Genomic DNA, 70,204 nt, shown 5'->3' on the forward strand with positions numbered 1-70,204 from the left:
GCCCACACTGTCCCCCAGAGCCCACGCTGGCCCAGTGGCTCAAGCCCATGAGGGGAGGTGGGGGAGGAGGTGAACTGGAGAAAGGAGGAGGATCAGGGCCTCCTGAGAAGGGGCAAGGTCGTTGCCTGGTGGGGGCAAGGAAGGGAGGGGGCCCGCACCCTTAAAAAACCAACCCACCCCCTCCAACCTGTGTAGTTTAAAGAGTGTTTCCCACAGAATAAGTGCCCCTTAAAGGCCCCACCTGCCCCTGCCGGTGTGCTCAGTGGGGTTGGGTGTGGGTCCTTGCACCAGAAGGTCTTTGGGTTCCCGGCAGGGCGCGCCCTCAGGCTGCTTGCTCCAACCCCTGTAGGGGGCGTGCGGGAGGCACCCGGTGGATGTTCTGCGCCAGGATAGCTGGGCCAGCCGCTAGAGGGTACACTTGAAGACCTTTGGACAACGTCTCCTTACCAGCTTGTATGGGGCAATCTTGGTATTTTAACAACTAGTGAGCACAGGTTGTTAAACTACACTCTTTAAACTACACAGGTTGGGGGGGGGGGCGGGGTTGGCCCACGGTGTGTCTGCTCTGGGGCGTGGCTGGCGCCTGTGGACCGGCACCACATTTCCCGGGAATGGCAACTCTTCCTTCAGGCAGGGTCTGGAACCTCTTCGCCAACACCCACAGCCCCTGCAGCATGACAGGCCCCTCAGTCAGTAGGGTGGCAACGTCGGCAGAGGGCCTCCCCTCTCACTAGCCCCTCTGACACTGGCCTTCAGCTGCTCTTCTCAGAAGCGCCTTATGGCCTGCAGGTGTCAGAACCAATAGTCCAAGTCCTCCACCTGTTTAGCGCCCTCCAGTGGCCCAGCATCCACGGGGTAGAGGCCATGTGCCTTAGCAGGGCCTTCAAGGTCTTTTTATTTATTTATTTATTTTTTAAAAAATGTATTTTATTGATTTTTTTACAGAGGAAGGGTTAGGGATAGAGAGTTAGAAACATTGATGAGAAAACAACATCGATCAGCTGCCCTCTGCACTCCCCACTGGGTACGCGCCCGCAATCAAGGCACATGCCCCTGACTGGAATCGAACCTGGGACCCTTGAGTCTGCTTTCAAGGTCTTTTTAGACTCCCACCCTCAGCCTCAGTTCCTGAACGCACTGGACATCACACAGCCAGGCTGGTGTCTATACTGAGCCCCTTCCTGAAATGTCCCTCTGCTTTCTTCACTTGCCCCAGTTCAGGGCTGTCCTTCTAGACTGCCTGTGGACATCCCCTCCCAGGAAGTCTCCATTGCGGTCCCCTCCCTCCTCTCCTCTCCTGCGGGCTCTGCAGCCTCTCCTCCTAGGTCCCCCCGGCCTCTGTGCTTCCCAAGGTCACGTATTTACCCCAATGGCAATTAAATTCCCTCCTAAGTGTCCGTCTCCCAGCTGGACAGGGGCTCCTGGAGGGGGGTCAGCCGGTTCGTCTCTGAAGCCTGGCTCGCAGTAAGTGTCTCCTCGCTGTCCGCCTACCGCCCCAGTGGGTGCAGATCTTGCTCGTGTAACAGGGACTGTGGACTCCTAAGTGAGAAGACCCTCCTGCCACCTGGCTTCCCTTCTCTACAGCTGCTGAGCAGCCCGCAGCCTCTCAGATCCTTCCTGGGCTGCGCAGGGAAGCCCGCTGCCGACGCGGCCCCTGCCAGCCTGCTGCACTGTGGTGGGTGCAGGTTGGAGATGGGGAGGCGGGGGGGGGGGGGGGGGGGGTGGGGGGGTGGGGGGGGTGCAGGTTGGAGATGGGGAGGCGGGGGGTGGAGCAGTGAGAGCCATCTCTCTATCTCTGTTCTCCATCTTTCCGTTTGGAAAAGCTTGAGTAACCCCTCAGCTCTTATGTTAACCCCGGAGGGGCCAGGCCAGGGCCTTTAAAATTTGTCTTTACTGATATTTTGATAGAGAGTAAAGGGAGAGGGAGAGAAACATCCATGTGAGAGCAGAACATCCACCGGCTGCCTCCTGCACGCCCCCTACAGGGGTTGGAGCAAGCAGCCTGAGGGCGCGCCCTGCCGGGAACCCAAAGACCTTCTGGTGCAAGGAACCACACCCAACCCACTGAGCACACCGGCAGGGGCAGGTGGGGCCTTTAAGGGGCACTTATTCTGTGGGAAACACTCTTTAAACTACACAGGTTGGAGGGGGGATTGGTTTTTTAAGGGTGCGGGCCCCCTCCCTTCCTTTCCCCCACCGGGTCCGCCGCTGTGCCCCAGCTGGCACAGTACATACCGAGCAGAACAGCGCCAGGATCAGCTGGGCAGACACAGGATCTGGGGTCCCAATGCCCCCATTCCTCCCAGTCCTTGCCCCACCTCCGGCCTCCGGCCCAGGACCCCGCCGCCCTCCCCCATCCCCTACCCCACCCCTACCCACACCCCACCCCGGGAGCAGCGGAGGGCCGGGTCTCCTCGTGGGCGGGGGCGAGGCCTGCAGGGGGAGGGCGCTGCAGGTGGGCTGGGTCTGGCTGGGTGAAACCTGCCGGGCACGCCCGGGAGTGCCTGTCGGCGCCCAGAGCCGGAGCCGCAGCCGCAGCCTCTGCCCCATGGCCCCGACCCCGCGCCGCGCCGCCCGCCGGCGGCTGCAGCTGCCCCTGCTCTGCCTCCTCCTCCAGGGCGCCACCGCCATCCTCTTCGCGGTGTTTGTCCGCTACAACCACGAAACCGACGCTGCCCTCTGGCACGGGGGCAACCACAGTAACGCGGACAATGAATTTTACTTTCGCTACCCAAGTGAGTGTGGGCGAGGGCTCGCGGGGAGCAAGGACCCCAAGGAGGGGGCATTCGGGTGCCCAGATCTACCCCTGGGGGTAGGTGGGCCACCCTCTCGCTCTGAGATGAAGGTGCCCCAGATGTATAATAATGCCTTTCCCAGCGTCTGCCGTGCCCCAGGCAGTATGCTGCGGGCGGCACATGCATTATCTCCTTTAGTCTATAAACTAGTTACTAGTCAGAGGAGGGGGACTGAGGCCGGGAGAGGTTACCTGGCTGTTCAAGGTCATGCTGTCAGAAGGGAGGGAGCTGGGGTTCAAGTGCAGAGCTTTGACTGCGCCCGTGTCCCTCTCCCCGTCGGCCTAGGTAGGTTTATGGGGCTGTGGCAGGGAATTCGCCTTTCCTCAGGCCTCCACCCTGACTGCCCACAGGAAGGAGAAGCCCTCTGGGCAGGGGAGACAGGGAGTGGCGTGCAGCTGTGGTCATGGCAGGTGGCTACAAGGCAGTCCGGACTAGTGGGGCTCCGGCACGTCCTCCCTCGTTGCCTAGAGCTGCCCCCCCCCCCCAAAGTCAGAGAGAAAATGATTGCAACTACCTACCAGCCCACCACAGAGGAGCAGTCCCTCGCCCTGGGAGAGGCATGGCAGGGTCCTCCGCCCATTTGACAGGGGAGAACCCAGAGGCTCAGAGAGGTGGTGACTTGCTCATGATCACCCATCGTGTGAGTGGCAGAGTGGGAACGGGGACTCGGGCATGCCGAGCCCCTCGCACCCCAGCTCACCTGCCTGTTGACAAGGCCTAGGAAGGGGAGGGTTATCCCCTGGCCCCTGCTGGGACAGAGCCTCTCGAGGTTGGGGGCCCAGCCTTGAGATTCAGGCCCTGGGTAGCTGAGACCAAGGACACCAGAGTCTCAAACTTCACCACAACTGCTTGGGCAGGTCTTCTCTAAGCCTGTTTTCCCATCTGGGCAATGGGGAGAAGGATATACATGCAAAGAAGGCTCAGAGTGTGAGTCTCCTATAAAAAATCACAGGCTGCTATTACCCTGCTTTCTGTATGTGGAGCTGGCAGCAGGCTGTCCGCCCCTGACCCTCTCCCAGCCGCGCCCCCCCCCCTCCCAGCCCCCTTGACAAAATGAAGCTCACAGTGCTGAGGATCTGGAGGGTGAGGTGGAGGTTTGGACCTGGGCATAAAGCGCCAGACCCCCCAGACATCCTAGGCATTGGGGGGTGACAGCCCCTCCCTCACCCCAGCCCTGGCTGGACAAGGTGAGCCATGGAAGCTGGGATCAAAGCCAGAGCCAATAGGGCAGGAATGGCGGACTCTTGGGGTCACGCATTGTCCGGAGAGATAGGGAGATGGGAGGGAACAGTTCGCAGGCTGAGAGCAGTAAGCTCTTGTCCAAGGGTCTGACCTGGCTGCCTACCATGAACCCCCTATTGCTTCTCCCCTGGGCCTCACTGAAGGCCTCCAAGTCCGGCTTGTTTCCAAGCCCTTCCTGAAACCTGCCAGCTTCTCACCCCTCTGCGGTGGTGGGCTCGCCCTGGACACAGCTGTCCGCCCTGCATTGCAGTAAGAGGAATGGCTGTTGGGAGTCCTCCCTCTCTTTCTGCCCCAGGTTTCCACCCCTGTGGACTTGGGACCCTGGTGTGTGTGTGGGGGGGAGGTTGGGGAGGAGGGAGGTGTGAGGTCTCTGGAGCCTGTGGCTTTGATGAGCCGGGTCTTCACCTGTCCTTGTGTACAGGGGAAGGGATCAGGGCCAGAGTGGGTGTAGCCACCACTCTTTGATTTGGGAGATGAAAGGGAGCTCTGCAACTGTTGCTGTGCCCGGGGGATGAGCCAATGCCAAGGGCATGGCTACTCTGAGGGTCTGTCTGTTATGTCTGTAGAAAGGGCCCTCAAAGCCCATCTGGTCAACTCTACCGAGATGTGGAGAGAGAGAGCCAGAGAGAACATGTGGATGCCCAAGATCGCACAGCAAGTTAGCCAGGCTGGGGCCGGGTCTCTTGGCTCCCCGTCTGCAGCCTTTCCCCAAGCTTCTTCTTCTTTTTTTTTTTTTTAAATATATTTTATTGATTTTTTACAGAGAGGAATGGAGAGAGATAGAGAGCTAGAAACATCGATGAGAGAGAATCATCGATCAGCTGCCTCCTGCACATCCCCCACTGGGAATATGCCCACAACCCAGGCACATGCCCTTGACCGGAATCGAACCCGGGACCTCCCAGTCCGCAGGCCGACGCTCTATCCACTGAGCCAAACCGGCTTCGGCACCCCAAGCTTCTTATCCTATTAGGCAGGTATTGGAAAAAGGAAAGAAGAAGAAAACCTAGGGTTACAGGGACACAGAAGCAAAGATGAGAAAGGGTTCCAAGGCAAAAGTACAGGCAGGTCCTTTTTATACGCCTCCGAGACCTTACTCACCGGGAGAAGGACTCAGGATAGATGGAATTGGGGTCTTCTTGGAAGAGGTGGGGAAGGGGGGTGTGACCAGGATCAGAGCGGTTTGTGTGACCTCTTCTAGGAGAATACAGACTCATCTGTCCCCTTAAAGACAGGAGCAGGGAGCAGGGGGGATGGCCTCCCCATTTTGACACTCATGTTTCCTGCTCCTCATATTTTACATCCCCACTTTACAGACGGGGAAACTGAGGGTCAGAGAGGTTAAGTGGCTTGTCCAAGGTCACAAAGTTAAAAGGGGGGAGCTGGAATTTCAATGCAGCTCTTTCAGATGCGAAAGCCCCAGCTTTAACTTCCCTTGTCCCATAATCTCAATCTTGTTCAGGAGTCTAGTGGGGTTAGGGCGGGGCAGTTAGGGAAAGAGAGAGGACACTAGATGGCTCTACAAGGCTTTCATCTTCTCTCCAACCAGGCTCTCCTGCCCCCACAGGGACCCCTGAAGGGACTGGGGAGGGGTCATCTTATCTATCCCCCTGCCTGCAGCTGGCGCGGCCCTGGGAGAGGGTCTGTGTGCAGCCTTCTCCACTGAAGGAGATTTCTTGATGTTTAGACTTCCGTTGAAAGGCCAAGGGATTGAGTTTTGATTCCAAACAAGCCTGAGGTGGGAGACGTAAATATTGTTGCCATTTAAAACAAGTTCTGGAGTGGTTTCGGCAGGTAATGGGCACAGGGCCCTGTGACCCAGCTCCCTTCGTTATCTTTCTGTCCTTGGGCAAAAGAACGACATGAATCTCCTAATGTATTGTCTACACAAGGAGGGAAGGCAGGCAGTGAGGCCTACAAGCATGGCGCTGTGGACTGAGTTCCAAGTGAGGTCTCTCCTTTTCTACTGGGTTTTCGGACCTGGGCGGGAAGAGGAGTCTGGGTGGTTTGGGGAAGGGACCCCGTGTTGGGACCGTTTAGGAAGGCCGGTGGGGCTCCAGGTCCTCACTCCCCTTGGCTGCCGGGGCTGGCAGCACACACCCAACCCTCTGCAGGGGCTTGCAAACTCATTTCCTATCAGCCCACACACAGCACAAAAAAGGCATAAAAGTTCGCTTCTCTCCAAATCATTGATTACATTCTGAAATTCAACAATACACTTTCGGCTTGTTGGTGCTTCTCCAGATTGAACAAAAAAAGATGGCCGTGATTTTGTTTTCTTTATGATTTGTCTCTTTCTACAAGGGGCTTGAGGTCATTCACAACAAAAACATGTGTGTCAGAAAAGGGAAGCAGAACATAATGACGAACACCTTCAGGGCCTACCTAGAGTGGCTGCGGTTGAGATTCCAGTGTAGCTCTGAGCTTCCCGGCGGCCAAGGAAAAAAGGAAATATCATCAGTTATCACATACGTGATGCTTTGATGTTTTGGTGTCTGTCTTTCACGCCTGTAAGCACAGGGACCGTGGCTGCTGCATTCCGAGGGCCTGATGCACCCGTGCTCGGTAAACATCTGTCACCTGAATGCGGGACAGCAGGCTGGTTCCTCGGGGAAAGTGACATTTCCTCGCACTATGTTCTAAGAAAAAGCTCTCACGCGGAGCTATAAAAGGGGAGCTTAGGGTCATGGTTGACCCTGTTTCTCAATAACTTATTTACAACCAATGCCACAGCAGCACTCACGAACCGCTGTCTGTGGTGTTTAAATGAAAGCCAGAGATACAGAGCGCGGCGCTGTATACAGAGAGCCTGGCGGAGGAGAGGCCCAGATGCATGCCCAAGGTCACACGGGCTTGTGTTTCCAACCCTATTTACAGTAGACGGGAGAGGGATACAGGACTAACACTAAAGCAAATTATTTGTATGTATCGTGTTGGCAGTGTTACTGTGCATTACTTTATGAGCGTAGTTTTTCTTTTCTTTTTTTTTTACACTGTACTAGGGTAGAATGAACCACTTCAGTAGCTTCTGAGGCTAATACATTTCTATCACCACAATTACTTTAGCAAACCTGGTTCCCTTCACTTCTGCATGAGCGTAGTTTCTTATGCCCAGTAGTGCAGAATAGAAAGCAAACAGAAGAGGCCCCAAATCTCCCTGCCCAGAAACGCCATTGACAAGTAAAAATAGTTCAAATAATTCTGCTATTTAAAAAAATCGTACTATAGCCAGAACCGGTTTGGCTTAGTGGATAGAGCGTCGGCTTGCGGACTGAAAGGTCCCAGGTTCGATTCCGGTCAGGGGCATGTACCTGGGTTGCGGGCACATCCCCCAGTGGGAGATGTGCAGGAGGCAGCTGATCGATGTTTCTCTCTCATCGATGTTTCTAACTCTCTATCTCTCTCCCTTCCTCTCTGTGAAAAATCAATAAAATATATTAAAAAAAAATCGTACTATAGAAAGAAACACACGAAAAGGTGAACCCTCCTCCCCACAGTCGCCATAACTCCAGGAGCACGTCTGCATGGGAGTCGAGCCCCAGCAGTCCCGCCCTCCCTTCATGTCCTTTCCCTTGAGGTAACCCGTTAACAACTTAAAGCTATTTTGTAAATTATTATTTTTTTTACATTTAAATTTCTCAAAATGGAGAAGGATAGGTTCTGAAGTATGAGGGATGGAGGTTAGACATCGAGAGGGACTTCCCAGCAGAGAGGGACCGCTGAAGAGAAGCCTGGAGGGAGAGAGGATGGTGAGCATGGTGGGACAGGGCTTGCAGCCGGAGAGACACAGGTGGACCTGCTTTGGTACGTGGCTGTAAGAGCCCAGAGACAGGGCAAAGGAGGGGGGCAGAGAAGAGAGCAGGAAGAGGCTCTCTGTGCCCTGGCTCTGCCCCGGGGACATCAGCGGTGGTCTGGGTCCCACTGCTCCAGGCTGGCCAGCTAGGCACAGGGGGCTCAGTCTGGGAGTCCCAAACTCCAGCCTCAAGAGCGGGGCCCGGGCTGGGTGGCTGCTGGGTCTGCGGGTGGGCGCCAGAGCATCCCCCTGCCCCCCAGGCTTCCAGGACGTGCACACCATGGTGTTCGTGGGCTTCGGCTTCCTCATGGCCTTCCTGCAGCGCTACGGCTTCAGCAGCGTCGGCTTCACCTTCCTCCTGGCGGCCTTCGCCCTGCAGTGGTCCACGCTCGTCCAGGGCTTCCTGCACTCCTTCCACGGCCGCCACATCCACGTTGGCGTGGAGAGGTGGGCAGCCGCAGCTCCCCTGCTCCCCCAGGTCTGCCTGGGGGGCCCCTGATCACAGGACCCCACTGAAGCCCTGTCCATCAGGCCTGCCTTGTGATGCAGGTTTCCGACCCATCAGTTGATTTCTCTTAGGGGCCCTGCCTGTTCTGGTTGCCTGATTTCTTCTCCCAGCCTCGGTCCACACACTCAGCCACACCCTCTCCCCATTCCTTTAAGCCCCTTATTACCCAAGAGCTGTTGGGAGGGGAGAGAGCATCATGGAAAGGGGCAGGTTCGGAGGAGCCTCTAGTTCAAGATCCGGTTCTTCCACCTGTTGGCTTTGTTTGCTGGGTCCCAAAACCTGCCTCCCTGAGACTGTTTTCCTCGTCTGCACAGAGGCACGGAGATCTCTCCCCTCCTCCCAGGGAATCACTCAGACGTGCCGTAGGCTCATGGCCTCCTCCCCTGAGCCCTTCCCCAGGGCTCCCCAGGTCCCCCCCTCCTCCCGCCCCCGCTCACCCTCCCTGTCCCACCCTCTAGCATGATCAATGCTGACTTCTGCGCTGGGGCTGTGCTCATCTCCTTCGGGGCCGTGCTGGGCAAGACCGGGCCAGCCCAGCTGCTGCTCATGGCCCTGCTGGAGGTGGCACTGTTTGGCATCAACGAGTTTGTGCTCCTTAGTCTCCTGGGGGTGAGTCTGGATGGGGATGGAGCGAGGGTGGGGGTGGCCAAGGCCAGGCCCTGACCAGGGCCTGGGGGAGGGGTGGGGCAGTGGGGCAGGGCTCCCCTCCAGCTCAGCTCTGCCCCCCCAGGTGAAGGATGCCGGAGGCTCCATGACCATTCACACCTTTGGTGCCTACTTTGGGCTGGTCCTCTCCCGGGTGCTCTACAGGCCCCAGCTGGAGAAGAGCAAGCATCGCCAGGGCTCCGTCTACCACTCGGACCTCTTTGCCATGATTGGTGAGGCCTGGCGAGGTGGGGCGGGGTGGGAGCCAGTTCCGGGGACCCCTGATTGGGGGCCAGAGAGGATGAGCTACAGGGTGCTGCCTGTAGTCTTTGGGGTTCTGGCTGAGAACTCCCTTCCTACTTGGATTCTTCCATGAGAGTCCGGGACCTGTGCTCCTTCTCAGCAGTTTTATGACAGGTTCTTAGAACTCAGCCTTGAGGCCCATTCCCAGGGGTCTTTCAAAAATGTTGGCACCAACCCTGCTTAAACCCTCCAGGGCTCACCACCCACAAGTCAGAAACCAGACTCATCCGCCTGGCACCCAGCCCCTCGCCCTCCTCCTCCCTCCCAACTCAGCTCCCTCACACTTGGCTTCTCCCACCTCTTACCCCCAGGCCTTTGTCCCCAGGGCTGCCTCCCAGGCCTAAGGACACTTCCTCCCAGAAGCCCCCGCCCTGGGGTTGGGGGTTGGAGTTTGTGCATCATGCCTGGGAGCAGTAGGGCCTGACCTGCGAGCACCAGTCACCACCCCGTGTCTTTTAAGCAGGTACCTCCACCCTGGCCTCTGCTCCTCTCTCTATCTTCATAAACGAGCCAGGAAAGGAATTGATTTTTTTTCTTTTTTTTTAAAGATATGTTTTTACCCCACTGCTAAACTTGACTGGTTTAATATATATATATATATATATATATATATATATATATATATATATATATATATATATTTTTTTTTTTTTTTACTGGTTTTAGAGAGAGAGGAAGGCAGGATAGAGTGATAGAAACATCCATGAGAAAGAGACATCAATGGGCTGCCTCCTGCACGCCCCCTACTGGAGATCAAGCCCGCAACCTGGGCTCGTGCCCTGATTGGGACTGGAACCGGGGAACTCTTGGTTCATGGGTTGATGCTCAACCACTGAGCCACACGGGCCAGGCCAATTTTTTGTGTGGGTGGGGGTAGTATTGAAAAATAACTGGAGAGAGGCTGGTGTATTTCGTGCTCCGGGTTTGCTGTGAAATAGAGTACGTGTAACCCTAGGGCAGCAGAGGCCTCCTTGCCCTTGGAGACCCAGATACATTGGGCTTTAAGTCCAAAGCGTCCCCAAGATTTCCGTGCTGTCCCAGAGGCCTGCATTCTCAGCTCTCCTCTGCTTCCAGCTCCTTCCACAGACACGTGACCTTTCCTTGATTCCTCCCCACGCTCTCCCGCCGAGCACCAGTGGGTGAGTGGGTGGATGTTATTGCAGGCTGTGGGGTTGCAGGGAAGTTACATGGCACACCCAAGGCCCACTCAGCACCCAGGGGCAGTCCCCCCAGCCCCTTGCCAAGCTCACCCAACCCCAAACCCCCAAACGGTCCCAGCCTTCCCTCACTGTGCCCCTCGACCCCTCCTCTGTCTCCCTCCAGGGCTGACCTGGGAACCTCACACGGACACCCAGGGCATAGGAGCTCCAGTTCTTCCCCTGACACGCCAGGCCCAGCCCACCCACGGCTCGGCAGACAGCGGCCTCCCCACGCACTGCAGGGTCCATCCTCCCTAGGAAGTCACTAAGGTTATAAACCAAATTATTTCCCTGGCACGCACACCAAGTGCCCAGCTCAGTGCCTGACATGCAGTGCACTGTGTCTTTTTTTTTCTTTCCTTTCCTGATACTTAAAAAAAGCCTCTCAAACCTCTGATTTTCAATTAAGTAGCTCCCTTTTGGGCCAGAACCCCTCCGGAGCTACTGTTTGTTGAGCATTTAGTACCTACCAGGCCGTGGGCTGAGCATGAGCACCGCACGTGTGTCATCTCCTTTAGTCCTCACTTTACGAGGCAGGTGTTGTCCCCACTTGTCAGAGGGGGAAACTGAGGCTCAGTCACACAGCTTGCACCTCGTGGGGAGCCTCCTCCTTCCGCTCACTCTGCCTGCCTCCCCACCATGTAGGGACCATCTTCCTGTGGATCTTCTGGCCTAGTTTCAACTCTGCACCCACTACGCTGGGCGACGGGCAGCACCGGACAGCCCTCAACACGTACTACTCCCTGACCGCAAGCACCCTCAGCACCTTTGCCTTGTCAGCCCTTGTCGGGAAGGACGGGCGGCTGGACATGGTATGGGAAGGAGGCCTTGGGAGAAGCAGAGGGAGGGACTGGCCGGGGGGGCGGGGGGGAGGTTTGAGACCCTGCAAGGCCTATTCTCCAGGGGCACAGGGAAGGGCACAGCCCATGGAGTTCCACCTGCACGGGAGGCGGTGGGGTCGGAGTGAGAGACTGGCACAACAGCAGGAGAGGCAGAGGTTAGATGGCGGAGGGACTTCCAGAGGCAGTGGGCGCCACCGTGGCGGAGGGGCTTGGGTTGGATGTGGGTGTGACAGTTGGGAAGGGCCTCCGACGGCTTGCTCTTCCCTGCTCCCTTAGGTCCACATCCAGAATGCAGCATTGGCCGGAGGGGTTGTGGTGGGGACGGCAAGTGAAATGATGCTGACACCCTTTGGGGCGCTAGCAGCTGGCTTCCTGGCCGGAACCGTCTCCACGCTGGGGTACAAGTTCTTCACGGTACAAACGCCCCTCCAGCCCTGGGCGGAGCGGGTCTTCAGGGCCCCTCCTCCCACCTCTCTAACAGGCCTGGGGTGGGAGGGCACAGGAGACTCATTATTGGTGTCCTGTCCGCCAGCCCGTCCTTGAGTCAAAATTCAAAGTTCAAGACACGTGTGGTGTCCATAACCTTCATGGGATGCCTGGGGTCCTGGGAGCCCTACTGGGGGTCCTCGTGGCTGGGCTGGCCACTCATGACGCTTACGGAGATGGGTAAGTCCCCCCCCCCGCCGCCATTGATCCACACTGAAGTCATTACCCCTTGGAATGACCTCCCTCACTCTCTCCCCCACCCCATGTGCACCAACAAAAAAGCATTTTCACTTATTCATCCCTATTCTGGGAGCTGAGGAAACCAGAGTGAGCAAGACCAACCAGGGGGCTGCCTTCCTGGTCCCCGGTCAAGTTTAACAGGTCACTGAACAAGTGATCTCAACAGTGTCACTATAGGGTCAAGAAGAGATAATGAGCCTTATGATCGACGTTTGCACATCAAGGCTCAGGGGAGAGGGCAGGCCAAAGTAACCCTCAAACTGAGTCTCGAAAGGCATGGGGGTGTCTGCTGGCACACGAGGGAGGGTGGGTGGGGGTTCCAGGCTGCGGGCCTGACTGGGGCAGAGACAAGACTCAGCCTGATGGGTTCCCGGAGGCCCTTAAGCGGCTGCGTGATGCAATGCTCTCAGGCACCGACCCGCCCGCCCGCCTCCCCACAACCTCTCCGCAGCCTCCAGAGCGTGTTCCCACTCATCGCCGAGGGCCGGCGCAGCGCCACAGCCCAGGCCATGTACCAGCTCTTTGGGCTGTTTGTCACGCTGACAGTTGCCTCTGTGGGTGGGAGTGTTGGAGGTGAGTGATCTTGGCTGGGGGTGGGGGGCTAGCAGGAGCTCCAGGGAGGGCAGAAGACCGGGGAAGGGGGTTCTCTGGATGGAAGGCCATTGGGACATTTACTTACTGGGATATTTATTGAGAACCTACTTTGTGCCAGGCGTGGGGTGGGGTGGTAGAGTTCAGGGGTGACCTCCTCGGGGTCAGGTGGAGCACTCAGCAAGGGGCTGAGTTGGGTTCCTCTACTCTGGTTCTGTGGTTTCCTTGTGCTGCTCCCTCTACCCACTAGAGGGCAGTCCAAGCTCAGGCTGAGGCCCTGAAGGAGATGGCGAGCTGTGCATATTGTCGTGGTCCCCACCCCCCCCCACCCTACCGCCCCCCACGTCCCCCCTACCCCGCAGGGGCAGGGAGCCAAGGGGTTGGCTTGGCTTACCACTAGATTGCAGCACAGAAAACGTCCACAGAGGCTGACTGCCCACTAATGCTGGCTCAGGCAGTCCTTCCTGATGTCTGGCCTTAGTCCTTCGGTCTTCAAAATAAAAGCTATGATGCGGTATCTTCACCCTCCCGCTCTCCACTCGAGACTGCCATCCTCAGACAAGGTTCAATTCATTCACTCATCTAGTTATTATTCAATACACACTTCCTGCACCCCTCCTGGACAGGAGGCCACAGAAAGCAGCCGTGGCTCACGAGAGAATCACTATTTGGTTCATTACCAACTGTGCCAAACCTGAATTAATTACTTAACTTCTCTGAACCTTAGTTCCTTCTCTGTAACACAGGGATCACATTCACCTTCAGGGAAGGAAATGCTTGTCAAGCCCTTTGCGTGGCATCTGGCACACAGTAGGTGCTCAATAAATATGGCTGTGACTTGCCTGGGCTGGGTGGCTAGGCATCACGCTGACCCGAGGCCTCCCGGCTCCTCTGTGCCTTGTGGCCCTGGGTGGCAGCCTCTCCCACGGGGATAGCAAAAAGCCTCACACATCTTCCCCTACCACCACCAGGGTGCCTACTAAAGCTGCCCTTTCTGGATGCCCCTCCAGACTCTCAGTGCTACGAGGACCGGATTTACTGGGAGGTAAGACCGAGCTGTAGCCCCTCCGGCCCACAGGGCCCTGTCACCCTGCCTGCCTCACTCCCTATGACCCCACCTGCCTCCTTCCTTCCTCGCCTGCTCCTTCTCCTCGGGGGTGCGCCCCTGAGCTGTGGCATTCAGCCACCCGGAGCCACCCCTTGACCTGCTCCCCCACCCCACCCCTGCCCTCCAGGTGCCTGGGGAGCATGAAGATGAAGCCCAGGGACCTCTGAGGGCGGAGGAACTAGACACTCAGGCCTAACTCACACCAGCCCTTGAAAGGATGCTCTCCTTTTGGAAGATAATGCCTGGCTACGCTTAGGAAGTTCTCTTGCCGCTCCCATCCTTCCTTCCCGCTGCAAGAAGGAAGTCACGAGTCAGAAGGAGCCTCCTTTCCACAGGCAGCGCTGGGGAAGGGCTGCAGAAGGCGCGCCAGATGGTGGAGGAGCAGGGCTATAACTGGCCGTATTGGGGGAAGAACCTCCCAGCAGCCTCACCACCAGCAGCAGCAGCCACAGCCTGCTGTGAGGCACCCCAGTGACGGCTGACCCACTGGTCCAGCATCACAGTCACAGTGTGAGCAGGGCCCGGCTCTCCGCGGGCGATAAACACACGGTCACCAGGGACTCTGACTCCTTCCTTGTGCACTGGGGATTTGGGGGGGTCCCTCTCACCCTGTAACTCACAGTGTTAGAAACTGGGGGTGGGAGACGTCTCACCTCCCTGGGTCTCTGGGACTCCCTCAGGGATGCTGTGTTCCTCCAGGCGGGTACCCAGCATGGGCTTTCGTGCCTGAAGAGACAGGGAGCTCCGTCTCCCAGGAACTGGGGGCTGCTGGACAGTTCTAGTCCAGAACTGCTGTCACTCGGACCCTCAGCTTGGGCAGCGTCTGAGCAGAGTAGGAAGAGGGCACCCACGGGGCCTAAGAGGGGCATAAGGAGTTCTTTGCCGTTAACTCCCCAGAAGCTGGAAGCAGCCAGGCCCCGCCTGATGTCCCTGTCCCAAGTCCCAGGAACAGAGGAACCCATGAGAGTTGCCTCTGAGAAGGGCCTCCCGCTGCTTCAAGTCATCTGACCACCAGAGGGCACTCCAGACCCAGCAGAGGAGGAGGAGGATTTCTTGCCCCTGTCCCTCTTTCAAGAATGGAAGTTCTTCCTATAGCCTAACCGCCTTCCAGTCTGCTTTGGCTCTGGTCCTCACCATTCATGCCACAGCCTCCTTTGAGCTCCCAGCCCCCCCTACGTGTCAGGCGGGTGCTAGGGCTTTCAGATCTCATCCAACAGAGGCATCATCCCTCCAATAGACCCAAACTCCTTTCCCAGCCCCGGAGACCTGGGACCTCCCTCTGTCCTCTCCTGCCTGTCCCCAGTGCTTCCAGCAGGAACTGAGCATGACTGCGGATCTTTCTCCCCCAAGACCAAGGCCCATTCAGACCTAGGATCCCAAGGAGGCAGAGGAGGGATTTCTGGGACCCATCAGGCTCCATCCTCGCCGTGGTTGGATGGACTGAGCTTGGCTGGGGAAAGAGGTCAGGCACAGAGTTGAGAGGGGGAGGGCAGCTAAGGGACAATGTACGGGAACCATCCCCGCCCCCAGCCCAACTAGCTCCCCTTCTTCACTCCCCTCCTTCCTCTGCAGCCTCCCCTGCCCAGTGCTGGCCGGGTCGGTGTGTGGGGGAGATTCCGGTATTGAGGCGTAGGATGGCTGCTGACACTGCAAAGGGGTTCCCAGTCCTGTCAGCCCCTGCTGGGCGGGAGGGAGTGTGAGGGAACTGACGCCCAGCCCGCACTCCACCCTCTGGGGCCTGAGCTCCCAGTCCTGCTGACCTGCTCTGCCCCAAAGCTCCCCAAGCGGTCCCCAGATCTGAAGACTTCGGGCAAGGAAGATGCAAGGATAGGATGAGACCCCTCCCTGCCCCTGCTCATTCTGGGTGGGGAAAGCTCTGAATATTCATTTATTCATGACACCTACATTTGCTTGACCTACACTGCTGGTTCCTCCTTGGCCACAACCAAATCTTCTCCAGGTCTGAAACAGAGGCTGGTCACTGCTCTCATCTCCATCCAGGAGGCTTCCTGGAGAAGGGACAACCGAGCCCTCTCTGGTGGAGAGCAGTTATCCGCCAGCTTCCAGAGGAAAAGGCCACAGGTCCCCGACGGCCTTCCAAGAGGCCCCCGGGGAAGGACAGCGCCTGCTGTCCCACAGACCAGGGCCCTGCATCTCCTGCAGCCGGCAGTGCCAAGCTCTCACTCCCACGAGTCCTCCTGTGGCTGGAAGATGTGACCAGGGCCCTCTGTCTGGAGGTGAACTCCCCTGAAACAGGCCCTTGATTTTCCTCTCTGCGTTTCCCTCCCTCCCTCCCCCAGTTCTGCTTCTCACGACTAGCACCTTGGTGGGCCACCCATAGGTTGCTCTGTTTAGTTGGCCTGAGCCGTCACTGGTGGGCTGGGTGGGGGGCCATCTTCCCCATCGTGCAGGGAGCTCAGCGGGCAGGAAAGACAGGACCCACCTCCTCCGTCTCCCCTGTAGTCTGACTTAGCACTGCGGCTCCCCCACAGGGTGGCCCATCCATTCAGGCTGGGTCAACAGGGTGACAATGAGCAGGTCAAGAAGATGGCAGGGCCGGGGGCCAGGGGCTCCTTCCTCGCCCCCTCAGGACAATGCGGCCTCTGCCGGTCAGGGACAGCCCCTCTGATCACCACCATTATTCCGCTCAATGCAGGGCCACCAGACACTTGCCCACTCATGAACTCTGTCCGGCACCAATGCCTGAGCTCTGGGACAGTGATGGGCCAGGACACTGGCCCCTGAGCATCTCCCAGGGCCCTACCGCTGGAGGCAGGCTGCCCGGAGGTCCTCAGTGCCGAGCCAGCAGAGCCAGAGGATCGAGAGCAGGGTTTCCGGAAGTGGCCACTGTTCCCTCTTGGCACAAGTGTGTGTGGGTGACAGTACCTGCCCAGAGCTCTGGGTGGGAGACCCAAGGGCCCCCAGGGCCTCAGGGTGCTTCTGTGCCTGTGCGGCCAGGTCCCCCTTGGCCAGGAGCTGGGAGCAGCCCGGTGACCTCTGGAGGACCCGGCTCTGAGCCCAGGCGCGGCCTGGGAAAGGAGGCCTGGGACCTGACCCCCTCCCCCTCATTGGGATTCACATCACGGCACGCAGCTGCCCCAGCGGGGGTAGGAATTAGACGCGGCCTGGGTGTCCAAACTGGGGGGGTGGTAGCCGTCCAGGGGCAGACAAACCGGGCAGCCGCGACCCCCCACCTCAACTCGATATTTCTCTCCCACCGTCAGGATCGCCCGGCCCGCCGCCTCCCGGCTCTGCGCCCCTCTCCTTTGTCTGCCGTCCGCCGCCCAGAGCCCTGGCCCATGCGCCCGCCACCGGGAACCGCGGGGAACAATGCGAGCCAATGTCTCGGGCGGGCGGCGAGCCGGCTATGCAAATGCCAAGAGCCTGTGAGAATTCCCTCGGCCCCTGAAAGGGGCGGGATGGGGGAGTCGGTCACTGCATAGGGATGAGCTGCCGGCCAGGCGCCCGCCCCGGACAGAGCGCCATTGTCTGTGGCCGTCTGATCGCCGGTCCCCCACGCCAGCCCCGGGATGAAGGCAGAAGGGGACTCAAACCAGGCCGTGGGGCCAAGGAGGGCTGGTCACCTGTCCGTGCTGTGCCTAGCCTCGCCCCAAGGAGGGGTCAGACCCGGGGACCCACAGCTTAACCCTCCCACACACACTCAGTAACCTGCCCAAGCCAGTGGTCGGCAAACTGCGGCTCGCGAGCCACATGCGGCTCTTTGGCCCCTTGAGTGTGGCTCTTCCTAAGCCTTAGGAGTACCCTAATTAAGTTAATAACAATGTACCTACCTATATAGTTTAAGTTTAAAAAATTTGGCTCTCAAAAGAAATTCCAATCGTTGTCCTGTTGATATTGGCTCTGCTGACTAACGAGTTTGCCCACCACTGGCCCAAGCGGTCCTTCTGCTGAGGCTCTGTCTCTTGGACGTTCAGCCTGGTCCGTACTTGGAGCTCTTCCCACCCTCCCTACCTGTTGACCATGCCCCTCCTCAATCTCTGGAATCTCACAGGTCCCTGGAGCCAGGTCCCTTCCAGAACCCTAAGGGAAACACCCAGGGTGGGCTGTTACTGTTCAGATGCCCAGGGATCCTCTCTTACTCGGAGCCCAAGACTAGTCCAGGCCTTCCCGCCTGCCCCCCTCTGCTGTCCACCACCAGTTAAGGAACCGCACGTTTCACTGGGAGAAAAGCAGGCATGGCAGGACTGAAATGAGCTGAACGTATCCAATGATGTGGGGGTGGGGGGCGGTGTTGCCACAGAAAGCCCCCTCCCATGAGTGAAAGCGGCGAGCCCCTCTACCCACCCCAGCCCAGGAGCCTGTGCGCACCCAGCAGGTGCAATTGGAGACGACCCGGCCAGCGGGAGGGGCACCCTGTGCTGAGAGCAGGGTCCCTTTTAGCTGGAAGCCGCCCTGCTTTTGGACGGAACAGGGTACAGGCTGAGCCCCAGTAACTGGGCTTGAGACCCAGCAAGTGCAGGACCCGGGTCCCTCTTTTCTAAATGCCCGTGAAGGCTTAGATCAAGGGCGGAGGCCACTCGGGGGGAAAGCTGTTCGGAGACGGTGCAGTGATGCTTCTCGAACTCATCATGGTTTAGGGGACAAAACCAACCAGGGCACCACCAACCTGAGAACTGTCTCAGGGAGCTCAGGTCTTCAGCCCCAGGTGGCAGGAGGGGCTGAGTGAGGAGGAGGGAGAAGACGCTGGCAGGGCCGGCAGTCTTCCTAGAGGCAGGGTCCTAGCTACCCATGACCTATTCATGTTGGGGCTGGCCCAGCCTTCCACGGAGTAGAGCCCTTCCTCCTTTTCTCCTCCCTGATGAGGATCCAGGTGCAATCATCCATGGGGGGGGGGTGAAATGGGGTGGAAGGGGGGGGCAGTAGAGCCTGGTTGCTTGGGAGAGCATGTGGGAGACTATTAAATAAAGGCAGGCCAGGGGACTTGGGGGGGCGGGGGTGCCAGGGAAGCAGTGGTGCTCTGCCCACTCCCCACCTTCAGAAGGGGTCCTCCTGCAGCTTCTCACCCTGCTGCTCTCTTGGCTGGGTCTCTGCGTCAAAGCATTCTGACCCCACCCCCACCCCCACCCCCCTCCCCCCCCCCCCCCCCCCCCCCCCGGTTTCATGGAAAGGCATCCCTGACAGCCACCTCAGAGAGAAGACAAACCCACATCCACACAGGGCTGGAGCCTCCCCTGCCTGAACCCCAGAGCACACCCTCCCACCGCCCCCCTCCCTCTCTGCAGCCCTCTCTCTCTCTCTGGCCTGTACTGCAGGGCCCTCTGGGTCTGCTCAGCGGCTGAGAGAGGAAGTGGCTTTGTTGTGCCCGGGGATTGTCTGGATTCTGAAACTTGGGCTTCCTTCCCTGCCCTTCTTGGCAGGAGGATCCTCAGCTGAAGAAACTGCCGCCCCCCCACCCCACCCCCAATACACACACTCCAGTGTCCCCTCCTTCCAGCTCAGCACCATCCATCTCCGTCTCCTCAGAGCAAGGAATGCGGCTCCGGACACTGTGGGGCTTGTTCCCAATCCCCTTCTAGCTCATTGCACTTGGGCTTTTACAGACTCGCCTTCCTCCCACGGGCTGCTGTCTGAGTTCTGGCTCTGAGGCCCAGACAGAGGTCTCCCCTCCCTGCCAGCCTCACATTTCATTTTGTCCCAACACCATCTGAGGTGGCCTGCGGGGGTCAAGGCACCCTTGGTGGGAACCGGTGGGGGGGTAGGGTCCCCCTTCTTCCCATTTCCAGCCATTCAGGCTGGCCTCTGGTGTGGCCGGGCCCTGCACTATACACTGTCTACAAGCCCTCCATCCTGCACCCACCCTTCCTGGCCACGCCCCGCAAGCCCCGATTATTGCTGGAATTAGCACAGGGCTTCTTGCTGGCAGTTGCTAATTAGGACCATTAATACATTCGATTATCAATGCAGTAGCTGGCTGCAGCCCCAGCACCTATCACCGGCACCACTGGCCAGGAGCGGGCGCCAGGGTGAGGGTGAGGGTGAGGGTGAGGGTGAGGGTGAGGGTGACGTCCGCCTGCCTCCACCTGGGGAAGGCTGCTCCTGCCAGGCCTGCCCCCCCCCCCCCCCCGTGCCTCAGGCCCTTCCAGGCAGAGGTGGGTGGGTACAGAGGCTCAAGGGGACTCAGCTGAATCTTCTGGAGAAGTAGAGGGACAGCCTTCACTCCTGGGGACCCCCAACTGAAACCAGGGATGCCAGTGTGTGTGGCAGGGAGGCGGGGGGGGGGGGGGGTGAGCCAGCGATGAGGGCATCTTTCTTCCCCAGGACCTCGGGGGGCAGGTTGGCTGGAGCGTAGGAAGACTCAGGGGGAGAACTGGGGTGACACCCTAACGCACATCTCTGCTTCCCAGCACCCAGAGCTCTTGGCACCTCCAGTTCCCCCTGGCCTTCAGCCAGGTGATGGCGTATTTTAATTTTCCCAGTGGGTAGGGGACCATCCTATGGGACCGGGAAACTCTCTCTGTAAAAAGGGGAACATGCACCTCACAGTGACTGAGGACCTACTAGGCGCCAGGCCTTCGGAGTACTTTAATCAATAAAATGGAGTTACATCTTCCAGGGGACTGTCCCTCATCCCTCCAGACGGATGAGGCTGCCTCCTCTGCAGGTGCCCTCACCCTTTCACTCCCAGCCCCTCACAGGGTGTTGTAAGGAGCTGTTCTAACGGAAGCCAGTGGCTGTGCGTTGTTCCAGCAAGGAGAGCCCCACCAGGCTTTGTTGCCCACCGTGCCCTGCCCTCCCTGGCCTCCACCCTCAGGCTCCAGAGCGGGATGAACGGCAAGTCGTCCTTTGTCCGAGTTTGCGTCAGTTGGACCTAATCGGAGCAAGAGAGGCCGCTGAGCCACAGCTAGGACTTGAAGGAGCTGGGAGGTGGCCTGGCAAGCAGGGCTGGGCCCTCCAAAGGAGCCGGTTGGCTCTCAGCAGGCCCGTCTGGGCTTCCTCGGGCCCAGCCTGGCCTCTGCACACACACCCCCCTTCCACTCATGCCCCAGAAGTGGTCCAAGGTGGCCCGGGAGAGCTTGGGAAGGCCCCCCCGCCCCCCCCAAAAGCCTGCTTTCAGTTTTCTCCACCCAAACTTCAATGTCCTGACTTTTATCTGCAGCTTTTGAAGGAAGGATCCACCAAGACTTTAGTCTCCCTAACCCAGGGAAAAAGAAGAGAAAAAAACGTCCTGAAAACAAAACCCCTACAACACCCTTAAAGTAGGAGATTTGGGTTGGAAGGCTTTAATCCCTTAATCCCTCTCAGATGGGCCTTGAGACGCTAATGGTTTTCCTAATTATTCCTTCCCATTTTCCCATTGCCCTGTAAGGACTTCAAGAGGAGAGACATTCAGTGAAGGACTGTGGGATGAATGGCGGCCGACCTCCCCCCAAATCAAGCCCTGAGTCCAGACGGCGGGAGCGGTGGGGGAAGGGCCAGGAGTGCTCCAGCTGGGGGCGAGCCTCCCTGCCAGGGACACCCCTGTCGGGCAGGCCTGGGACAATGGGGCTGCGGGGCTGCCTGAGAGTCCAGGTGTGGGCTGGGGTCCCACAGTGTGAATGGCCCATTATCCTGCCTAGAGGATGGGAATTGAGGGTTTCTTTGTGTCCCCCAGGAAAGGCCCCTCTGGGTGATAATCACCCTGGGAGGGAGGTGGAGGTGGTGATAAGGGTCTTTATTGGGGGCCAAGCCTCCTCAGAGAACAGTTGGCCATTCAGCCTTCAGCCCTTCACTTGTCTCTGGCCGCCTGGGATCCCATGGCCCATCCACGGGGAGGGGGGTGGGGGGGAGTGAGGGGGGGCCAGCAAACACAGCCACACCCTCCCCATCACTATGGCTACTAGACTGAGTTCAAGGACAGCTTTCTACAGGAAATCACGCCCGGGCCCCCTTCCTAACCTCCATCTAGCCTTGGAGACCAGACCATAGGGGGCTTGTCTCATCTCCACCAACTCACCGAGTGTCTCTGAGGCCAGACCTGCCTGCGAGTGGACGTGGACTCTGCGCGTCCCTCCACTTCTATGACACACTCACCGGGGGTCTCACTCCACCCTACACATGCCCTTTAGAATAAGGCATCGGCCCCGATTCACAGATGGCAAAACTGCGGGTCAGGGCGGTGAAGAGGCGCCTGTGAGGCTGCACAGCCAGCAGGGGAGAGCCCAGAGGGGAGCCTGGTCTCTCAAACACCAGGCACGAAGCTTTGGCACTTGCCGTCCCTCTACCGGGAATGCTCACCTCCCCAGTCGCCGAAGGGCTGGCCTCCTCAGCTGGCTTCCTTTTCTTCGGTCTTTGCTTGCATCAGGCCTTCCCTGGAAGGAGATGTCTGAGATGTGCTTCTAAACAGCACAGGTGTGTCAGACAGACATGAGCAGAGCCAGGACACTCCCCAGGGCAGAAAGCCCTGGTGCCCAGCAAGGGACAAACCTGGGAAATCAAGAAGCTTGCCCACAGGGTAACCTGTCCTCACCTAGCGTATCACTGGTCGTGCTGTTTGGATCCCTGATCTTTTCCCCTAAAGATAACATCTAGGCTTCAGCTCCAGGCCCAGAAAAGCTGCAAAACCAGAGAGGTGATGCCCTGTGGGCCTCAGCACCAGCTGTACTGACTGACCCCCTGCCCTGGCACCGACCAATCAGGAGACCAGAAAGCTGAAGGAGCACACCTGGGAAGCTGATGAATATTCTATGAAGACCCTCCCCTAAGATTTCCATCTGCAAGAGAGATACCTGTGCTGGGGACAAAGGACCCAGTGCCATTCCCTCACAGGCATGGATCCCCCAACCTCTAAGGGACCCCAGGAGACTTGCAACCCGGGGAGCAATGAGCAGCGGCAGCTCCTCCCGGGCTCACCCCTGGACCTGTCTCCACAGCCCCCTTCTCTGATTTCTCAGTGAGCCAGCGCAGCCCGCCTAGACTTCCCTGTTGCTTCTTCTATGGCTATGCCCTTCCTTGTTTCACTGTCCTAGGTCTATTTTTGCTGCCATCATGGGCCCCATAACCTTTGGCTCAGTGCAGTGTAGCCCTTCCCTTGGATATCCCCATCCCCCATCCCCCTTTCCTTAAATAAATCCAATTTTTCTTTATTCAACATCTGAGATGGCTATTTAGTCTGCCTGTGCACCAAGTTTAACCTTTCCAGGTGGAAGTGCAGGTTGAGCAAGATTGACAGTTGAGTTGTTGACACCAGATGACTGAGAGGTGCGGCTTCATAAACTAGTCTGTTTATTTTTGTTTGTTGTTTGGTTAATCCAAACCAGAGAATATTTTTTCCATTGATTTTTTTTTAAAATATATTTTATTGATTTCTTTACAGAGAGAAAGGGAGAGGGATAGAAAGTTAGAAACATTGATGAGAGAGAAACATCGATCAGCTGCCTCCTGCACACCCCCTATTAGGGATGTGCCCGCAACCAACGTACATGCCCTTGGCCGGAATCGAACCTGGGACCATTCAGTCCGCAGGCCGACGCTCTACCCACTGAGCCAAACCGGTTAGGGCTCCATTGATTTTTAGAGAAAGTGGAAGGGAGGGAGGCAGGGAGGGAGAAAGAGAGAGACTTTAATATGCCAGAGACACATCGATTGGTTGCTTCCTGCACATGCCCCACCAGGGCTGGGGATAGAACCTGCAACCCAGGTATGTGCCCTTGACCAGGAATTGAACCCAGGACCCTCCGGTGTGTGGACTGACGGTCTAACCACTGTATACACCGAGCATTTTTGCGTCTATTTAAAAACGTTTACTAGAAAGAGTTGGAAAAAAGAACCTGGCTTTTCCTAAGCTCTCACTTTAAACTGCAGTTCCTCGCTCACCCCGCCTCCACGTCCCTGTTCGTGATTTCTTTTTCTCCAGATCAGTTTCTCACCATCCGACACTCGATGTATTTTGTTTGTTTGTTTGGATTCTGGTTCGTCTCCCCACTGGCCTCAGGAGGTCCGAGGTCCTGGGGTCTGTTGTACAGGCTGGTGCCCCAGCACACAGAGCAGCACCTGGCACTTGGAGGCGCTCAGTACATGTCAGCAACGGTGACCTGGGTTTGTGTTTGAAGGCTCTTGGCTGAACCACCTGGAAGCAGGAAAAAGGTGGCCTCTCAGCTTGGGTTCCTAGCCTGGGGGGCCCCTCAGCACCTGGAGCCACAGCTGGAGGGTCCTTCCCAGGCCCCAACCCGCAACCCGGGGCTAAGCCACGAAGTCACAATATGCACCATTCCCTTCTCACTTGGTTGGGCCCATCCACAGCCACCAAGTCCTTTTGTCAGAGGGGCAGCGAGTGTGAGCAGCCATCACCACTGCCTCATTATTCCCGCGGCCGGAGCAGTAATGAGGAGCCTGCCCTGGGCCAGCACGTTCTGCAGAGTCCCTCCATTGAACAACTGCAACAACAGCAGCCACCACCTATGAGCCAGCACCAGGCCTGTGTGTGCCAAGCACTTCACATCCATAATCTTATTTAATTTCTCCAACAGCCTGGCATATAGCTACTGTTTCTGTCCCCATTTTGCAGACGAGAATGCTAAGACCAGGCCATCAGAGGTCCTCAGCCTCATCTTGGCCACACAGAGACAGGAAGGGCAGGGGTGCACCTGCGTCCCAGGTGAGGCACTGATGTGCAGAGAGGGACGGGGCCTGCAAGAGAACACTCAGCAGATCCGCAGGGCCCTCAGTGGGGCTGGGCCGAGAAGGGCAGGCAGCAGTCCCCAAGGTCTCCAGGTGAAGGAGGGAGGGAGGCAGGGAGGCAGGGAGGCAGATGTAGAAAGGCAGCAGCCAGGCCAGCGCTGTCCCCCTTACAGGGCCAGATGCTGGCTCAGGGAGCATCGGTTACTCGCCCGTGTGCACAAGGGCTAGTGAGAATCCAGGTGCTCTGCCCACACACCTGGATAGGGAGGGGGCGGGGCGCTTCTGCTCTCCAGCCAATCTTGTGAAGCTCTTGGAGGACCTGGGCAGAGGGTGGGGCACAGCAACCAGGTCCAGCTGGCCTAGGAGGCAGGAGTGGGGTGAAGAAAGAGGAGGTAGAGAGAAGGGACTGAAATGCCACTGTTCCCTCTCAAATGGGGAGTCTCAGAGGTTCTCTCGTGCTCTGGTCTTTTTTTATATATATATATATACTTTTATTGATTTCAGAGAGGAAGGGAAAGGGAGAGAGAGATAGAAACATCAGTGATGAGAGAGAATCATTGATTGGCCGTCTCCTGCACACCCCCTACCAGGGATAGAGCCCGCCACCCCAGCATGTGCCCTGACCAGGAATCAAACTGTGACCTCCTGGTTCATAGATCGGCGTTCAACCACATGGGCCAGGCTCAGACTCTGGTCTTTGAGGTTAAACACTGTCCTTCCCCAGCCTTTTAAAAGGTGCAATAATTAATATTTAAATTAAATTTATTTCTGAATAATTTCTTCACTTCAAAGGCACGAAATTTTACCGGCACAAAAAAGTGCACTCCCAGTAGAAGCTTCCTCCTGCCTCGGCCTCCCCGACGCAGTTCTCACGGCACGGAGGCAACCAGCGCCCCCAGGTCACCCTCAGCACTCGCTCCGGGAGCCAGGGGAGAGGGAGAGCAGGGTCTCTCAGAAGAGCAGATGAGTGGAGGGGCGGCTCTCCCAGGGGAGAAGACAGCATGAGCCAAGGCGGAGGGTGTGGAGGCGGAGAGAGGCTGCACCCGCCAGGTGCGGCTGGACTCCCCCCACCCCCCCCACCCCCACCCCCGGCCGAGGCCTTTGGGCCACACCCTGCATGTCTTCGGAGTCTAGAGAGGGTGTGTCCACCATTCCCTTCCTCAAAAGGAGCTGCTCTGAGTCAGCGGGACCTGTGGCATCTGCTTAGTGAGGGGCTGAGCCCTGCTCTGGAGATAGGTGTCTCCCCTCAGTCCAGTCCCAAGGGAGACCTGCTTACAGTGTGGTTGTGAGGGTTAAGTAAGTGCACAAACTGTCTCATACAATGCTCGACACAGAGTCCAGTTTCAACGAATGTTGGCTGTTACAATGATTCTGAGGACACCCTAACCATCCCCTGTCTCAATGTCCCCTCTACGGAGACCTATGTGTTCTCTTTCCTCATTCCTGGCCCCCAAAAGTCTTCTCCAGGCCTCCCATTACTCCAGTGTGCCCCAGCCCTGCCTTGGCTTCCCAGGGCCCTGGAGGCTCCTGGGCTCGAGAAAATGGGGACCACACACATCAGCTGCCGAGACGGTCCTGACTCCCAATCCAGCTCCGCTCCACCCCAGCCGAGGGAAGCGCCCAGGCCTGGTTCTGGCCTGTGGATGGGAATGATGTGCTGGGCTGGCTCCCTGTGGGCACGGGCTGGGTGGCAGGGTGACTTTACTTCCTGCAGTAACAGGAACTGGCCGGCAGAGGGCGACAGCCTCTGCCATCTCCCAAGGCAGACAGCTGGGCTGGGTGGAAACCACACCTGGTTCACCTTGAGCAGGGGCAAGGGGGAGGCTGAAAGATGGCTTTGGGGCCAGGTGGGCACCCAGCTGCCCTGGGAGGCCTGTTCTGCCTACCACCCTGCAGACGGGTCCCCTCTGGTGGCCGCACTGCGCAGGCTGAGCCCTCCAGGTGCAGGACGTCAGCACAGACTGGGTGTTCTCGGCATTTCCTCCAGGAAGAGGGGAGGCCGGGTGTGGGGGCGCAATGCCCAGTGGTATCTGCACCCCTCTGCCTAAGGGGTCAACTCTCAGGGCCCTACCACACCGGTTTGAGGACCTGGGGCTGCAGGCAGGACCTGGGGAACTGGTGACCTCCGGGCCGGGCTCAGCGGGTCCCTGGGGCTGCAGGGGAGCGCTGAGGGTGCCTGTGCTGGGGGCCCAGGGGATGAGCGATGCTGCCACGGAGCTGGGGGGCATCGGGCACTTGGACCAGGAGGCCCCAGGCAGAGCCCCGTCTCAGAGCGAATGCAGGAAGTCTGCTGGTTTGCAGACCCCGAATCAATTTCATTTCGAGGTAAAACAAAATCTGCCAGGAGAGGCAGGCGGCGGAAGCCAGATGGGGAAAGTCATGGCACTTTGTAATCTAAGCCACAGACGGCGAGGGGAGGCGGGGTGTTCCCCACGCAGGGCCCTCGCCCCAATGCAGCGGGACTCCGCCAAGGTTACCAGCTGGGAGGGACCTTGGGACAGAGAGAGCAGCCGCCCGGAGGCACTGGTGCCGTGACCCCCCCCGTGACCGGACCCCTGTCTGCTGGGGGTGGGTGGGGGGTTGAGGGGAAGGGTGAAGCCCATCAGAGCAAACGGCCGCTTACCCAGAGGTCACAGGTCAAGGAGACAGAGGCTCTGGGCGGCCCAGGGTCCATTTCCAGCTCCGTCCTTTTACTGCTGTGCACCCTCCAAGGAGGAAGCCACTCGCCCTATCTGTGCCGCAGCACCTTCACCTGTACGATGGGCACGTGAGCGGGGGCGGGGCCACGTGATCTGCCGGAAGTGACACATGTGGGGTTATGTTAGGGAGGAGGAGTCACGTGAGGGTGGAGGGGCGGCCACGTGAAGAGAGGGGCGATTGAAGGGATGGGGCCAGGAGCCAAGGAGCCCCAGGAGCCCCCAGAAGCTCTGCGGGAGCACAGCCCTGGACGCCCTGATTTCAGATTCTGGCACCCAGATGGGGACAGCACTTGTTCCTATTGGTTTACTCTATACAAACAAAAATGAAAATATGTCCTTGGGAAAAATCATAATGACTTTGACCTTTAATGTTCTGTTTCTTTTCTTCTTTTTTTTTTTTTTTTATCTTGAATGGATACTTTAGGGGAAGTATCTCTTGTCTAGAGGAAATATTTATATGAATCCAGCAATTCCATCAACTTCTTTTTCTTTTGTGAAATTCAAGTAAAATGCAATTTAAAATTGTATCTGAAATAAAAAATAAAAATAAAACAGACTTTGGCTCCTGGGCCCTCAACTCCGCCTCTCTCAGCCATCCTCCTTTGAAAAAGCCACCCCCACTTATTACCAAGCCCAGCAGCCAGGCCCTGGCGAAAGCGCTGGCTAAATAAAGGCAGCAATTAGATCGTTAGCACCAGCCCCAACCCACCTGCTCAGAGTCCCTCAAACATGTTTTAATTACAATCCCTTAATCTCCTTCAGATGGTGAGGCTGGCTCTAGGGCTTTTGCCCCAACAGCCCCTGCCCCTCCCCCTCTTCCCCCAATTAAGGGGTCCCCTCGGCCGAGAGCCCCTTTCCCAGCTAAAGGCCTCCCAGCCCTGGGAGGAACAAGTCCGTGCACAGATGGCAGCCGGTCCACCTGAAGTTCCCATAGTCAAGCTGAGCCCTGCCAGCTGTGTGGCCCCTGCCTGGGCACGAGCTGAGACGCGGGACCTTTTCTCTCCTCCCACCCCCTCCTCCTCCTGCCCCGGTTTCTCTGTGGTCTCTGGGAAGCAAGCGTCTTCCCCGGCTCTTTCATAGTGGCTTCTCTTTCTCTGTCAGTCCGCGCAGGCCACCCTGTCAGGCCAGGCCAGCGGTCTGCCTGAGCATTTCTGTGGAGGAGCCACCAGGTTCTGTTGCAGGTGGAACTGAGGTCAGCCCCCCCATGACCGCCAGCTGACCTCAGCAGAGTGCTGCCTTGCTCCTGGCCCTTCCTGCCCAGGCAGCCCACGGACACGCTCGGCCACATAGGGCTGGCAGAACATTGGGTGGGCCTCTATCCCTGAGCTCGGAGCAGGGCAGAGGTAGGGGGAGGGACAAGATGACCCAGTATGTGGCCCTGTCTGAAGCCAGCCGGGATGAGGCTCTTTCCTGGGAAAGTTCTTTCACTAATTGACTTGCAAATGTCTCGTTTGTCCCTGGATTCATAATTAGTGCTAAGGATTTCTAGGGCCCCATCCTGGAGGGGCCTTTTTGGAGCAGCCTGTTCCTCTCCCCTCTCTGAGGTCGGCCTGAATGGGGGTGGGCAGAGCTGGGCACCGGTGCCCAGCTGCTGTCCAGCATTCCCACGACTCTGGTGCCAGCATGTAAAAGGCGAGGTGCAGGGGGGTGGGGGAGTGGGGACCAGGGCTCCCGCCATCCTCAGTGGGACCAGGGCCAACTCCCTGAGGCTCCAGGAAATGACAGAGCTGGGGAATGAGCAGTGGCCGTGGTGGGGGCTGGCTGGCTAGCACCCCCAGGAAGGAGAGCCCAGCCGGTACTGGGGGCCTGGCATGGTTGAGCCTCCGGCACAATGAATGGGCCAACAAGAGGCCTCTCTTCGCCATGGTTTCCCCACAAAGGCCTTGGCTGCACCATTGGACGTGGGGGGGGGGGGCGGGCTGGGGCCACTGAGGAAGAGGAGAGGCCATTCTCAAAGACACCCCGACTCCCAGGCTCTGCACTCCCAGGAAGGGGGCCTGGGCCAGAGGCCCAGGGCCTTGGGTTCAGGCCCAGTTTGCACTTGGATCTGCTGAGCGAGGAGGTCGCCCTCCCAATCTCTCTGGGCCTGTTTTCCCCACGGTAATATCCCTGGCATCCTTCCCAGCCCCGATGTGCCCCTCAGAATTTCTACCCACTCGGCTATCACCAACAGCTCCGTCCCACCTCCCACTGCCAATTCTCAGCCCTCAGCAGGCCCTGTGTGGGTGCGATGCAGCCAGATCTCCCCTCGGGGTGTATCAACACCCCTCACCCAGGCATTGCCCCCCAGTCCCTAACACCCCCACGCACCTCCCTTCAGGTCAGGAGGAGCTGCTCCAGTCTCCGCGTGCCAGGAAGTAGGAAAGTTCTGAGCTGTGGCTGCCTGCCAGGGAGTCCGACAGGGCCCGCCATTTGCAAACCATGTGACCTAGATGTGTCTGGTAGCCTGTCTGGGCCTCACCTGTGAAAGCCCTCACAGGTCCTCTCCAGGATCCAGTGTGACTGCAGGTGGAAGGCTCTGAGTGGGGAATTGGCATGAAGTGGGTTCTCAATCCAAGTTCCTTATATTCCTGTCTCCCTCCCAAAGCTTTTGGTCAGTCTTCCTGTTTCCCTATGAGTGACATGTTCTTTCATGGTCTACCCCCATCTTTTTATAAAAAAATATATTTTATTGATTTTTTACAGAGAGGAAGGAACAGGGATAGAGAGTTAGAAACATCGATGAGAGAGAAACATCGATCAGCTGCCTCCTGCACATCTCCTACTGGGGATGTGCCCGCAACCCAGGTACATGGCCTTGACCGGAATCGAACCCGGGACCCTTCAGTCCGCAGGCCGACGCTCTATCCACTGAGCCAAACCGGTTAGGGCTCCCCATCTTTTTTTGCCTGACTCTCCCAGCAGTTTCCATTTCATCTCCAGATATGGCCATTTTCTTCTGTAAAGTCCTTCCTGAAGTCTAACATATTGCCAGTTGCCCCTCCCCAGGCCTGGCCTCTTCCCACTAGCCCTGCAGCTGGGGCCCCCAAGGGAAGGGGGTGGAGGTGGGCTCTATGGTAACTCTGAAAGAGAATGCCCTCTCCTCATCTGCATACAGACAGTCTCATTTGCATAGAGACAGGTCTCATCTACATAGGCTCAGTAGGGCTCTGAGAGCACATTCCCACACATTCCCCAGCGTCCCTGTCTAGGGAGGGTCCCTCCCCACCCCTACTGCCCCTGCCTGGGTCCCAGTTTTTTTCTTTCCAAAAGGCAGTCCACCCTCTGTTGCTCCTCCTGCACCTGCTGTCGCTGGTGCCCTGCTCTCTTTTCCTGTGCTCAGTGGGTTATCCCACCTCCTGCGCCTGCTCCAACTCCTTCACCAGGAGCCTCCCTTTCCAGCCAGGAAGGCCACTAGGGGGGGCAGAGGGCTGGCCCGTCACTACTGCCAGATGGATGCTCGGGCTCTGGAGTCCAAACTGGGCGTGGGGGGAGGCCGTCCTGGGCAACTTCCCTCATGCTGACCCCAGGCCAGACCCGGTCTCCATTCACCTCTAGTCCCCAGGGACCGAGATGGGTGGTGGTGAGGAGGGTTGGAAGTGGGTCCTCGCCAGGCTGGGCAGCAGGAAGGTCCTAAAAGGAGGCCTGGGAACCTCAGAGACACTCCCCTGGGCCTGGAGGGCCTGGGGCCCAGCCCCTTCTGTATGCCACATGGATGCCATGGCATCCTCTTCCTGCCTGCTTCCTAGGCCTCAATCAGCCCTCCCAGACACTGTCCTTGTGGGGGACCCTGGGGCTCTTTGGCTTATAGGTTGGGGGGCCTGAGAGTCTTCTCCTGACAGGCGTCCACCAGGCTGAGGACCCTGGACACAGTCCTTCCCCTCCCTGGCCTCGTTGCCTCTGTAGAATAGGAGCTGGGGCAGACCAGGTGACCACCCTCCTTCCTGGAAACCGGGCCCAGGTGCCCAGCCAGCATTCTGCATGCAATTTCAGCAGATGTGAGATCCCCTGAGGCACTTCTGACCTTAGGCTAGGAGTCCTGGTCTAGAAGAGCTAAAAAGTTGTGATCAATGTTGAAGTGGGATTGTAGACACATTCTTTTTTTTTAAATTTTTTTTTTTTTTAAATATATTTTATTGATTTTTTTACAGAGAGAAGGGAGAGAGACAGAGAGTTAGAAACATCAATGAGAGAGAAACATCGATCAGCTGCCTCCTGCACATCTCCTACTGGGGATGTGCCCGCAGCCAAGGTACATGCCCTTCACCGGAATCGAACCCGGGACCCTTCAGTCCGCAGGCCGACGCTCTATCCACTGAGCCAAACCGGTTTCGGCTTTTTTAAATTTTTTTAATAGGGAGAGGGATAGAGAGATATAAACATTGATTAGAGAGAAACATCGATCGGCTGCCTCCTGCATGCCCCCTAACGGGGATCAAGCCCAACCTGGGCCTGTGCCGTGATTGGGGGACCTCTTGGTTCATGGGTTGATGCTCAACCACTGGGCAACACTAGCTGGTGGTAGACACATTCTTGAATGTCTGTGGAGTATCTCAGGGAAGACACAGGAACCAGTGGTTGCCTCTTGGGACAGAAGGTGAGTGGCTGGAGACAGGGATGGGAAGGAGACATATGTTCCCTTTCATGCTGTTAGAATTGAATCATGTATATTATCATAAGCTTGTTTATTTAGAAAAATTCCAGGATTCAGACTATTTTTCCATGGAGGCATTGTTCCATTAGATGAGAGGAAGGACTTTTTATTATTTTTTAAAGAGTTTTTATTGATTTTTTTTTTTCTTTTTAGAGAGAAAGGGAGAGAAACATTGATGTGAGAGCAAAACATGGGGTGGCTGCCTCCTGAAGACAACCTACCAGGGATCAAGCCAAAACCTGGGCATGTGCCCTGACCAGGAATCGAACCGGCAACCTTACAGTGCACAGGATGATGCCCAACCAACCGAGCCACACTGGCCAGCCAGGGCGAGAGGAAGGACTTTTTAGAGGATGATGGAGAGCTTAAAAGGTGCTGGCAGTGGACTCTGCTAACGCTTCCCAGCAGGAGCTGAGAGTGAGAGGAGGACTGTCTCTTGGAGAAGCCTGTGGGGGAAATGATGGGATCAAGAGCACAGTCCCAGCCTCTTGACATGGTTCCCCGGCCCCCGGAGCTGCCCTCCCAAGATCTTACTGAAAAGTCCTGCCTGCTCTCTAACCTGAATTCCTCTTGACAGACATATTCATTCCCTTTCATCACTGCTGAAGGAGGAAGCAGGAGTTGGGGAGGGGGGGTAGGGTGGGAGGTGGCACAGGGGTGCTCTCTCTTTGTGGTCTGTTCCAAGCCAGGAGGACATACCTGAGGAAGGGACACTTCATGGAGGAGACAGAGGCCCACCCAGGGACCTCCCACACAGGCACTCTGGGGGAGCAACCCACCTCCCGTTCTCTTGGTTCTTGGGATGATATTGAGGGGCCTTCTTGGCTGGGAGCTTCAGCCCATTGCTGAGTTGGGCCTGACCAGACCCTGGGTGTTCCCAGGACCCCTGGGCGGCTGCTCCCCCCACCCCCTGCCCCACCATGGGGTTCTGTCTTAGTGAGGCCTCCTCCTCCTGTTGCAGTGGTGGCTTCTAGCATTGGTCTCCTAGAGGGAGCCCAGGACGGCACTCCTCTCATTCATCCCTCCCCCAAAAACCCTGTACAGGGGCATCCACGGCTGCTGTTCAGGAGTCAGGAGTCTTTATTAGACGGGAGGTGGGACTTCCATCTCAGAGGAATCTCAGCTCAGACGACACAGGAGGAACCGGGATGGGACGGGGCGGGAGCAAGGGCGAAGCCAAGTCTTATTCCAGGGGCTCCGGGTGCAGTGGGCTGTGCGGGCTGGAGGCTGGGGCCTCCCCACTTCCATCCCCCTCAAAGGCTTCTTGGAGGAGGCAGTCAACTTAGTAGAATTTAGCCTCATCTTTCAGTCAATCCAGGAAGGCTTCTTAGGGGAAACCCAGGCCAACTGGTGAAGCAGGCTCTCCTTTTTGGTCTGAAAAGAAAAAAAATGTCAAGAGTGAAAGGGGTTCTGTTTGGATGGAGACCTGAGCCAGAGGCAGAGGACAAACTTCCATGGAGAGTGTCCAGTGGCCCGAAAAGGCTTCTCCTCCATCAGGGGAGGGAAGGGTTGGGAGGGTCCCCTGGCAAAGGGGCCACCATGGCAGTGGCTGACTCTAGGCACCTCTTTTAGGGGCTCCACCCAGGGCCATGGGGCACAGGGGATGCCAGGGTGGAGACTCAGATGCCAAGCAGGTGAGAGACGAGGTGGAGGCCGGCGGCCTTGCTTCAGGAAGGCAGGGAGCATGGCCTGGGACCAACCTGGGAGGATTTGGGTGGCTCCGCAGCCCCTGTGGCGTCTTCCCCAGCCCTGTCTTCAGCCCGCAAGCAACGTTTTAGCGTCCCTCAGACTTCAGCCCCGCACCTAAGAAGCAGGTCTCATTCCTCCCCTGAGAACGTGTGAAGTCTGTCCCAGGCGCGCCCCCCCCCCCCCCCCACCGGCCTTGCTCCCCTCCTGGCTCCTCATGCCTGTCTGCTCCTCTCTCCGCATCCCTCCCTGTGTTTGGAGTAGCTCTCCTGGAAGTCAGCACAGGAAGGGAGGGAGACAGCATATGCTTGGGGATCCCCAACGCCCCTCAAAGCCCAGCCCAACTTGCTGGTCCCTCGACTCTGGGGAGCATGTCTTTCTTGGGCTTCGATCCGCCTTTGTAAAGTGGGGACGACATCGCCCAGTTTTCAGGACTTTTGGAAGATGAACCGAGATAACAGCTAAGAAAGGGCTTACACAGGCAAGTAGGTGCCTGGTCAAGGCCAGTTCCTTCCTTCCTGGGGTGTGGGGAGCTGTGCCCGGGAAAGGGTCCAATGAGGGGCTGCACAGAAACCAGGAGTCCGACGCACAGCTGTGGGGGTCAGTCCTTTCCTGCCCCATCTGGGGGAGCCAGCAGCTTGGAGGCCCCACAGTTCACTTCTCCAAGGGCTTTAAAACCTGAGGAGGGAGTTTCAGAAAGAGGAAGGAATCTGAGCCATGCCTGACACTGCCCCATCGGATCTGATCCGTGTCACCTTCCTCCTCCCCAGACTCAGACTTTCCAAACTTACTTCCCTCCTCCCTGCTTCCCCTTCTCCTTCCCTCCCCAGGCCCCACCCCAGGTCCCTAACCTTGACCTTGACCATACTCTGGAGGGGTGGGGATGGGAGATCTGCCTCACCCATGATATTGGAAACTCCCCAGAGGTAAGGACTTGGTCTTCCTCAAACCTGGGCTCCTTGAGGCCTGCACTCCTGACTCCTCCTGGCCCTTTCTGGGCCAGGGCTAGCTCCCAGAGGCCCCGGGGAGCCAGCTGATCCTCAGTGCCCCAACTAAGTCCTTCTGCCTCTCCCTCCACAGCTCCCTTCCCTATTCCTTGCTCCAGATCCTTGGGCTGCCTGGGAGCCCTCCCAGCACCAGGTTGGCTGGACTGGGGGGAACAGCAGAGACTGGTGCCTGTCAGGGCCTCGGAAAGGGTGGTGGATGAAGCTCTACAAAGGCCCTCCCACTCCCCACCCCCAAAAGAGGAGGAGGAGTCCAGATGGAACAGTTTCCACCTGTTCCACCCGCCCAGCCCCAGACTGAGCCAGCATCTCCTAGCAACAGTACGGAGCAGGGGTCTGGGAAGAAGGTGGGAGCTGGGGAAGTGGGGTGAGGAACAATGATACCATAAATTATCCCCAGCCCCTCCCTGCCAGCCCACTCCTCCTCAGCTGAGAAAGGACTTTTTCTCCCCACCTGCTCCTCCTCCCGGATTCCCTCAGCAAAGCTGGCCCTGCTCGGGCCATTGCAGATGCCCTTCAGGCCAAGGTGACCACTCTCTACTTTCTGCTGGAGTCCAAAGAGGGGGGCAAACTCTCACCATCCCAGGATCTCCCAGGGGCCCCGTTGGAACCTCCCAATGGCAAGAGACGGAGTGTGCCTTCCGAAGGCCCCCACACCCCCGAACCCGGGGAGACTATCACTTTCCCAGGGCCTCTGGCTCTTGCTTCTTTGGGTGAACATGGGGGCAAGGAAGGGAAATTTCCAAGGATTTGGTGACATAGATGCTCCTTCTCTACACAAAGGTTTTAGACTTGGGGCCCCCAAGTCTTTAAGGGGCGCTTGGACCTCTCACCAAGCTAACCAAATCTCAGTTTCCCGATCCCAACAGCTGGATCCAGGAGGCCCAAACAAGCGACTGAAGCAGGTGGCAGTTTCTTCCTTACCTTTCAAATCAGTCAAGTCAAGCCAAGGGTCAAGGAACTGGTGCATCGGCAGTCTGGATCTTGGTTAGACATTGGGAAGGACTTCCCAAGATAGGAATAAGCAAGATCATAGAATTTCCTGGTTGGAAAGAGAAAAGTCTGTCATAGAAACAGGAAATTGGGTGGGAACCTCTTAAATTTTACCTCCTCATTGCTTTCCTAGCCAGATTAAATACCACATTGGGAATATTTAGCACAGAACCTGACATACAGGAAGCCTCCATTTGGGCTAATTTTAAGAAATCATATATTAACATGGATTCCTATTGGATAAATATTAGGAGGAAGGGCTCCATCCCTGAAGACCTATCTCCCCTCCTCCAGGAACCTATGGGAAAATCCAGATATGAGGTAGTGCCCTGAGTATACCATGGCAGCCAATTGCCATGGCAACAGCAGGAGTCTGGTTGGTTGCAGGGCAGCGTGGGGAAGCCAGCTGGTGCCAGATGGATGAACCCAGCAGAAGGTAGCCCCAGCCGGGTGAAGCTCATGTCCCCTGTGCCCAGGACTCCCCTCCATATGCCAGCCTCCGCCTGCTCCTTCCCTCCAGGACGAAAGGCCCCACTGCTATCTGTGGGGGATGATGCCAAAACCAGTCCTCCTCCCAGCTCTTGGCTTGTACAAGGAATGACTGCTTAGAGACAAAAGCCCCTCCTGCGTGAAGTCTCCCTGGACCATGGGCTGAGGGATCTAACTGTTCTGAATTTAGCTCACTCCTGGAAATGCTGAGGAACCACAAGATCAGGGACTTGTGAGGGTCCTAAGTGGCAAGGCTTGGAGACACCCTGTTGCACACATTCAGGGGAGGCCACAGAGTCTGGCCTGCTCCCTCTGGTGAGCTGAGACATGGGCTGCAGGGAGGGAGCGGAGCAGGTCAGGGCAATGGGGGAACTGAGCTTCACTGCCCCGTCCCCTCCCAGGACAGTCTTTACACAGGGCCAGGGGGAGTCCTTCCTGCGGATGAAAGAAGCTGAGGTCAAGGAGTCTACCACCCGTTGTTACAAATGTGCCTCCCAAACCAGGCTTAGCAAGATGCTCGCCCGCTTGAGCACTCCAGCCAGTCCAGTGCCCTTCGCCACAAGCTGCACCCAGCGACCCATGCCCTCGTTTCCAAACCCTGGAAGCCTTCCCTGATGATCCTCACCTACCTGCCGTGGCCCCTCAGCATTTAAAATCCACACTAGACATCTGCACACAGCCTTACAAAACTCTCATCCACTCCTCCCCATCTGGCCCGCAGAACTGTGGAACTAAGTTAGGGACATCAGGTGACTTGTCTAAGGTACCCGCTAGTAATGGAGAGCCAGAATGTGGCTCTCCTGTCTGATTTGAGTCAAAAAGCAAAACCTCCTTGCCCTGGCTGGTGTGGCTCAGTTGATTGGAGCAATGTCCCATGCATCAAAGGGTTGCAGGTTCGATTCCCGGTCAGGGCACATGCCCAAGTTTCAGGTTGATCCCTGGTTGGGGCACCTGTAAGGACAGTTCAGATTAGCAATCAGTGACACAGGCTGCAAGGGGAAAGCCTCTTTGGGGAGGACAAGATTGGGTGTGGAAACTGAGTCCTTTTGTGTGTTTTTTTTAATCCGCACCTGAGGATATGTTGAGAGAGAGAGAGAGAGAGAGAGAGAGAGAGAGAGAGAGAGAGAGAGAGATTGGTTGCTTCTTGTAAGCAACCCGACCAGGGATCAAACCTGAGACCTTTCGGTATACAGGATGATGCTCCCACCGACCGAGCCACCAGCCAGGGCTGGGGACTCCTTTTTAGCTCTGGTCAATCTTGCTTTTCCAGCCTCCCATAGGCTCTCCCTGGAGGGGGAGCCCTGCACAGGAGAAGGAAGGGACTGAAACAGTCCCTACGTGGGGAAGATGAGAGGCTCAGAGTGGAGTCAGCCTCAGAAGCATGTGTGGGCTGGGGAAGAGACAGGCAGGACTGGGGGTTTCAACTGGCAAGAGCGGGGAAGGGGGGGCGGGACTTGTGGGCTCTGACTGGAGCATGAACAGGCGCCTGTCTGGGAATGACTCCACTGCGCCTGTGAGACCATGGCCAGCTCTCAGGTTCTTTTTCCTTCCTGGACCCCGTTAAAGCTTGAGGCCACCCCTCAGGCCTTCCCTTCTCCAGCCCATTCCACTGCACCCCCAAAGGGCCCCCGGGGAGCTAAGCCCCCTCACCTGACAGGGCCACTCACAGAGAGGGCTTTGTGCAGAGGCTGGGCCTGGGGGAGGGGCAGGAGCCAGCATTCCCGCTTACATTCCACCTCAGTGCCCAGCAACAGGCTGATCATCAGCGCCTCAGCTGTCCCAGGCCTCTCGCCCCCTTTCTCCGGGAAGAATCCCCTCAGAGCCTTGGGCCAGCCCTGGATACCCCTTCCCCTTTCTGTACTCCCTCTTCCAGAAGTTTCCAGGACTGAAACCTACTTCTCTGTTCTTCACTCCAGTCCCCAGCAGCCCACCCCCTGTCCTGACCTCCGGGCACTCACTGTGCTGGGGACCGATCTTGGCTTCCCCACCTCTCTCCAGAGAGCTCCCCAAGCCCGTGTGCATGTATGTGTGCGTGTGTGGTGGGGGGTGTAGGGGGGATGATGATGGACATTCTAGTGCGGAAGAAGCAGAGACCTTTCCGGAAGCAGCTTCCAGGCTTCTCATATGTTCCTTCATTTGGCCTGAACTAGCTGAGAGCTAGTTAAGTGTCTGGTTGGGTGCTGGGCTCCGTGGGCAGATAGATGGGGTGTCCTCGCCCCTCCTGGGAGTGGTTATAGGCTGCTTCCCAGCCACACCCTGCACCCAGCATCTCTGAGTATGTCAGCTAATTTCCCAGCACCCCCATCCAGTCCAGCCTTCTCGGTGGAGCACGTAGGCTCTTAATAATCACCCTTGTACCTCCATCTCCTACCTCCTCCTAGCCCAGGCTCCCTAACGTCCCAGGCTCTCCCCTACCTCCTTGCTTTCAAGTGTACTCTCTATTCTCCACCACCCACTTCCTCAAACTCCTTAGACTGGCACCTCCCATACCCTCTATCTCCTTTATCTTCCATCACTCATCTTTCGCCCCCTCCAGGAATGATGGCTGAAGTGATCAAAGTGAATTGACAGTGAGAAGAGAGGAGGAGAAAATCCTCACAGCTGAACCTTGGGGAGCCCTTTTGGCTGGAGAATTGGTTGACCGGGAGGACTGGAGGAACAACCCAGAAAGAATAATCAGGGACATAAGAGAAGAACCAAAGGCCAAAGGAAAAGACCGGCTAGAGTCCACCAGGCCTGAGCCGGGCTGTTGGCCCAGCTGAGGAGGCTGAGTGCCCCAGAGGCGCAGTTTCACCAGAGTCATGAAGGTGGAAGCCAGGCTGCTGGGCCGAGGGGAGACGTGGAGCTTCACGTCAAGGACACAGCGGCCTTCACAGGCCCCAGAGAGACCCTCAAACTGGCAAGTGATCCTGCCTGTCACACAGGAGGGTAATTCTCCTCCTGCTGCTGATGCCTCGTTCTGATTCCTCCAGTACTTTTTACACGACCCACGGTCCTCCCAAGGGGTCATTCGAGGGGTGTCTGGAACCAGACCAAGCAGAGAGGCCTCTCTCCCACCCTGTTCCTTCCTGTGTGAGGCTCCCATCTCTTCTGGGGCTGCCCTGCCTCATCTCTCCCTCCTTCCTTCTCTCCCAGCCTCTCTTCCCAATTCCACTCACAGGAAGACTCAACGCTCCTGATCATGCAGGAAGTCCTTCGTATAATCTCACCTCCCTCGTGTCCACCGTCCAGGGCTGGCTCTCGGCCTGCACCTGTCAGGGAGGCCGGTTCCCAGGCGCCAGGCACCTAAGATGGCGGCCTCCCTCTGCTTCCGTTCCCACAGCCTCGTGTCCTACCCCTGCCTCTTTCTTTCTGAAGCCTGAGCCCAACAAGGTGGGGGGCCAGGCTGGGGAGCCAAGACCGGAGGAAGCGAGACAAAAAAGGACAGAAAAGCCGGCCCCTTGGCATCTCTCGGACATTTGAGTCCAGCTTGGGAGGGAGGGCAGAAGGGAAGAAAGAAAGTAGTGTGAGTTTTTATTTCTGTCTTCTTCCTGCCACTTCCCCCCACTCCACACACACTTTGATGAAAACAAAATCTCTCCCCTTTTCTCTCCTTCACCCTCCTCCCCCTTTTTCCTGGCTCCTACCACAAGCCTCCTGGAATGCAAATGAGTTGTATTATGCAAATCTATGCAAATAAGGCTTAACGAGCGGAAGGAGGGGGCAGAATGCCTAATGAGTAATGGCGGAAAGGTGCAGATGGAAGATGGCAGAAATGACCCCCTCCTCTTTGTTCCCACAGCCTGGAGGCTTGCTGGGGTAGTGGGGTATTCCGCCCTCCCTTCTGGCTGAGAATACACGAAGGCCCCATTGCTTCAGCTGAGAAGGCCTGGGATGGCCTTGGCTGTAGGTAAGGGACCGGAGAGCTTGGGCGGGGAGAGAGGGTTCAGTACAAAGGATTCCTGCTCACTTGCACAGCTTTGCCCAGAGACTCTGACATGCCAGCTTCCCACCCTTCAGCTCCAGGTGCTGAAAAAAGGTGATGCTTATGCACATCATGGCTGTGCATCAGAAAGAGGATTCCCAAGGGAAGATTCCCAACCAGACCCAGGTTCTTCCTGGGAGTGGGGGGTAAAAGCTGTCTCTCTTTGTGCTGTAGAAGGTGAGGGTTGGAGAGGTTGCCATAGCAACATAGCATGAAACACCCACCTCCCCAACATCCAGCCCCAGAGGACCTAGGAGTTGGGGGGGGGATAATAGATTGACACCCCCTGGTGCCCCCACCACCTGGCACTGCCAGCCGGAGATGGCGCCATCAAATCCTAGAGAGAATGGCCCCTTTGTTTCTCGGCTCACGATGTTGGGGGAGCAGGCTGGAGCACACAGAAGGGCCTTTCCCAGGCCCTGTTCCAGTTTGCGTGACTCTTGCTGGCCTCTGGAGAATCCTGTGGCCATCCACTGGTCTTTGTGCCCTGGCAGATGGCTGCCACTGTGTCTTTTCTCTCATGGGCTTGCCAGCTACTGCTAGGTATGCCTTCCCCTGTGCCTACCCCTCCAAGCCTCTCACACAGAGATGGTAGTCAGCTGCACCCCTTCCTGGCTTGTGTGGACATCTCATATGCCCAGATGTGCATCCTGTTCTTTTTTGTCAGGGGCAACCTGTGAACTCTCTCTACCAGCTTTAGGACAGTTCCATCCAACTCAAGCAGGGAGACCCCCAAGGGAGGCATCAGACACAATAGGTGGGCCAGGCTGAATTCAGTAGCCTGCATTGGCAGGAACTGGCATTTCCACTAACCAGCAGAGTTGGTCACACCTCTTCCATTCTCTGGGGATCTGTAAAATGAGGGATATAGGACTGATGACATCTAAAGCTCAGTTTAACTCTACCTGACCAGTTCACTCTATATCTTACAGGAACTTAGGTTAAATCCTTCCTGAAATCTAACTCTCGTCCTTCTTACTGCTAGAGCAGTCCCTGCCATTCAGACTCCCCAACGTAGACAAACCCTACTTCCTGGAGATGGAATGCCAACTACCCTCAGCCTTTTCTTCTCCCTGAAACTCCAAAGCTGCCTGAAAACACATCCCACACATTAAAAAAGCTAGAGTCTCATATCTGCTCATGCAGACAGGACTCCCTCCTAACCCTCTCAACAGGGGTCAACCACAGCCATCTCACTCACCAGCCAGGGAGCTGTCCGTGGTGCTGGAGGCGGCTCTGATGCACGAGTGGATGACAGCGGGTGGGAGGGTGGTGGGGCACCCATCCACCCCAGGTGAGGAGTTAAAAGGAGGGAAAAAAAGCAGAAACACCCGGAAACAGTAAGGAAAGGAGTAAATGTATTCCTGAAAAAAGTTTCTCCTATCTGAAGATCTCCAGCTTGCCAATACTACTTTGGGAAGAAAGGGCACAAAAGTCATGGAAACTCTGAACCTCCCACCTCTCCATCCCTAATGACTAAAGCATCGGTTCTCAACCTGTGGGTCGCGACCCCTTTGGCGGTCGAACGACCCTTTCACAGGGGTCGCCTAAGACCATCCTGCATATCAGATATTTACATTATGATTCATCACAGCAGCAACATGACAGTTATGAAGTAGCAACGAAAATAATTGTATGGTTGGGTCACACCATGAGGAAATGTATTTAAAGGGCCAGAAGGTTGAGAACCACTGGACTAAAGTGTCCAGGATTATCTCACTCCTCATCTGGATCCTATCTAGAAATTTACAAGGAGATGGAACCATAGTTCCTGCCCTTGGGGAAGAGTTCAGGTAGAAGTAATTGACAGGGTACAGACTTCGAAGCTCCATCCTAAATTCTAAGGCTCCTACAAGGAATTTACTAATAAAGATGAGGAAGGTACACAATCTGTTCAGTAGTATAACAGGTACCAGGAGCTTGAGGGGAAAGGTAGAGAAGATGGGAAATAGAGAGCGCGCGTGTGTGCGTGTCTCACAGGCAGAAAGAGAAGCCTACTAGTATATCAGTGGTTCTTAACCCTAGTTCACATTAGAAACTTCGAGGGGGTTTTTATACAATACTGGGGGGCCTCAGCCTCATTCCCAGATGCTCTGACTTCTCTGGTCTGGAGCTGAGCCCAAACATCAGTACTTTTTAAAAAGCTCCCCCGGTGATTTTAGTATGCAACCAAGTTGAGAATCTCTGTCTTGGGAGAGAGCAGGGGTTAAGCCTGCTCTGGTGGCGGAAGAGGCAGAGCAAGGCCCCTGAAAAAGGAATGAACGGGGAAGAAGACGTGACTCCTCTCTTAGGGCTCCCATTGGCCTGGAGACCAACTCAGGTGGTGGGCTTGTCTCCTCTGAGCTGTGAAAGCCCAAACCACCCCAAGGCAATGAGAGGAACTGTCTCCCCACCCCAGTCCCTGAGCAGAGACAGGAATGGGTGCGATGAACATAAGGGCGTGCTGCTCCCCTTCACCCCGAAGGTCCCCAGGGAGGCAGTTGTGGAAGGTAAACAGCAACAATGGTCTCTTTCAGTGTCCAGATCCCAACCCTTCAGCCCAATTAGCAGACTCAGCAAACAGCAATTCAGCTGCCTTCAGCTGCTGTCATAACAAATTCAGAGCAGCCTTAATGGGGGATTAGGGCAGGAGAAGGCGGGGTATCACTCTGAGTCCTGGCAGAGCCTGGGTGGCAAAGAAGGGTTCCCCTTTTCTCTCACCTCTCTCCTATGTCAATACGCACCCACTCACCTTTACCTGCCATAGCCCTACTCCTCATGCTCCTCAAAGCTCCAAGAATATTTTTATAGTTGTGTCTCTTCTTTCCCTCCAAAGACTTTAAATCATTAACCTAAAATCTCTTCTCTCCTAGGGAAGTTGGCATACCCTGCTTCTGAGTGAGAGAGTGCCACACCTCCAGCTCTGAGATCTCAACAGCAAAGGGAAGAGGTGGAAAGGCCAGCCTGTCCCCAGAACATCGGGCCGGGAAGGAGGTAAAGAAATAAGTATCAGCATTCCAACTCCCAACCCTTGGAAAGAGCAGACTCCAAGAAGGACTTGCAGATGGAGAATGGGGGCGGGGGTGGTGGGGCTGCTGATGCTTCTCTGGTGGGTTACCAATTTGGGGAATTCAGTTGGGAGTCTCTACTTGGTTTGTTAATTATACCTACTACCTAACTGATCCTTTAATTTAATAAACTGTGTTTTTAGTAACTCTAGAAGCTTAATGGAAAAACTTGGAATTGTCACTTATTTCTCTGTCTACATAAGTCAGTTTACCAATCTCAAATACTCTTACAAACAAGTGGTAAGATCCATTAAGGAGAAAAACACAATGGCCACTCTGCCATGTGGACTCCAGCCTCTTCCCTTAACAGGCTTCCCAACGACTGTTGTTGATCCTCTGCCCAAGCTTTAGACATTGCCCACACAGGCCCTAGGAGTCCTTCCTTGACTCCCAAAGCTATAAAAGCAAAATAAACTTCCTCAAGTTTAAATGCTTTGAGCTCCTCAGACAAGAATATGCCAAAGAGCTGTCCTCTTTGCATTCTGAGATCAATCATAGGCTTTCAAAGAGTCGTCCCAAACTGTAGCCTTTAACCCTTCTGCCGTGGAAGAATTACTCTCTACCCGTGGGCATCATAGCATATTATATGATCTTCCATATAGAATTCTCCATTTGCTCCATGTATCAGCCCAAGTATATACATTCTCATCCCCATTATACAAACATCCAGCTGAGGCTCAGCGATCTGTGTAAGTCATGGCTCCTGAAGACAGAATCTGGATTAGTCACATTTGCTATTTCTATTTCTGTCCCTCCTCAGGCTTGCTGATTGTGATGATTGTGGAAGGACGTTTCAACAAGGCCCTTTCAATGTCTAGAATTTGGGGGCGGGGGGGGGGGAATTGTCCCAGGATGAGGATATGAGTGATCATGCAAAACTTGAGTCAGATGCTTAGGAAGAAATTGCCTTTGAACTCCTGGACTCAGAATTCAATAGGACGGTTTGGGGATAAAGAGCTGAGGACAGAGATGGATAAAGAAACCAGCTTAGAATTTGATTTCCAGTAGGAATAAATGGATATTGCAAGATTTGAAGAACAGAACTAAATATTCTTGAACACAGACAAAGGCATTATGATACAAAGGGAGAAATTTCCTAACTGGTAACTGGTGAGGCCCTTCCCAGCCCCTTTCAAGTCAGCTTTTGTACACCCCATTCCATCAGTTCTCATCTTGGGTTCAACTGGAGGAGGTGCTATTTTGCATAAAGTTTGGGGAAGGACTCAGTGATCACTGTGATGTCTGCATTTGGTAAATCCACTCCCCCCCCACCCCCACCCCACCCCCGCCTTAGAGGGTCTGTTCCTCTGGTGGTTTTACACCTGTACATAGCCAGGCATTCTCATCTCACAGTGGAGCTTCCTGCCCACCATGGATCACACACATCCAAACTCACACGAGGCCACACACCAGTCAGTATCTCACCCTCATATGCAGACACACACAGCTCACAAGCAATCACCCATCATTCAGACAACCCCACCAACACACCTGCAGGCACACATAAAGCAGACACAAACCCTCACCCCGACATCCTTCTGGCCTCTGTTCCCCCTTTCCACTGCAACACCTGTTTTGTAGAATGTAAACCCTCAACCCACCAGCAGTTCCCTTGGGCTACCTATTCTCTTTTGGGGATTCTGTGGTCAAATGTGTGCTAATGGGACACAAGGATCATAACCTAAACCCACTGTGCTTAAATAATACAGGTTCTAAGTCTCATGTGGATGAGCCTCACTAGATCCCAAGTCCACATTTTCAAACCATACTACATGAGAAGTTAAAAAAGCGGGGTGGGGGGTGGGCGGCTTTTCTTTCTTGGCATCTTATCAGATGCCAACTCCCTTCAGCCCATGGTCACCACCAGGCTTGCATCTGCACAGACCTTCCCTCTTCCCTCCTCAGCTCATCCCCATCTCAGTCTCCCTGCCCCACCCTCTCCAGATCCTCTCACAGGCAAGTGGGTTTAAGACCAATGAGTGGCATAGCACCTCATTTGAGCCTGTGGCTCCTCATCTGTAAAATGGGATTAAGAACAGCTACCACACAAGGTTGGAGGAGCAAAGCCAGAGGCATAGGCAGAGCACTGTTACCTGAAAGTATAGTGTGGTATTAAGGAGTATCAGTCCCTCCTCCAAACCTGCTCCCTTTCTCCCTAACCCTATCTCCAACCGCCACCCTCAAAAAACAAGACCCCCCAAATTCCAAACAGCTAAGAAAGCAAGAAGCCATTAATCCCCCCTTTCTCCAATCCTCTGAAGCAGTGGTTCTCAACCTTCTGGCCCTTTAAATACAGTTCCTCATGTTGTGACCCAACCATAAAATTATTTTCGTTGCTACTTCATAACTGTCATGTTGCTACTGTTATGAATCGTCATGTCAATATCTGATATGCAGGATGGTCTTAGGCGACCCCTGTGGAAGGGTCGTTCGACCGCCAAAGGGGTCGCGACCCACAGGTTGAGAACCGCTGCTCTGAAGGAAGAAAACACGTACTCTAGGCTCTCTAAAGCACCAGAGTTTCAGTTTGGAACCCCCAATATTTCTCCCACATAATATATAATCGAGTAATAATTTTCTACCTTCAAAATCAGTTCCTGGGAGGAAAATGTAAATTTACACGGGAAGCTGGAGTTGTACAAAGTCGTTTTGTCCAGCTCGCCTGACCTCTGTTTACTCCTCACTGCCCTGCCCCGTGTTCTGGAATGCCAGGAGGAGTGGGGTGGTGGGGGGGAGAGAGAATAAATGCAGAGGGGGCTCCTTCTAGCTGTGGCCACATTTACTTTTATTTTACCAAATGACTCGACCATGCTCCTCTCCACTGCGCCTAAGCACCCTTTTGCCTAAAATATTTAGGTCAGGCCAGATCAATGGACTCTTTTAGGAATGACCCTGATTAATCTAATTCCTTGCTTTCTTTGGGCGGCATAACCACTAAGCTACAAATTCCTTTGTGTTTGAGCTCTTTAAGGCCATTTGCTCCTGGGGATGAGAGAGAGGAGAGAGAGGAGAGAGAGAGAGAGAGAGAGAGAGAGAGAGAGAGAGAGAGAGAGAGAGAGAGAGAGAATGGAGTGGGAAGGTGGGGTGTCCTGAAAGACCCCACCTCCACCCTTTGGTCAGTGAAGACAGGGCTGGCATGAGAAGCTTTTCAAGACATCAGGCTCAGGCCCTGGGTTGTAGGGAGGAAGGAATATGGACACAAGGGAGCTGAGACATACGCTGCACTCACTGCCCCCGAACCCAGGCTGCTCCCCAGCCACTGTCCTCCTTTCGAGCAACCCCACCACCACCCGGTACCTCCAGCCCCATCTCCACTTTGCCACTCCCAGCTCCCAGCCAAGCTGGGTGGACCTGCACGGCTCCAGGAAGCCAAAAAAGCAACACCGGGTTCTCGGCTCCCACCCCGCCCCAGCTGGGGGCAGCCGCCGGAACCTGTCCCAGAACCCAGCGGGGAGGCCTGGGCCGGAGCCCCGGGTGCGGTCCTGAATAACCGGCCACCGGGTTTCAACAGACCCTCCCCTGGAGCAGCTCCCCCAGCAGCGGACCAGCCACAAGCTGCCAGGAAAGGCCCCAGCCCGAGAGAGCCGCACGCCCTCCCCGCTCCCGAACTCAGCGCGCCGAGTCCCTGGGCCGCGCTCCAGTGAACGGGACTGCGGCGCCCACCTGCGCGGAGGGCGGGACGTCCCCGGACCGGGGCGGTCTTGAGGCTGGCGGGCCGCCGGGTCCTCTGGTCGCCTCCTCCGGCCGTGGGTCCCCGAGGCTGCGGACCCTCGCTCGGGCCGCCCCCGCTCCCTCCCCGGCCGTGCGGCCGCTCCCCGGGGCCCCCGTGCGTAGTGTATGGGGTTATTTTTACTTTCGGTTATCTAGCTTTATGAAGACTCCACACCACTCATACAGCTAGATAACCAAAGATAACAACCAACCCCGCCTCCTGGCCGCCGCCGCCGCCGCTCCCACGCCGCCTCCGGCCGCCGCCGCTCCCGGTCGCCCGCCCGAGGGAGGGTCCACGGAGGGAGGTGGGGGGCGGACAGAGGAATGGAGTCCGAGACCCGAAGGCTCGGAGGCCCAGGGACACAGACACCACAGAGACCAAAAAAGGCGTGGAAAGGACACGACGGCCGTGGCACCGAAGTCCGGGGATCGCCCCCCACCCCCACCCCCAAAGCTTCCGACGCCGCGTTTCCCGCTCCCCATTCGGGCCTGAAGCGGGAGCTCCGCGGGTCCCGGGAAGGAGGGACTCGCGGGCTTTCGTACCAGCCGGGAGGACCACAGGCGCCGAGGCCAGGCCTCCGGACCCCAGCGGGTCCAAGTGGGAGTGAGGCCGGCCCCACCGTCTCCCAACTCGCGAAGGCAGTGGGAAAGGGCTGCATCCAGCAGCCGACTAACGGGGGAGCGGGCCGCGAAACCCGGGGTAAACCCCCGAAGGCGCCCCAGTAGGAAACAGGGAAATCCCGGCGACCCAGAGAGAGGGAGGCCGGTGGGGTGGGGTGGGGTGGGGTGGGAGGCGACCCAGGGGTTCCCAAGCAAGTCTCTCCCGGAGAGGAGAGGGCAGAGACCTACCCGGGGAGGGAGCCCGGCCGGCGCCCGCGATGGAGTGCGGGAAGGAAAGTGCAGGGCGGGCGGGGCAGGTGAGCCGAGCCCCAGGCCCTGCAGGACTCCCCAGAAAAGCGGCATGGTATCCAGAGCTCCAAAACCACCCGGGGAGGTGAAAATGGCCGGGGGTCCTAGGGGAGAGGTGCTCTGGGGGTTGGCGGGGGTTTCGATCAGGAACGAGAATCGTCCAGAGGTCTCGGGGACCCCGAGAAAGGCGTGGGGCACGGCCGGCCCCTCGCGGCGGACGCACGGGCACTCTGGATTCCGAGGCGCTCGCCCCTCTCGGCCCCGAGCCGGCCAGGCCACTTACATCGAGCCCAAGGTGCCCATCCATGCTCTCAGGCGCCGTCCTTTCGGGCCCTTCCCGCCCATAGAGCGCCACGGCCCTTGGTCCTGGGTGCCAGGGCTCAGCAGGCGCCGGGGCGGGGTCACCCACCCGAATTTCAGCCTCGGCGGAGCGGAGGCGAGCGGGGAAGAGCGCGCCTCACCTCCCCAGCGACCGCCTCAGCCTCTGGCGCGGCTCTGGCCCGGCGCGCTCCGGCTCCGGACTTTTCATTCATCCTTTCACGCTCCCTCCCCAGGCCATCCTCTGATTGGCTCCGCCAAGCATGACGTCACCGCCTGGTTGCCCCTCTGGCCCCGCCCCTCCCCTTCCCAGTTTGAGCAGGAGCGCGCAATTGGGGCGCCCCACCCCTGGAGAATGGGGTGGGGGCGGGGCGGAACTATTATGTCTGTGTGCTGATTCCAAACCTCTTGCTGCCTCACTCATCTCCAAGACCCGCCTGCCATCTCCAATCTATTGCGTTTGCAGCTCACTCTTTCTGCAGGTCTTACATGTTCCATTTTGGCCCCAGGTACACTGCACCAGGACCAGGACTCAAAGATGGAAAAGACAGCCAAACGATTGGAGACGATCCCTACCTGCCTCCTCACATTAGGATGTTCTTTGTGCTTCCCGGGTTCCGGTTCCTCCCCGACTGTGACCCTAATCTTTCAGGACGGGCAGAAACCTTGCTTGTTGGTTTCCAACCCCAAACAGTGAGGGATTCTGGAAGTTTGGGACTCCTATTGGGAGTCGTGGAGTCTGATAGAAGCTGGGCTTCCTTTTCCTTCGTGCAGAAACGGGAACAGCTCTTGTACCTGTTCACAGCACCAGAGTTCCCGGTGGGAGAGGCCGGAGGATCCCAGCTGGCATTAGCTCGGGCAACACCTGCAGATTTTGACTCGGTCACGGAGGTCTTCCTTTCCTTCCTCTACTGCGTGCGCCTGCATCCCTCAGGCCTGGCCCCCACCCCTGTTCCATCTCCGGGTGTCTGGAGAGCTGGAGTAACTGGGAACAGGATCCCTCTCCAGCAAGGTTTCAGGTTCCCGACCTGGCTCCCCATCTGGCTGAGAGAATCAGAGCCCCGCAAGGCCAGCCCGCAGGCGGTATTTGGGTTCTTTGGGCTGGAGAGCCTAGCTGAGCCCTGTGCCCACCAGGGAGCAGTTTGAATCCTTGGTCCTGAGATAACTTACAACTTCCTGACTGTACTTGGCCCCTTCTCTAAAAAAAAATAAATCAATCCTACAATTTAGATTTGCAAACCTGGAGACTGTCAGCTTAATATGGGCTGTTCCTATCACCAGGGATATTTGAACACTGCACCAACTAGGGTGCACCCCCAGAGTACCCCTGGTTTGGTCATCAGGCCTGGCCGGATTGCTCCCATCTCTGAGCAGTCTGGGACAAAGCCACAAAGCCGAGTCTGAATGCTATTTGCCTGGGTTAGATGCAAGCCAATGGCCAGTGGGTTTCATTTGATGCTTCCCTCAAAGACTGCAGCATGTCTGAATAACTGCTGCCTGACTGTGAGGTGGAGGACCCTGAAAACGAGGATAAGGCCCAGGGACTGAGTGCTTCCCTACCAGAGCACAGTGTGGAGCTGAAGCAGGCTGCCTGGTTCCCCTAGTCTAGGGCATTCTCAGGACTGTGCTTGGCATAGCTTTTCCCTGTCAGTCTCCACAGTGTCCCAGGGCCCTTTCTCAAGGGAAAGGCTTTTTAGAAGCTTCCACAGTGTCAGTCTTTCACCCTCCCAGAACTGGGAGCACACCGGCCAAAGGCAGGCAGGGAAGGAAAGAGCCAAACTGTCTACTCCCTAGTTTGTTTCCTCCTGCCCCTCCCAGGTGCCCCTACAGCTCAGAATGGAACATTGTGGGAGCACGGGGGTCCCTGAAGGTACATCTACCCCACTAGGATGCTGCTAAATATATTCCCTAAGTGCATCCCCCATACCAGGCCCCAGAGGAACTACAAGTCCCCTCTGCCATTCCTCTTTGTGCTTACAAACCTCAAATATTTCTCAGTACATCACCTCACAACCCTTTCTAGGATACCCAGTAATCCCTAGACATTCTGGCAATTCTAAATAGAGTCTACACTTCTCCAGACACACCACCAACTTCCCCTACAAAGACTTCTCCATTTGCCCTCCCACAAGATCCCTTCAAAGCTCGTTAGGAGTCCCCTTTCTTCTCTGTCACCAATTTCCAACCAATTCTCCTACCTTTTGTGGCACCCAATCTTATCTGCATGGGACCGCCCTCTCTGATGAAGTCACTGGTTTTGTCTGGGTGGACCTGAAAACAATGGCCCACCACTCCTGCTCAGGGATGAAGGTAAGCAGGGCATCTGTCTTTATTCCAATGGAGATGGAGTGATAAGACATGGAAGGACGGAAAACTGCCCACCATCATGGTCCTGGGATTGGTTTGTATAGTAAACCATGTTGCTCCAGTTTCAAAGAAGAAACTACTTCAGGTAGCAAATGAGACAGCCCCTCAAGGGCAGAGGCAATTTCATAGATATTCAAATAGATGGTATCCAACACATGCGTACATGCGTAAGACATAGGAGATAATTAAAGAATTAATCGTCCTGGACAGGTAGCTCAGTTGGTTCGAGTGTCAACCTGATGTGCCAAGGTTGAGGGTTGGGGCACATACATCTCCACAGATACTTCCGGCAGTACCACTTCCCGAGGCTGACACACTGGCACACCCCCCCACTCACAGTGGTTTAAGCTCCCTAGTACCTATTCACCACAAGCCATGCTCCTCTCCTTTCTCACCTCTGTCAGCCATGAATAGATATCTCTGCTCCCTTCTCCCTCATGGGCAACTGGCCTTCATCTCCTCCCTCAAGAGCCTATGAGAGAAGGCCAAAACAGTTCCCCGGATCCCCAATGCTTCTCTCTCTCTCTCTCTCTCTCTCTCTCTCTCTCTCTCTCTCTCCTGGCCACAGGGTGGCCTTTCACTCCTAAGCCACCTTGTTCCATTCCCATTAGCAGTGACTATACAGGTCTTACTACAATTGGAGTAGAACAAAATCAGGGGCTGAAAGCTGGAAGAGACAGGGGCTGGGATAGAGAGGGTGTAGAGACAAGAGAGAACAGATGACACAGGGCCAGCTTTCCTTTTCTTCCACACCCACACCACCATCAAAAAGAAACAAATAAAAAAATAAATACCCCAAAAGCCAAAGGTGGCCACCTACGATGACACCAGAAACAAACAGGCTTCCTGGATGCCCAGCACCTGTCAGGGAAGAGAATGCAAAGGTTAAAGTCCTTTGAGTGACACCAATCTTCTCCCCTAACATCTCCCTGTTTCCCTGTCTTTCTCTCACCAACTCTTTCCCCCCAGTCTTATAATTTTAGGGCCTAGACGGTCTAAGCTCCTCTCTTCAATTGCCAGAGCTTGAGGCTGCACAGGGAGATAGCCAAGCGAGAAAAGCCTAGACATGCGGGGAGGGCAAGACTCCTGGCCAGGGCCTCTCCAGCTCCAGCTCCACCTTGCATGGAGGATTCCACCCAGCCTCATCCCCACACCCTCCCTCCACCTCCATCCCAAACCTTAGGGTCCAGGGGTTTGGAGTCTGTGGGGGTGCGGTGGCCCTTCTGACTTAAACCTACAGGAATAACCTTCTGTCCAGTGGACACTACCTCTTCAGAGATTTCTGCTGTCCGTGGCCAACAGAAGTCATGCTCAGGATAGAAGGAAGGATCTGGGGTCCAGGGTGTATTTTTGTCTGTCTAGATCTAATTGCATTGTACCTTGTAAAGTGCTGTGTAGTTAAGATATTGTCAATCATATTGTCAATCGTGTTATGTCTCTAGCTTTCTCCCCTGTCCCTACCTATTCACCTGTCATCTCTCCATGCATATCACTAAGGATCCATAAAGACATATCCTGTGTCTATCCATTTTCTTTCTCTCTTCTCTCCTCTTTTTCACATATACAAAACGGGTGAGTACAAAGCAGGTGGTTTTTTTGTTTTTGTTTTTAATGTTGGGTGACCCAGATCCTAAAATTCTAAGAGGAGAGAGAGAGAGAGAGAGAGAGAGAGAGAGAGAGAGAGAGAGAGAGAGAGAATCCTTTTTCCTCAAACTCAATTCCACAACTACTTTTTTGTAAAGTTAAGAAGGTAACCTGACTACATGTGGAGGAAATCAGAGAAAAGGAGGGCTGGGGAGCTGGGATAAGCCTCAAACCCAAGCTTTGAATGCCCCCTCCCCATTTCTCACATCCACAAACATCCACTTGACCCCCAGCCTCAGCTCTGCTAGCCCATCCATTTCATCAATTATCTTCATACCAAAGAGGGGAGCAACCCCGGTCCCCAACTTGCAGACTTGCTAGAAAATAGGCACAAGCACACTTGCCTCTAGCTCCTTCTTCCACCCAAATAAGAAAGAGCCATAAGGTGCCTGGAGCAATGGTACCTCTCCTCACTGATCTCTGCCCTGCCCCCCCCCCCCCACACACACACAATGCTCAGGGGAAGGTGGTGCCAGGAGCATGGAACATGTGTGTGTATGTTTAGTGTCTGGCAGCCTCAGCCTCGCCCAGAAATCTGGCCTCTGGGCTACCAAAAGTAGTCTGGGGCCCCCAGTCTCCACTGCCCCACAATGGTCCCAGCCGGTCTCCCAGAAAGCACTGTGTGGGTGGGGTCTAGGGGCGAGAATGGTGCCTTCTTTCTATATCCTCTGGCTTTTCTTGAAAAACAAGAAATTAAAAACCAAACACTATCAGATGGGTGTGATGAGGGCTAGAGGAGGGTTCTCCCCCTTCGAACCTAAGCATCTGCTCCCAACACCTCCCTTGCCTATAAGCTTCCCTCAGCTCCTTTCCCACCAGCCAGCTCCTGGGGAAAGCAGAGAAGGAAGGGATGAAATGAAACTCATTCCTATAAAATGTTTTTGGATTTTTTTTTCTAATTCTGGTCTCCACTTTTTTGGAAATGTGGCTCCTTTCTTCCCATCCCCCCAGACCCTCAGACTTAGTCCTCCCGGAAAACCTGAGGCTGGGGCAGAGGAATGAGCCAGAGCGAGGGAAGGTCAGAAGTCCAAACACAGAAGCATTTTCTCTTTCCTCCATCTCCTCCATCTGCCTTCCTGCCTCTCCTCCAGTGTGAGCATTAAGATGTTGGCGGGTTTTATAGAGAGAAGGGCGGGGCAGATTAATAGGATCAGTAGGACCATGACCCTAAAGCCCCCTGAATCCTATTGACAAACTTAGTGAGCTGTCTCCCAGTAGGCCAGGGCGAGGTGAAGGAGGGGGACCAAGAGGAGCTCTGGGGTAGCTGGGCAGGGCTGCTGCCTTGGTAGATGCCCAGGAAGCAGGAGGTGAAACCCCACTCTGCCAACTACTTCCCCACACACTTGCCTCGTCCCTTTTGCTCACCCCCTAAACCTTCCTCAGCCTTTCCTTTCTGTGATTATTGTACCCACCTCCATTAGTCAGAGGGCAAAATAGGAAGGGCACGGGGCCCTAAGTGATTTTAGGGGATCCCGCCCCACTCCACCCCCAGCCCAGGTGTCTGAGGGGGTTAAGACTCTCCTGAACGGTCACTTACCAGGCTCCTGTAAGAAGAGACTGATCGGTGGACCCCGCTGCTGGACTGCGTCTCCCCCGGGCTCCTAGCCTCCTGCGGACGGGAGGATGCAGCTCTGATGACGTAGCATCTGTCTCTCCATTCAGGAATTTCCATTTGCCTCTTTCTTTCTCTGGTTGATCTCCCTGGAAAGGCAGCAAAAAGGGGGTGCAGCCCCTGTCTGGAGACACCACCTCCACCAACATAACAACACACTCCGATGAGCCCCCTCCTTCTTCCTTCTCACGCCTGTGTGGGAAGGGGTCTTTGTCATCTCCACGGTGTCCACCTCATCCCTCTGCCTTTTCTAACATGAGACAGGATGAGGGGCCGAGGGAAGCTATTGTTCCTCCAGGCCACCCTCATCCCCCGAGGAAGCGAGAGGAGGGTGCAACAGAAATGCCCCCGTCCTCAGGCTCCTTCCAGTTCTAATTCACTTGGAACTTGAGGGCATGATTACCTGCTGTGTGTGCGGCTCCCTGGGGAGTGGAGCTGATAGTGCTAAGGAGTGATGGAGGGCAAAACTTGCCGCTTGGAGGTTCAGGGTGTCCCAGTCCCTCCTTCCCCAGCCTCCCCCACTCCCTGTCCCTGTCAGCTCAACTCGTCACAAATCCAGTTCTTGGTTGTGAAGGAGAAAGTGACAATGGAAGATGAAGGCTGAGAGCTGGAGTGCGGGAACAAGGTAGGGGGCCATGAAGGCCACCGCTTGAGAGTCTAGACAAGAGGAGGGGTGGGACCGCAGATTCAAAGTAGGAGATAAATTATCTTGTTCTTAGAGGAGGGAGAGCAACTTGGGGTTGGTTTCCAGGGCCAGACTGATATTTGGTGGAAGCTGGGGCCCAGAATGGTACAATGGTCTGGTCTTTTTTTCTCTCTCTCATCCCCACCCTCAGCCCTCCCTTTTTCCCCTCCCACTCTTCCTGGCCTGCATGAGAACTCAGTCTGGGCTGGAGGTGACAGACAGCAGGCCTGCATGCTAATGAAGTTTGTCTCAAGTTCATTGTCAAAACCCGTCCCTTCCCCAAGGCCCCCTCCCCGCCTCTCCCATACACAAATCTCCTTCCAACTTTTGTCCCACAGACCTGGAGGCCACTTGAGTCTCTGCGGGCTCCCCTCTCTCACCCTCCCCCACTGCTTTCAGTCTCCCTCTCCACACCACCTCCCTCAACTAGGGCGGGGGCTCTTCTGCTCCTCGTGCCTTCCCAGCCACCTTCTGGCCTGGCCATCACTAAGCTCTGAGAGAGGGATTCTGAGGGCTAAGGTCAGAGTCTGTAGACCTGATCCTGCTTTCCCCACCTCCAAGTAGGAAGACTTTGGGGAGGTGAGAGAAGGCAACAGACTGCCCTCACCCAAGGCTCCCTGCCCCCCATCCTGGCCCAGTCCCCCAATTCCAGCCTCAGCTTCCCCCTCCCCTCATTCCTCCCATGATGATTATTTTGCTCTCCCCTTGATTACATCTGCTTCACTAGCTCAGAAATAAAGATCCTTTGAGACTAATTTTGCACCCCCCCCCCCCAGCTCCCCACCCCTTCCCTCCCCCTTCCCTCTAGACCAGGACTCCCTTCAGCTCCTTTCTCACCGGCTGGAAGACATTGAGTTCCTTGTCTAGGGAGCTGTGGGGCTGATGGGAGGGGGTGCCAGTGGAATGGGGGGGGGGGTGTCTCTCCAACTCTGGGACGTGTCCAGCAACTCAAACCTGTCCTTTTGTTCCTATAAATCTCTTCACACTGTCACCACCCTCTGGAGTCTGCCTTTCTCCCAGTAACCAGGGGATAGGGGAGGAGGACCCTCATCTCACTCCACTTCTCAATTCTAGGGCAACGAGGGAGGGGGGAGAAAAGGGAGAAAAAAAATTAAATCCCCCTTCATTAGCCAGAAAGGAAGCAAAAGGGGATAATTATAATTAAAAGCAGACAGCTGTGGATTGCGTCTTTTATGTTCCTCCAAGCTTCCTACCCACTTCTGCACCATCATCCAAAAATCTGCACAACTCCACCAGCATCTCCCCTGGTCCCTGAGCGTGGGGAGAGGGCTAGGAGACTAAGGCATGGGGGTGATTTGGGGAAAGGGAGTCCGCTTTTTCTCCCCATAGACAGCGCATTCTTAAACATCTCAACAGGCCTAGGAGATGGAGGTGCCCTCTTCTTATCTCCCAACCTGCACCCCTAAAGTGTGGGCCTGTGGGGGGGGGTCTGGCATTCAGGTAAAAAAATAACTAATTTGATAATTTGGGGAAGTCTTTGATTTTCCCAAAAATACTAATAACTTATTCATAAGGATATTCATACTAAGAATTAAATATAATCTAGCATATTTTCTCATTCAGGCATCTCTTTCCTCCTTCCTTGGGGTTGCCTCAACACACAGAAGGGCTCTCTGACAGCCAGAAGAGCTAGGATCTCTAAGGGGGTGTATTCTAACAGAGAGAGGGGCCTGCGTTTAGAGTACACAGAAGTGCACATGTACACTTACACACACTTTACAATTTGGGGGTGGTGTTGTTAGGCCTAGCTCTGCTATTCTATGTATTTATAGAACTTGATCATAGGCCAGAACAGCAGGGTAATTATAGCACTATTAGCATATATGCAAATCAGGTAACCTATATCCGCTGAATGGAAGCAGATTATTATTTATTTCTCTCCCCCCTCCTTCCCTGGTATCAGCTCTGGCTCCTGCGAGCTGCACACCAGCAATTATCTGACATTGTAAGAGGGGGTTGTAGCCCTGGAAGAGGGGCCTGAAGGGAGGAGGACAGGGAAAAACCTCCCAGCGGGTTATCTCTCATTTCACTCAATGTTATTCTGGGAAGAGTGGGGAGGGGCTCAGTAAGAATCCTCTGAATTAACAAAGGGGTGGGGGGTGATAGAGAGATGGAGACCTGAGAACAGAGACAGATGAAGCCAGAAAAGCTGTAAAGCAGTCCCAGAGATGGGGAGAGGCTGACCCCCCACTTCAAGGGAGTGGAGGAGCCAGAGACAGACTCACAAACTCACGGGGGGTGGGGGGGGGCACAAAGGATGGAGGTTGGAGGAAACAGGGGTCTGTTTATCTGGAAGTGGAGCGGCGAGTGGTCCAGGATCACTGGGTTTGGGGCAGCCTGGGGGCCCAGACCTTTCGGTCCTCTGCTGACCCCAGCCCATCCCACATTAGCACCTCCTTTGCACTCTTCCCACCACCTAATAAGAGGTCAAGGAACTCAAGCGCAGGCTTTTGGTTCATTCTTCATTCCAAGCACCACGTGGCGAGCACAAACTGCACAAAGTCTGACCCTGCCCTCCTTCCTCCCCCAGGACTGAGCAGGAGCCGTCCTCTCCCTCGGGCTTGTCTGTTGTCTGTCCAGTCCTGGGCTCTCCAGATCCATGTCCTGCACGGCTGGGAAGCAGGGCCCTGAGAGTTGTTACTGCTTTCCCTTCGCATTGTTCCCAGGACTTGCCCTGCTGAGCTGGGTACCTCTTCCCCTTGCCTGGCTGAATGGCATTCTGGTGGCTCTCGGTGGCCACGAACCAGCTCCTGGGATTTCAGAGCCTCATCCATATCCTTCCCTCCACCACTCAGAGGAGGCCTCCAACCCCAGGTGGATTAGGAAGCATCTCTGTGCCTGGCACCAAAGCCCCTAGCAGTGGTTCTCAACCTTCTGGCCCTTTAAATACCGTTCCTCATGTTGTGACCCAACCATAAAATTATTTTCGTTGCTACTTCATAACTGTCATGTTGCTACTGTTATGAATCGTAATGTCAATATCTGATATGCAGGATGGTCTTAGGCGACCCCCGTGAAAGGGTCGTTCGACCGCCAAAGGGGTCGCGACCCCCAGGTTGAGAACCGCTGCCCTAGAGCAAGATATTGTATCTCCGTTGCTTCAAATATCTCTTTCTCCGGGTACTGCTTGCAATGTGGCCATCCAGCCTTCTCTGTTCCCCCCCCAAAAAACCTTTGGCAAACCACCTGAGGCAAACTTCAAAGAAGGCAATATGGGGGGAGGGAGGATTGCTAATTCTGTGGCAGGGTCCAAGGGCCAAAACGCCTGCTCTTGTGTGGTGTCAGGAGGAAGGGAAGGGTCTCTGAGAGCACTGGACACAGACACCCAAAAAGACAGCAGCCAAAAACGACATTTCAAGGCTGTCCTTAGATTTTTACAGAGAAATGAAAATGTGCTCACATAAATATATATAGACCAGTAAGATAGATGGGCTTTATCACCAGTGACCACGCATCTACGATACGCATCTGTATTTGTATCAGCTCCTGGGTCTGGCTGGCTTTCTCTGTGGCTGTGGAAGTCAGAAGAGTCAAAGGGCTGAGAGGCAGTGAAAGAGACAACCTGGGCAGAGCGAGAAACCTACACACAGCAACGGAGACCCACAAGAGTGAGAGAGAAAGGGGCTGACAGGCACCAGAACCCCCGTCAAGCACAAGGTAGACAGACTGACAGCCAGCCCGCCCCAGGGACCACGCTTGCCATTCTCTGTGCCACGTTAAAAACCTGGATGTGGCCCTCACTTCTGCCTGTTTCTCCCCCAGCCTCAGCCAGACTCAGCCCAGGATTTTGGCAGGTAGACTCGCAGCTTCAGCGGGCACACCACTCTGCATTCAGCTGGAGTCATTTGGACAATGGATCGACCCCCTCCCAGTCCCTTCTCCACTCAGCCTGGCAGTCTACGATGGGGACTCACCAGCATTCCTCTTTTGAGCTATCTACTTTCCTACTTCTGTGGCTCTCCTGTACAATAACTGATTCCAAGCCTATAGAGCCGTGTGTGCGTTCAGAAATATCTCTTCTCTCCTCCAAAATTAATCACTCTGGCAATCCAACAGGACATCTGGGACCACACATTTCCTGCCTCTTGCCCAGGGGTTGTCAGGAGCTGTCTGTGTGAAGCAGGTCCGAGCATGGTCTCTGTGCAGTCAGGCACCACCATCAGGCGGGCTTATCTGGCCACCACTTGCTCTGCTACTGCCAATGGCACCTTCCAGACCCAGGACTTCAGGGGTGCGGTCTAGACAGTCTTTTACCCCAAAGTCCCCCTCCCCCTAAAGTTGACAAAATCACCCTTCTGGTGGATTGATAATATATCAGATACGTATGGTTCTCTGACAAGCCAGCCTTTCCCCCACAGAGCAACCACGACGCCAAACAATCATGTCTGCCCTGGAAGGGAGATCAGACCTCCTCGCAGAGCCCGAGCCAGCGGCACCAGCCTGATGACAATACCCTGAGCTGGAGAGAGATTTTCTACTTTCCATCTCCCTGGGTTTGGACTGTTACCTTTATTTGTATGCGCGTGTTACTTTTATCCCTGGAACCATATACATCTCCTCCTTTGCTCGTTCCCACAGAAATAACCGCCTCTGTGTGCGCACCTGGCCGAGCGCCAGAATTGTGTGTGATACACGCAGCACGGAATGCAGACTGGCACACACAGCCGTGCCTGCTTGATGCTGTTAGCGCCGCGCTGTTTTCTTGGTGCAGTGATGGTTCCCTTTGCTTCTCTAGGTCTGATGCTCATTTCTGGGACTCGGGCTCTTGGATTTGAGCTGGGTCCCTTAGCTAAACAAGTAGCCAGCATTCCCCGTCTTCGAAGCCCCTGCAACCTTGTCCAGAAGGTGCTGAGCTCTGGGTGGCTGTGCGTATGGCGGCTGCTGGTGAAAGCAGGCGGGTTCTCTTCCCATGGCCGGGCTCAGTGCTTGTTGGAAGGTCATCACTGCCCATCGCCAGTCCTAACCTGGCCAGAAACCCCCCTGAGCTGCTGGTGTGTGCAAGCAGGGTCATGTCTGCTTGCAGCGTGCAATCATGTGTGTGGTGTTGGGGTGTATGTACTAGAGTCACATATATGTCCATAGTCCGTATGTGCACGCGGTGTTGTGTTGTGCGTGTGGTTGGGGCCTGCATGAGTGACGTTTGTGGATCTCAGCGTTCCTCCTGCGTGCTGTGGGTGCACACCCTTGACTTGGCTGCGGGGCTCGGGGTTCGAGGACCATGGTCTGCGGCCCCTGAGGCGTCCACGTGTGTAGAACTGTGCCCCTGTCTGGCCCTGGGGGCCAAAGCCAGGCTGAAACTGCCCGCAGCCCCGCCGGAGTCCACCTGTCGGGTCCCGCAGCTCCGGCGGCGGCGGCGCTCCCGCTTCCCACCAAGCCCGGCTCGGCGCCGCCCGGAGGGGCGCGGGCGGCCGCGGGGTGGGGGCCTCTCGCTCCCCTCCCGGCCGGACCCCGCGGGCGCCCAGGAGGGAAATGAGGTACCAGAGGGCGGAAAAGAGAGAATCGGAAACAGAAAAAGAAAAAAATCCATTTAAAAAGAAATAAATGTTAACACAGGAGATAAAAGGACGCGAAATGAAATAAAAAGAAACATACCAACGACGTTTAGAATGTTAAACTAATTCTCTGAAAGGCGAGGAAACAAAGTACAAAAGAAAAGGCTCCGAGGCGCCCGAGGGCAGGGACCTCACCGGGAGGCGAGGGCGGGAGCCGCGGATGCGGGAGCGGGAGCCGGCGGCCGAGCCCGGCGCCGACCCGGCTCCCGCGAAAGCCCCGCGGGAGGGTCCGGGTCGCACTCCCGCCGCCAGCAGCGCAGACCCGGAGGCCCCCGCCGCCCATCGCCGCCGCCGGGCCGCTCCCGGTGAAACAAAACCCAGCGCGACCCTGGCCCCGCCGCCTCGCGGGCTCAGCTCCCCGCGGGTTCGCGGTCTTGGCCTCGCGAAGCCCGGCCGGTCCCGAGCGCGGGGACCGCGGCTCCGCGGCCGCCCGCCCGCCGCTGCTCGCGACCCCAGCCCCGGGGCCGAGCAATCGTGACCCAGAGGCGCTGGGGTAAGAGGGCAGCCTGCAAGCCGAGGAGCAGGGGGATGGGAGAGAAGAAAAGAGGGCCAAGGTCACGTAGCTTTTATTTTTTTTTTCTGATTTAGAACTGTCATGTGGACTTCTTGATTTTCATGGGGGGGTCAAAAGTGGGGGGACATTGAGAAATGGGGAATGACTGTAGCTTGCTGCCTCTCCACTGTGCCTTCCTGTTTTCTGGTCTACAAATCTGTGTCAGCCTCAAATTACCTCCAATAAACAAATATATAACGAAGTGTCCCTCTCTTTTAAAATTATACTAAAATTGCCGAAACCGGTTTGGCTCGGTGGATAGAGCGTCGGCCTGCGGACTGAAGGGTCCCGGGTTCGATTCCGGTCAAGGGCATGTACCTGGGTTGGGGGCACATCCCCAGTGGGAGATGTGCAGGAGGCAGCTGATCGATGTTTCTAACTATCTCTCTCCCTTCCTCTCTGTAAAAAATCAATAAAATATATTTAAAAAATTATACTAAAATAAAATAAAATATCCCTCAGTTCACTGAAATAGCCTGAAATAAAATACTACCCAGGTCACATTCCTCATGGAGTCTCCACCAGTCACCTGCTACATGTCTTACACATAAAGTTAATGCCCTCAAAAGTGTTGGAATTTCTACTTGAAACTGAGTAATTTGTGCCACCTTTCTACGTGTTCACGCCCTCCCACTTTCTTCATTTATATATTTATTTTCCGAGAATGGTGATAACTATGTATGGGAAAATACATGTTAAGACAGTTTGTGTTTATTTTTTAATCCTCCAAGTTAATTCTATACATTTGATACAATTCCAATCAGACAGTACTTGTTCAAGAATGGCTGTAAGAATAAAGTCTTGGAAACAACTTAAATGCTGACATGAATAAATAAAATGTGCAGTAGTTAAAAAAAATTAGACATATATATTTTGAAAAGACTTTTAAACTGATTTTTAGAGAGGGAAGGAGAGGGAGAGAGAGGGGGAGAGAAAGAGGGAGATGGAAAGGGGGAGAGAGAAACATCAATATGAGTGAAAAATGGATCATTTGCCTCCTGCATGGCCCCTGCCCAGTGTATAGCCCAGGACCCGGGCATGTGCCCAGACCTGGAATCCCCAACCAACTCAGCCACATCAGCCAGGGCTAGACTTATATTTATCAACATGAATAGATCTCATAGTATAATGATATTAAATTTCATTCCTAGCTCTGTCACTAAACTAGGTGACTTTAGGCAAGTCCCTTATCCTCTCTAAACCTGCTCTCCAATTTTTCAAATGTTACAAGATCTGAATGATATTCTGCACATCAAAGTTTCTTCATCAACTACAAAGTGATCTGTGGCTGCAAAATATCACACATATTGTAAATACCTTATATGATCCAACAACATCAGTGCCTCCTACTGCACCACACCTCCTGCTGCATGGGTCTCCCATATGCCCCCAACTCGGCAGCCCAGGTTCTCCAGATGGAGGGGACCCTCGGCCTAGAGGCACTTGGGCTCTGGGGGATGGAGGTGAGTGAAGAGGCTGGAGGGTTGGGCAAAGTGGTTCATTATCACCTTACCGCCCCTTTCACAGTTCTTCCTCTTCCCTAATCCCTGCCCCCAGTTGCAGTTCACCTAGTCCTCCTCCTCCTGGCTCTTTCTTTGCCGGGCTTTCAGCATGTGGAGCGTGGAGGGGCCCACCTGAGCTGCAGGGTCGGAGTGGGAAGTGGACTGAGATTACAGTGCAGGAATATAATTGGGAGTCTAAGAAGAATTTTCTGACCTTCCAAGGCAGGTGGCCCAATACAGTTCGCTCTCAAAGAAGAGTCCCTGACCGCCCTGGGGATGGGAAGGGATGGGGCAAGGGGTGGTGGTGAGGGCACTCCAGCACACCCAGCTCAGGGAGCGGGAGGAGAAAAAAGAGGCTCTGAGAGGGCACAGGAGAATTCCGATTCCTGTGTTCTCTCCAGAAGAGAGAGGCTTGCATCACTCAGCTAACGAACTTCCCAAATTCTCTGTGCTGCGGGGATTTGCCTGCTCCCAGAGGGGATCCTTTCTAACAAGGTGCCCCCCCACCCCAGCCCTGCCCCTCCTTCCCCAGAAGCTGAAGCCGCCAAAGGTTTGTGGAATATAATGGATCATTTTCCAATTTACCAGGGTCTTAGAGATTACGCCGCTAATCCCATCAAAGACCATCTGCTTACATTGTCCTTCCTGAGCCAAAATAAATAGATCCTTTACTCCCTCCACCTCAGCCCCTCTGGGGTATTGTTGCCAAAGAAAGTTGGACAAGGCCCATCCCGTTTCCCCCTCCCTCCTGCTGCGGGCTGGACAGAAAAGGAGAAAACAAACTTAGTTTGTCTGAGGTGTGAAAGGTCGCTTATGCTCCTGACCTGCATTCTTCTCGGGAGCCTGCGATGATGGGAATGGGGAGAGGGGCGGGCCGGGGCCCTGGGGGTCTGCGAGGATCAGCCCCCTGCGGAGGTGTGGGACAGGCTGTTCCTCACCCCACAGTCCTGCTGTCTCCGCTCCGAGGCCACCTTAGCCCCAGCTCATTTTTGGTCTCTTTCTCTCTAGTCTCTCCTGAGTTCCTCCCACCTGTGACGGTTAGGAAAAATAATGATTAAAATCTAACTTTCCCCTCTCCCTTGGCAGAACTGTTGGGGAGAAGGACACAAAAACCCCACATAAACATTAATTTGATTCCATCTAAGAGTCATTTATTCTATAGGCTTTTCACATTTGTCCTCCTATTTGTTATGGGGATTTCGTAAATGTGGGGGAGCGGAGGCTTAGGAGGAGCTTCTTGGGAAGCTTACGGAGATCAGGCTCAGGAATGAGATCGTGCAAGTTATCAGTAAAAGATGGTAACTGCCATAGAAGAGAAATGGAATACAAAACAGGGTAAGGGAGTGGGGGGCGGTGCCTCTTTGAGAAGGTGGCATTCGAGCGAAGACTTACGGGAGATAAAAGTTATTCAAAAGGGAATCAGGAGAAAGAGAGCTTCACACACAAAGAATAGCCCTCCCTTCCCACAGTTTCCTTCTGTCTTGGTCACTTCTGTTCCATTCTGTCCCCTAACCATCACTCTTAGCTATTTTCTAATCTGCTCCAGAACTTAAAGGGGCTCCCCGCAGCCTGTCCGATCCCCTGCAGATGGCCCCCAGCTCTGCCCAACACACCTGGGCTCCCGCAGGGGCACATGTTTCGCTTTAGAAAAGCAACAGACAGAAGCCGCACAGTCACGGGAGTCAGGAAGATGTCATTTTGAATCAATCCCAGCTCCGCTACCTGCTATGTGATCTGGGGTCTGGATCCTGGCTCTCTGACTGTCCATTTCCTCATTTGTAAAACAGAGACCATACCTCGCTCACAGGACTGCTGTGAAAAATGAAGGAGATATATACAGTTCCTGGCGGGTGCTCCATACAAGAAACTGTGCAAGACAGAGCAGGGACTGAGCCCCACACCACAGAGAAGGTAGAAAGGATTTGCTCAAGAAATTGAACAGGGATGTGTGAAGCATTTATATATTCAGGGACAAAGTATGAACTCCCAGTCACATTTGTTCATTTGACAAGTGTTTGCTGGATACCCCTCGGTACAAGGCACGAAGAAACACACAGGGGAATGAGGCTCATGCCCCGATTAAAGGGTGAAGACAGGACACAAATACTGGTGTACACAGCAGAACACGGTATGGGCTCAGAAAATGAGACAGAAATTCTACCGAGAGAGAAAAAGATAATGTTCACTTGGGGTAATGTGGAGTCAGGAAAGTTCTCATTAAGCAGGAGCTGGGCAGTCCTTGAATGGGCAGGACCCGGACCTGCAGAATGTAGGGGAAAGCAGAGAATGTGAGAAACCACACTTGACAAGAGAGAATGCTTATCAACAAGACCTCAACATGTAGGTAACTACAGTTCACTGTGAGTCAATAACATGATGTAACTGCTTCAAGTGAATGTGTCTTTGGCTCTATGAGCAGAAGAATCACATCTAGATCAAGAAAGGTGAAAACTGTTACTATTCTGTGAAAAGGTTTCATCTGAAGTGAGATGCTGACATATGAGAGGGTTGAGAAGATAATTAGCCAAAAAAAAAACAGTGAAGGGGCTCTGCTACACACAAGGCCTGTGACCAGTGGGGGTTACTTGACATGTCTCATCTTTGTTTTCCTTATGAGTAAAATGAGAATGCCATTTACTGCACAAGGTTCGTGGTGAGGTTCAATGAGTGCCTAACACATGAGAAATACTTTAAATGCTTCTTCAAAAATAAAGCATTGTGAAAAAACTGATGGATGCCTGAGACATGGTATCTGTCTTTAATTATTTAATGGGCCAGGCCCTGGCCAGGTAACTCAGTTGGTTAGAGTGCCATCCTGACATGCCAAGTTGTAGGTTCGATCTCTGGTGAGGGTACATACAAGAAGCAACCAATGAATGCATAAATAAATGGAACAACAAATCCTCGATGTCACTCTTTCTCTCTCCCCCTTCCTCCCTTCCTCTCTCTCTCTTTCTCTCTCTCTCTCTCTCTCTCTCTCTCTCTCTCTCTCCCCCCCCCCCTTAAATAACTAAATAACTAAATAACTATTATTGAATGTGCCATCATGAGAAGAGGGACAGACTTACTTAATGGTGCAGGAGAAGAATCAGTGAATAGAAATAAGCAGATTAGGGTTGGCATGAAGAATGTACAAATGCCTGGAAAAGACCAAATATAGAGAAGGCTAGGTTAAGAGTGGCCCCTCATCAGAGATGTGGATGAAGGACTTTCTGTTTGGTTAAGTGGTTGAACTAGCCAGTCCTACCATGTCTCCCGTGCCAAGATTCTAATCCAAAGCAGTGGATATGTCAGCTTAAACAGAAAACTACAACTTCCTTGAACGTTCCATGAAGGCAGGAATTATGCTCATTTGTTTATTTCTCTATAAAGTGCCCAGAGGAATGCTGGGCACATAGCAGGCATTTGATTGATATTTGTTTAATGAGTAAATGAGACAATGCATGGCAAATTTCTTGTAAACTGTAAAATATTGCAGGTGGTTAGAAGTGGCAATGATAATGGCTGATATTGTGTTCTGTTTCAAGTGCTTTATTTCTTTTTGTTTGTTTGTTTAAATACATTTTCATTGATTTCAGAGAGGAAGGAAGAGGGGGAGAGAGATAGAAACATCAATGATGCGAGAGAATCATTGATTGGCTGCCTCCTGCACATCCCCCAACTGGGGATTGAGCCTGCAACCCTGGCATGTGCCCTTGACCAGAATCGAACCCGGGACCCTTCAGTCCACAGGCTGACGCTCTGTCCACTGAGCCAAACCAGCTAGGGTCAACTTGCTTCTTTCTTATACCCTTTTGAGAGCTGGAACCAACCCCAGGTAATACGTATCTGGCTCCCTTCCAGGTTTTCTCTCCCCTGCCTGCTTCTGTGTCTTTCCCATTAGAGAGAGTGCCATCATGTGAAAGCACCTGTGCAGAGAAAAGCAATTGAGGTGAATACTGACGAAGTGCCGCTTCCTTCAGAGCAGCCAGGAAGAGGCGCTCCTCTCCTGGTTTGTTGTCTCATGCTGCCACCTGGTGTCCTCAGACCTTAGACTACCTTACCCTAGAGCAGTGATGGCGAACCTTCTGAGCTCGGCGTGTCAGCATTTTGAAAAACCCTAACTTAACTCTGGTGCCGTGTCACATACAGAAATTTTTTGATCTTTGCAACCATAGTAAAACAGACTTATATTTTTGATATTTATTTTATATATTTAAATGCCATGTAACAAAGAAAAATCAACCAAAAAAATGAGTTTGTGTGTCACCTTTGGCACGCGTGTCATAGGTTCGCCATCACTGCCCTAGAGAGAGACCATATTTCACTCATTCACTCAGATTCACTTACACAGCTCATTCGTTTTTTATTCACTGATTTGCTTAATCTTTTGGCAAAAATATACTAAGCCTTCCCTCTGGCCAATTATGGTGCAAGTCACCCCATCCCTCCACTGTTTCTAGGTAACCCTGTTTTCATGCTGCCCTCTGTCCCTTTCTCCCTGTTTAACGAGACTCCAGCTTTTCTCCTCTAAATATCACAGATAACTCCAACCCACTCCCTCTAGCTATGGTTCAAACCCATTCCTTTTGCTAGCAGGAGTGGAGACAAGGGGCTCTGCAATCTCTCCCAACAGTGGGTTTCCGACCTGAGGCACGAGGTTGATGGGCATGAAGAATGTCCACTGAAGCCCTGGCTGGTTTGGCTCAGTGGGTAGAGCATCGGCCTGCGGACTGAAGGGTCTCGGGTTTGATTCCAATTAAGAGCATGTTCCTTGGTTGTAGGCTCCTCCCCATCCCGGGCCCTGGCTGGGGCTCGTGCAGGAGGCAACCAATCAATGTGTTTCTTTCACATCGATATTTCTCTCTGTCTTTCCCTCTCTCTTCTACTCTCTAAAAATCAATGGAAAAATATCCTTGAGTGAGGATTCAAAAAACAGCAACAACTAAACAAATACCCCCCCACACACACACACACACACAAATAGTACACTAGAGCAGTGGTCGGCAAACCGTGGCTCCCGAGCCACATGCGGCTTTTTGGCCCCTTGAGTGTGGCTCTTCCACAAAATACCACGTGCGGGCACACACGTACAGTGCGATTGAAACTTCCTGGCCCATGCGCAGAAGTCGGTTTTCGGAAAGGAGATAGAGGGAACAAGTATACAAGACAGTGTGGGTGGGAGAGTTAGAAGGGGTCGACCTCAGCGAATGTACCTCAATCAGATTGAGGACGTTTCTAGCAAAGGCCAGCTTAGGAGTACCCTAATTAAGTTAATAACAATGTACCTACCTATATAGTTTAAGTTTAAAAACTTTGGCTCTCGCCGAAACCGGTTTGGCTCAGTGGATAGAGCGTCGGCCTGCGGACTGAAGGGTCCCAGGTTCGATTCCGGCCAAGGGCATATACCTGGGTTGCGGGCATATCCCCAGTAGGAGATGTGCAGGAGGCAGCTGATCTATGTTTCTCTCTCATCGATGTTTCTAACTCTCTATCTCTCTCCCTTCCTCTCTGTAAAAAATCAATAAAATATATTTAAAAAAAAAAAAAAAACTTTGGCTCTCAAAAGAAATTTCAATCGTCGTACTGTTGATATTTGGCTCTGCTGACTAACGAGTTTGCCGACCGCTGCACTAGAGCAATATACTCCCAACCTGAGATGCGCGGCCTGGAGACAGGGGACTTTTTACTCCTGCAGAGTTGGAACTCTTTCTGTGGCACAAATGCGCCTCCCAGTGGTCATGCCAGGTTATGGCAATGTCGTCATCCCCCCCCCCCCCCACACACACACACAGGAGAGTGGGGCGAGGACAGGAAGAAAAGGGGCTGGAGGGCTGAGCTGGGCTGGGAAGAGAGGTAAGCAAGCAGCGTCATTTAATCTGCACTGATGTGAATTTCCAGAATGGCGGGCACATCCTTATTAAAGTATAAATAGATAAAACCCATTTTAAATTGGTTTTATGTATCCCTTCTATTACTGTAATAACTAACATTGACTAAGCTCTAATCTTTGCTAGGCACTGTTCTAAGTGCTTTACTTGCATTGTATAGACCCCTCAAAACTCACAGAGACTCTGCAGAGAGATTAAGTAACTGTGCTGAGTCATATATGTAGTAAATTGTGGGGCCAGGCCCTGAACCCAGATCCGTCTGTCTCCAAAGAAGGGAACATGGTTTCCTTCTATTTCTTTGGAATAGGCTGACAGGGGTAAAAGTAGGCAGAGTTTATTTATGTCAGAATCCAATGGAAAAAATAATCTCTTGCCCTGACCAGTTTAGCTGAGTGGATAGGGCGTTGGCCTGCGGACTGAAAGGTCCCAGGTTTGATTCCAGTCAAGGGCATGTACCTGGGTTGCGGGCATATCCCCAGTGGGAGATGTGTAGGAGGCAGCTGATGGATGTTTCTCTCTCATCGATGTTTCTAGTTCTCTATCCTTCTCCCTTCCTCTCTGTAAAAAAAATAATAAAAATATATTTTAAAAAATAATCTCTCTTCTTGGAGTTAGCTCTGATCTCTTCCAGCTTGCAGGAATGACTCCTGCCTACAGAGCAATTTCCTTCAGAAACACCGCATAGAACCTCACCTGACAGAACCTGGAATTCGGAAGTTGAAGGATTAACAAGAATGGATCAAATGTTTATTTGATTGGTTCAAATCAGTCAAACTAAAATTTACCCACAGACCGTGGCCTACTATTTTTTTTTAAATCGATTTCAGAGAGGAAAGGAGAGAGAGAGAGAGAGAGAGAGAGAGAGAGAGAGAGAGAGAGGAACATCAGTGATGAGAGAGAAGCATTGATCATTGATCGACTGCCTCCTGCACAACCCACACTGGTGATCAAACCGTGACCGCCTGGTTCATGGGTGGACACTCAACCACTGAGCCACGTCGGCCAGGCTTGCTTCTGTTCTTAATATTCTCCTACACATGTTCTTTTTGAGAACTTGTTCGACTGTCACTTCTATGAGATTACTTGCAACTCAATATTGTAAAATCATTGAATATTGGAGTTGGAAAGGAATTTAGAGATCAGATCGATCAGTCCTCTCAATCCATAGAACATAGCTGGATAACAGAATTCTGGAACTCAAAAGAACTTTAAAGATTAACTTGCTTAATTTACAAATAAAGAAATTTAGGTCTCAGAGAGATTAAATGATGGTCTTTTCTATTTCACCACACATTCTGTGCAATTCAAGACGTATCTACTGAGCTCCTACTTTGTGCAAAGCACACGTGGTAAGTCATATAAGGGAGAAAGAACATGATAGGAGACAACAGAAGAAAACAAAGTTCCAGTTATGGATATCTGGTTATTTAACTATATGAGTAGATTTAACTAGATTTTGAGGAGATTGGGCACATTCTTGTTGTGTGTGTATGTTTTTTAATATATGAGGAAATAGTCTCAACAGATTAAGCGACTTGTCCAAAATGATACGTCCAAAGTGACACTGTGAAAGACAAGGCCTGGTCTAGAAGTCAGTCCTAACTGAAATTCCAGTGCCTTTTCTCTTACATCTCGGTTTGCTGTCAGCTCTATTTTCCCAAGCACTGTCCTGTATTGCCAACTGCCTGCCGGGCATTTCTAAGTAAATGTCCATCGACTGTCTTGTTTTACCTAGTCAGTGGCACAACCATTCTTTTTTTGTTTGTTAATCCTCACCTGTGGATACTTTTCCGTTGCTTTTTAGAGAGAGTAAAAGAGAGGAAGGGGAAGAGAGAGAGAGAGAGAGAGAGAGAGAGAGAGAGGCATCGATGTAGACATATCAATTGGTTACCTCCCACATGTGCCCTAACCCAGGACTAGGGATTGAACCTGCAACCCAGGTATGCATTTGACCAGGCATCGAACCTGAGCTGATGCTCCAACCACTGAGAACACCGGCCAAGGCACACAACCATTCCTCCAGTTGGGATGGATCAACATCCAATAGCCACGTACAACAACATACAACAATACACACAACTACAGCATACCTCATGCATATTCTGGCAATAGGTCGTATTGACTTCAAAAGGCCTCTTTTACCCAGGCCTTTCTTTGGTGACCATGTCTACTACCTGGGCCGAGAGCCTTATTATCTTAATACTGGTTTTGTCTTCAGTCCCTGATAAACTTCAGAGCCGTAGAGGTTCTTTCCCCCAAAGAGAGAATAGTCCTCCTGTTCCTGACAATGGCCAGCCAGCTGCTGTGCAGGGTCCTCAACCTCTCAGGACAGCTGCTTTCCTGTGAGACACCCAAGGAATGAGTAAGTTCAGTCGCTTTCCACTCAACAAATGTTTACGGACCATATTCTCTGTTGCAGGCACAGTGCTCGGTAGACTGGAGATTTAGCCGCACAGGGCTCCCCACTGGCCTTCTGCATTCCCACCTTTCCTGTCTTTGTTCACTGGCCTTAAGTAACTTCCGGTTGTGTTTCTTCATCTCTAACATGGAGATAATATCTTGAAGGGTTGTTCTGA

General features: G+C 54.6%; 1 protein-coding gene and 1 long non-coding RNA gene across 4 annotated transcripts; one reads left to right on the forward strand and one right to left on the reverse strand.

Annotated features, from left to right (window-relative positions):
- Window positions 1-2,548: 2,548 nt before the first annotated feature.
- Window positions 2,549-14,310, forward strand: RHBG (Rh family B glycoprotein; the record flags this gene model as incomplete). Its single annotated transcript, XM_081111822.1, has 10 exons — window positions 2,549-2,735; window positions 8,091-8,277; window positions 8,797-8,947; window positions 9,069-9,216; window positions 11,131-11,297; window positions 11,604-11,741; window positions 11,860-11,993; window positions 12,505-12,626; window positions 13,616-13,689; window positions 13,880-14,310. 10 exons carry the CDS (start codon window positions 2,549-2,551, stop codon window positions 13,946-13,948), a joined length of 1,377 nt encoding a protein of 458 aa, XP_080967948.1. The 3' UTR covers window positions 13,949-14,310.
- An 18,453-nt stretch (window positions 14,311-32,763) lies between these two features.
- On the reverse strand, window positions 32,764-48,078 carry LOC308534623. 3 transcript variants are annotated; one of them, XR_013997204.1, is made up of 4 exons: window positions 47,788-48,078; window positions 35,316-35,433; window positions 33,865-34,065; window positions 32,764-33,075 (listed from the first exon to the last, which is right to left on the reverse strand). It is a non-coding gene; the product is annotated as an uncharacterized lncRNA (long non-coding RNA). The 3 variants fall into 3 exon arrangements; XR_013997206.1 differs by lacking the exon at window positions 33,865-34,065 and adding an exon at window positions 36,710-36,824 and having other exon boundaries at window positions 47,788-48,006; XR_013997205.1 differs by lacking the exon at window positions 33,865-34,065 and having other exon boundaries at window positions 47,788-48,006.
- Between the last annotated feature and the right edge of the window lie 22,126 nt (window positions 48,079-70,204).

Source organism: Myotis nattereri, assembly GCF_964212035.1.
Source record: "Myotis nattereri genome assembly, chromosome: 18".
Lineage (NCBI taxonomy): Eukaryota > Metazoa > Chordata > Mammalia > Chiroptera > Vespertilionidae > Myotis > Myotis nattereri.